Source organism: Dama dama, chromosome 26 (genome assembly GCF_033118175.1).
Source record: "Dama dama isolate Ldn47 chromosome 26, ASM3311817v1, whole genome shotgun sequence".
NCBI lineage: Eukaryota > Metazoa > Chordata > Mammalia > Artiodactyla > Cervidae > Dama > Dama dama.
Genome location: NC_083706.1, coordinates 55,476,298 through 55,528,375, shown reverse-complemented (window position 1 = coordinate 55,528,375; position 52,078 = coordinate 55,476,298). Strand labels below are relative to the sequence as shown.

Sequence of the window (52,078 nt, the reverse complement as noted above, 5' to 3'; positions counted from 1 at the left end):
CCCCTCGAGGGAATGTTTGGAACCTCACATTGGGCCATACAGAAGATGCGTTTGTATTTATTTACAGCTGCGCTGGGCCTCCATTTGCAGCCTGCAGGCTTTCTCTAGGTGCAGTGAGCAGGGGCTCCCACCTAACAGCAGCGTGTGAGCATCTCATCGGGGGGTTTCTCTAGTTGCAGAGCGCAAGCTGTAGGCAAGTGGGCTTTTAGCAGCTGCACCTCCGGGAGCAGTTGTGGCTCAGAGACTTAGATCTTCCCAGAACCGGGGACTGAACCCATGTTTCCTGCATTCACAGGTGAATTCTTTCCCACTGGACCACCAGGGAAGCCCGGGCACATTACCCATACTTCTGCATTGCCTTTTAAGCCTGAGATTCTCCCTCGGCCAAACTATCAAAGACTACAAGCCTAGGACACGAGAGAAAGTACATGACCAGTGGGACACTGGAAGGTGTGAGTGCAGCGAGTGGGGCCACTGCGGGCAGAGACGCCGAGACATAGGCTTTTTTAAAAAAATTTATTTATTTTTTAATTGAAGGAGAATCACTTTACAGAATGTTGCCGTTTTCTGTCGAACCTCAACACGAATCAGCCATGTACCCCCTCCCTTTTGGACCTCCCTCCCATCTCCCAGGACTAGAACAGAGTTCACTAGACCGTGGATTTAAACCAGTATCTGAAGCTGGGCTCCGGTGCTTATCAGCTGGGAGCTCTTATCAGCTGTGTAAGTCACATCATCTCTCTGGGTGTGTGACGGAGGGCCGGAGGGCCGTGCAGCCGCCTTGCTGGGAAGCATTTGGCAGGTGGTGCATTTTAAAGAGGAAGGGCTCAGGGGAGGAGGGACAGGTAGGTGGTGCCCAAGCCATCCTAAGGGATGAATGGCAGGCAGGTCTAGTCTTATGCTGATCCAACCTGTCAGGAGACTGTGAAAGCCTCCCACTGAGGCCCTGACCCTCAGCCCCCGGCCCGCGGTGGACTGCGCGTCCTGGGAACCCCCTGGTAGAAGGCAGAGGAAGACGACTCAGCCAGGTGTGAGGGCGGCAGAGACGGGCTTGTGTCCGTCCCTGCTTTACATACAGGAACCCCCGAGGTGGAGGAAGTGGGCTTGGAGGAACCAGAAAAGAAGGGAAAAACAAAACAGCCCGCAGAGGCGGGATGGCCGCTCCCCTTCCTGTCACCTGGGGGAAATAAAGGCTAATTAAGGAGACGCCGGAGTTTCCACACTTCTGATCCCTTTATTGCTTATTGTTCAGTGGCTCAGCCCTGTCCGACTCTTTGTGACCCCGTGGACGGCAGCACGCCAGGCCTCCCTGTCCGTCACCGTCTCCCGGAGCGTGCGTCCCGGGAGAGGAAGGAAGACCCTTCCCTGCCAGTCCCAGCCCTGCTCCCACCCGAGGTCCCGGTGGGGGACCCGCCCCACCAGCCTATCTGAAGGCTCCCCTCCCAGCTGCCCAGCGTGACACTGTCCTCCTCCTGAGGACGGGAGGCTGGTCCTGCTTCTTGCCGATTTGACTCACCTCTGATGGCAGCTCCGACCCCCTCTTCACCTCCAGACCAAAGCCACGGCTGACTCGGGAATCTTGGCCCCATGAAACACGCCGCGCATGAGACCAGGCCACCCTGGGTCCCCGGGGAGACCCCGCTGACCTGTGACCTCTGTCCGCAGGGGGAAGGCTGGGGGTCTCACGTGACCCAGAGCCTTCTATTCTGAGCCCCACAGAGCCCCACGCCGAGAGGCTGGCCCACAATTTCTGTGGCCCCCAAGTTCCTGGAGTGGGAGGTCCGAGGATTTACCGAGGACGCCCCTCTGTCCCCAGGGGTTCTGATTTCTGCTCACTGACCACGGCAAGAACACCGCTCCTCGCGGGAAGGAGGCGCTTTGTGGTGTTGGCCCCAGCTGCAGTCTCTCAGCAGCGAGGACTGCCACTCACCCCTGACTGAGTCTGGCCCACCCCACTCGGCTCCGTGACCGAGGACGCGGCACCTCCTCCCCGAAGCTCGCCTCCGTGGGCTGCGGGGGACGCGGGCTGGGAGGGGCCACGTGAAATGGGCAGCCGCCCCGCGGGGTGGTCTGCGGCACCCGGAGTGCCAGGCCTTTAGGGACAGTGCCCAGGAAGTTCCATCCTCAACTCTCCCAAGTGCTCCTGATGTCGGTGAGCCCAGAACTGCTCAACTAAATAACAAGCTTTTTGTTCCCCTTCAAAATTCAAGCCTCGGATTAATCCATGTGTCCTATGCTTATGTACCACAGTATTGATACTAGCAACTAATCGGAAATTGCTTCTTTAAACCTTTTTTTTTTTAAGGAAAATTTACAAATATTGTCTTAGGAGTTTATTGATGATATGTCTGGGTGGATTTTTTTCCTTCAGTTTTGGAGTTTATTTTTGTATTTACACTGTTGGAGTTCCCTGAACTTGATGGACCTGGAGTTTACCTTGCCCTATTTTTGGAAAATTCTTAGCCACTATCCATTTAGATACTTGACAAGTCCCTTGGACAGCAAGATCAAACCAGTCCATCCTAAAGGAAATCAACCCTGACTATTCATTGGAGGGACTGAGGCTGAAGCTCTAATACTTGGGTCACCTGATGGGAAGAGTTGACTCATTGGGAAAGACCCTAATGCTGGGAAAGACTGAGGGCAAGAAAAAAAGGGGAAGACAGAAGATGAGATGGTTGGATGGCGTCATCGATTCAATGGACATGAGTCTGAGCAGACTCCAGGAGATGGTGAAGGACGGGGAAGCCTGGCGTGCTGCAGTCCATGGGTTCGCAAAGAATCGGACATGACAGCAATGAGCAAGGACAGTCTGTTTAGATATTTCTTCTGTTCTTTCACTCTTACTCTAGGAACCCAGCTGACTGTGTTGGATTATTTGATATTGTCCCAGGGATCTTAGATTCTGTGTTATGGTTTTTTTTTCAGCCTTTTATTCTTTTTTTGTGTATCATTTTTTTATGACTTCTGATCTACCTGCAAGTTCATCAGCTTTCCTCAGCTGAGACTAGTCTACTGAGAAGCCTGCTAAAAGAACCCTTTTATATCACTTATCATGGTTATTTTCAAGTCCCGATCTCAGCCTTCCAACATCTGGGTCATTGCTAGTTCTAGTCCTGCTGAGTGCTTTATCTGTTGGCAATGATTTGATTGGGTTTTGCTTTGCTTTTTAAAGTATCAGCTTTGGACTGACTGCTGAAAATTATGCATAAAGAATGTAAAGAATGTAAGAAATCACAGTAAGTAGCTTTTACATTCATAAAACAATCATTTAATATGTGGTTCCAGGAGCGAGGAGGTCATCTATCTAATCAGGGCTTGAGCTGGGTTTCAGGGTGTTTGTCTTTAATCGTGACTTTCAGCGCATCACAGTGGGCCAAGTGCTGCTGGGTTTTTCTCCGTGTTCCTGCCCATCTTCTCGTTCCAAAGTTTCTTTCTCCTGCAGAAACAGGCAGCTACTGTTTATGATTCGTGCTCAGCTCCTGGTGGTGGAATGAGGGATTTCTCTGCTGTCCCAAGGCTGACGTAAGCCTATGAATCTGAGCTTTGACATAGGTTTTCAAAGCACTCCTGCCTCTCCTTCCCACGGAAGCCCCACTCTGCCTTGTGGCCGTGGCTTGTCCCGGGTGGGAGACGGTTTCCTGTTCCGTCCCGAGCTGCAGTGGGTCACTGTTTGTCCTCGGCTGAGAAGCCGGACTGCTCTTCTGTCCGTAGCCTGAGGCTTTTGCTAACTGGCAGGAAAGGGTAATGGGGTAGGAGACAGTGCTGTGTCTGCCGCCCAGAGCCCGAGGGCCCCTTGGAGGACCGTCCACAGAGGAGCTCGCCCCTGAGTCCTGCCCCCAGGCACCCCTGCCATCTCCGGGGGAGGCTGCAGAGAGGAGCCCCAGGCGAGGGTGGACCTGCCTGTGTCCCAGGCCCCACTGTTTCAGCCTGACCCCCAGCCCACCTTGGCCTTCAGCGTCCTTTACTGCTAGCCTCTCTCCACCGTGGGCTGGCAGCCTCCTCTCCCCCTCCTCTGCCAAGTCTGGCGGGTGCATGCCCGCCCATCCCACCCAAAGGGCTCTCCTCTCCGCGGGGCTCAGCTGCAGAGCTGTCCTGCACACGAAGCTCTCTGACGGCTTGAGAAGTGCTGTGTCGTTATAAACGACCTGGGGTCTCCTTGCTGCTCCGGGGGGAATGAGCCCCTCCTGAGGCCTCCTGAGTTGTGAGAGGAAGTGGCTTCTAACAACTGGCATTTACTATAGCACACCGCGTGACTCCAGAGGCTGAGAAACACACCCTCAGCTGCTTCACACTCGAAGAACGGGTCCAATCTCCCTCACTCAGGGCTCCAGGTAAAACGCAGAACGGCCCTAACCAGACTGAGTAGGTGACGCACTGGCATCAAAGCCTCGGGGAGCTGGGGCCACCAAGTCCCCTGACGGGAGTGAGCGGAGGCTGGGGCCCAGGGCGGGCGGAAGGTGAGACTGGGCACGGCCGAAGGCCTGGGGAAAAGCCAAGAGAGCAGATGGGGATGTATATACACACCACTCCATGATGTGAATATACATACCCCACTCCATGACGTGAATACATATATAACCACTCCATGATGTGAACACACACACACACACACATTGGGCTTGTGCTCAGCTGGTCCGTTGTGTCTGACTCTCTGACCCCATGGACTGCAGCCCACCAGGCTCCTCTGGTCCGTGGGATTCCCCAGGCAAGAATACTGGAGTGGGTTGTCCTTCCCTCCTCCAGGGGATCTTCCCAACCCAGGGATGGACTCCACGTCTCCTGCATTGGCAGGTGAGTTCTTTACCACTGTGCCACCTGGGAAGCCCCTACATATACATATATGTAGTATATGTACTATGCACATGCATGCAATGGAATACTACTCAGTCATAAAAAAGACTGAAATGTTGCCAATTGCAGCAGTATGAATGGACTTGGAGGGCATTATGCTGGGGAAATAAGTCAAATGGAGAAAGACAAATATTGATACAGTATGATATCATTTATACATGGAATCTGAAAAACCAACAAACTAGTGAATATTTATTTTAAAAAGAAGCAGATCCACAGCTGTGGGGAACAAACCAATGACTACCAGTGGGAAGGGGGCAACAGGGAGGGGCAAAATAGGAGCAGCGGATGAAGAAATTTAAAGATATTTGCATAAAGTGAGAAAACAAAGCAGAGAACAGAGCCCAGAGCAAACGGTGAAAGGAGGGGCCACGTCCTCAGGCTGGACTCCCTCTCGCTGCTGCTGCTGCAGGCAGGCACCGCCACTGCCCTTACTCAGGACGCTGCAAACGCTGGACCCTGAGCCAGGACAGAGTCAGGACGGCCGGAGTGGACGCTCCAGACGCGCCCGGGCAGCAGAGATGAGAGCATCTCACGTGGGCGTCTCGGGCCATCTCTCTGTCCCACGAGCAGCCCTGACTGCGTCTTCAGCGATCAAAGCGAGGAAGGAAGCAGGCCATTTCTCCTCCTGCCAGAAGATTAAGGTTCAAGCTTGTGAAGCAGTCCTCATCCAGTAGCTGTGTAACTGCCTGTTCTTAACTGAGAGTCCAGCAGACCAGCGTTTCTAATTCTGAAAGTCTGGCACCTCTCAACATCTAGTGAGCACATAAATCCCCTGAAGTCTTGCAACGCACAGACACGGGTGCGGTGGGCCCGAGAGTCAGCACTCCTGACGCGGCGCTGACGGCGTACGGGGACCACTCGCTGGGCGATGTTCCGGAACTCGCACCAGGAGCTGATCCGGACCCCCGGGCACGCCGGGAGGGGCGGCAGCCCATGGCTCTCACCATTCGTTAAGCTCTGGCAGGGGCAGGAGGGCGCAGTTAGAAACCCCACAGGTTGACTGAGATGATGTCTCAACGTGAGGACCTGAAACTGAGTCTTCTGAGAAGGACTGCGCTGTCCCGGCCGGGACTCCCCAGGGCTTCCAGGACAGAGGGAACTCACCGCAGAGCACTGAGGGCAGCTCCCTTAAGCATTTATCAAGCACCCACTCCGAGCCAGACACCAAGCTAAGCACTCTTAGCTACATTACGACCCCAGGGTTCATTATTTACTTACTTCTCCACACCGATGCACCCTGAACAAGTGAATGTATTACCATAAGCCTGGGACATAATTCAAACCTACTGTTCATTATTCAAACCTACTCCTCCAAGCCAGGCTTCAACAATACGTGAACCAAGAACTTCCAGATGTTCAAGATGGATTTAGAAAAGGCAGAGGAACCAGATCAAATTGCCAACATCCGATGGATCATGGGAAAAGTAAGACAATTCCAGAAAAATATCTATTTCTGCTTCATTGACTACCCTAAAGCCTTTGACTGTATGGATCACAACAAACTGGAAAATTCTTAAAGAGATGGGAATATCAGACCACCTTGCCTGTCTCCTGAGAAACCTGTATGCAGGTCAAGAGGCAACACTTAGAACCAGATATGGAACAACAGACTTGTTCAAGAATGGGAAAGGAGTACATCAAGGCTGTACATTATCATCCTGCTTATTTAACTTATATGCAGAGTACATCATGGGAAATGCTGGGCTGGGTGAAGCACAAGCTGGAATTAAGAATACCAGGAGAAATACCAATAACCTCACATATGCAGATGTGACACCACCCTTATGGCTGAAAGTGAAGAGGAACTAAAGAGCCTCTTGATGAAGGTGAAAGAGGAGAGTGAAAAAGTTGGCTTAAAACTCAACTTTCAAAAAACAAAGATCATGGCATCCAGTCCCATCACTTCACGGCATATGGAGAGGAAACAATGGAATCAGTGAAAGACTTTATTTTCCTGGGCTCCAAAATCACTGCAGATGGTGACTGCAGCCATGAAATCAAAAGATGCTTGCTCCTTGAAAGAAAAGCTATGACCAACCTAGACAGCATATTGAAAAGCAGAGACATTACTTTGCCAACAAAGGTCCATCTAGTCAAAGCTATGGTTTTTCCCGTAGTCATGTATGGATGTGAGAATTGGACCATAAAGAAAGTTGAGCACCGAAGAACTGATGCTTTTGAACTGTGGTGTTGGAAAAGACTCTTGAGAGCCCCTTGGACTGCAAGGAGATCCAACCAGTCCAACCTAAAGGAAATCAGTCCTGAGTGTTCATTGGAGGGACTGATGTTGAAGCTGAAACTCCAATCCTTTGGCCACCTGATGCAAAGAGCCGATTCACTGGAAAAGACCATGATGCTGGGAAAGATTGAGGGTGGGAGGAGAAGGGGATGACAGAGGATGAGATGGTTGGATGGCATCACCGACTCGATGGTCATGAGTTTGGGTAAACTCCGGGAGTTTGTGATGGACAGGGAGGCCTGGCGTGCTGCAATTCATGGGGTCGCAGAGTCAGACACAACTGAGTGACTGAACTGAATATAATAATAATTTCTATTAGAAGCAATGATATTCAGGTTTTCCTTTTAGATAAAACCACAGGCTCTGAGTCTATAGGGTTTCAAATCCATCTTTATCTGATCATGAGTTCCTAAAAAAAGCTGTTCCTATAAATCACTCGAGATTTGACTCCAAAATGGTAGGTCTTGTCTGGAGTTTTCTTCTGGGAAAGGGAGAGTACCATGTCCCCGGCCACCCCCAGGGCAGCATCGCTGGGTGGGCAGCGTCCTTCGTGGGTCAGATGGGACTGGCCTGCTCAGATGCCCTGCTCGGGCTCACAGCGGCTCACGCGCTCAGAGCAGATGCCAAGTCTCCACCAAGCTGGTGTCACCAAACACTTGCTTTAGTTAACGCACGGACACGGGAGATCTATTGCAAGTCCGGGTGAGTCCTTTTACGGTCTGCTGTCCAGATTCTCCAGACCTGGGGGGAGGCGGTCAGCTCCCTCCCTGAGCGGGGGTGCTGTGGGGGCAGGCCTGGGATGGACACGGGTCTGGAAGACACAAGAGACATGGCGGAATCTAGCCTACCCTGCATGATCCGGCTGGCTGACCATAGTGACAGGTTTCAAAAACTCGAAAGGCAAGCGAATATTTCCCTAAAGAGAAGCGGTATAAACATTTAACTTCTTAGAACCGTTCTTCAAGAGGTGCGTTTGGATGGCGCTAAAAACAGGGCTGTTTCAGCCCTCTCCTGCCTTTTGAAGAGAGTGGGCTCCACTCCCTAGAGGGTGTGAGAGGCTGCCCTCTCACCTCCGGGCCCCACGTCTGGGCACTGACCTCTGCCCCAGCAGTGCGCTGGAAGCACTCGCGTGGGTCCTCCGCCAATCCCGCAAGCACCTGGGAGGAGGCAAAGTCACAAAGGAGAACAGCGAGGAACCCCACGGTTACCCGGCCAGGAAGCGATGGAACGAGATGGGACCCCAGGACTCCTTCATGCGCTTAGTAAACATAAAGCCCTAACTCCAGACCCACATCCTGTGTCTGGAAGACGTACTGCCCAGAGCTGCTGGCTTTACGGCGGCACCCCCACAGACCTTCGCTAACATCCACACATGCTGCCTGGGGACAGTGAGCCTCCGGAAACAGAGGTGAGGAGGGAGACGATGAGCTAGTATGGAGACCCTAACTGGGCGCTGCATGCTGCTTTCCTGCTTAGCATTCCCAGCCTTTCTGCCAGCTAGGTGCTACCGGATTCTATGCATGCACAGACTGGGGCTTGGGGGAGATGAAACTTGGCCCTAATACATGCCGTGCATATGAAGATTAGATTTCAACTCAAACATGCCCTTCAAGTGATCCATGCTCTTCCCCTATGTGACCATATCAAGGGGTCTCAGAATGGGACTACAGGCAAGGCAAGCCTTTCTGGAGGTTGCTAGAAAGATCCGGCTCCTGGCCAGATGTTCATGAGGAATAAGGCCGTGGGACAGTAGGGAGGAAAATCACCAGAGAGAGAGTTGAAGGAAGCTGCCTGCTCTGTCATCCTGTCCAAGGCCAGGCCTAGGCCGGAACAAAGCTGCTTTGTCTCCTTCTCAGATCCGACTGAAGTCAGAGTGTTTAGGTACTTTTAAGGAAAAATCAGAAATTTAACTGCTCTTTTGGATAAACTGGTGAAGTTTTATTTACCCAGGTGGCTCAGTGGTAAAGAATCTGCCTGCCAATGCGGGAGATTCCATCCCTGAATTGGGAAGATCCCCTGGAGGGGAACATGGCAACCCACTCCAACAGTCTTGCCTGGAGAATTCCATGGACAGAGGAGCCTGGTGGTCTCTAGTCCATGGGGTCACAGAGAGTCAGACACAACTTAGCAACTGAACAACAGTTAGTTTTCCCCCCAAATTCCGTTCTCCCTTTCTGAACACAAGGTCACTCAGCTGGAGAATAAACTTTCAAAAATGGGAAATCAAATGGATTTTTATCATGGTTACTTTTAACTAAGAATCAAGAAATCATTAGTTTGAACAAAAACTAAATCCTTGCTGAGAGTTTTGCATCCATATTCACAAGAGATGTCCGTCAGTCGTTTTCATATCAATACATTGTGAGATCTTCGTCTGGCTTTGGTGTCAGCAAATTGGCCTCAAAAGGTGAGTTGGAAAGTGCTCTTGCCTCTTTTCTTTTTTTAGAAGTTTGTGAAGAATTGTTATTAATTTTAAAACAATACTTGGTAGAATTCAGTGGTGAAGCCACCTAACTGGATTTTTCTCTTGGGGAGTCTTTTAAATTAATAATTCATTCTCTTCATTTTTTACAGGTCTATTCAGATTTTCTATTCTTGAGTTAGTCTTGTGAATGTGTTTCTAGGAAACTTCCCACTTGATTGAGGTTAATTAATTTGCTGGCATGCTGCTGCTGCTGCTAAGTCGCTTCAGTTGTGTCCGACTCTTTGCGACCCCATGGACAGCAGCCCACCAGGCTCCCCCGTCCCTGGGATTCTCCAGGCAAGAACACTGGAGTGGGTTGCCATTTCCTTCTCCAATGCGTGAAAGTGAAGTCGCTCAGTCGTGTCTGACTCTTTGCGACCCCATGGACTGCAGCCTACCAGGCTCCTCTGTCCATGGGATTTTCCAGGCAAGCGGACTGGAGTGGGGTGCCATTGCCTTTCCCATGTTGGCATGCAGTTGTTCTTAATATTTGCTTACAATCCTTTTTCCCCTATAAATCAGAAGTAATGTCCTTTCTTGCATTTCTGATCTAATAATTTGAATATTCTCTTTTCCTTGGTCAACCTAGCTAAATTGGTCAATTTGGTTGGGTTTTTTTTGTTTGTTTGTTTGTTTTTTTAGCACTTCCAGTTGTGTGGTTTAGAAAGCTAGTGGCCACAGAGGTCCCTTTATCCCTGGCCTTTATGTTATTATGTATTATACCTCTGTATACATCACATACACTAGACTGTATACATCACATACACATACAACAGACTTTATTGTTTTTAATCATAAACATTTTAAAAACTGAAAAACCCTAGTCTACTATATTACTTACACAATTGCCTTTTCTGATGTTTCCTTTACTCCTGGTTTTTCCTGTTTTCCTCTGGTATCCTATATCTTTTTTGTCTGAAAAACTTCCTTTAACGAGTCTTTCAGAGCAGGTCTCCTACCAACGGGCCTTCTGTCTCTCCTTCATTTGAGGTGATCTTTCTTTCGCCTTTCTTCCTGAAAGACACTGTCACTGTGTGTAACATTGCTTCTAATGAGAAATCTGCACGCATTTGAACCTTTGATCCGCGATAAAGACTGCATTCTGTGGCTGCTCTCGAGGCTTCTTTTGTGGAGTTTTCAGTAGTTTGATCATCATGGGTCTAGAATACGAATTTGGTGTGAGATTGCAGGGTGTCCAGTTTGAAGCTTCCTGAGGTTCTTGAACCTCTAGGCTTCCATGTTTTGCCAGATTCAGTAAGGTTTTGCCATTATTTCTTCAAATATGTTTTCTGTTACACTCTTTCTCATCTCTTTCTGGTATTCCTATGATACAGATTTTGGTGATATCGCAAAATTCCCTGACCCTGTTCATGTTTTCCTGTGTCTTTTCTCTGTCGTCCAAGCCAGATAATTTTGTAGAACTGTTCGCAAGTTCAGGGACTCCTTCTGTTGTCCTTGTTCCGCTACTGAACCCATTCAGTGAGAACTTTGTCTCCTTTTTTGAAATTTTCAATTCTGACGTTCGTTTACTTTTCCTTGGTGCTTCTCTTTCTTGGCTGATAATTTCCGTCTTTCCACTCAGGAAGCATTATCACGGCAGCCACTCTGACGTCTTAGTCTGAACATTAAGATTACTAACCAACGGGTCTACACTTGAGACGTTTTTGATGTTAAAGTTTCCATATCTCTTTTATAAAGGTAAACTTAATTAACAAGAGCACTCCACCTCTGAATCATCTTACTAAGTGGGGTTTTACCTCAAACAAGTTTGGCTGAATAAAGGTCGATGGACAAGAACACCTACACTATGATTGCTATTACATAACTGAACACAGGCTTAGAGTATAAATAATTTCTAAAACCACAGAGGCCAAACCACAGTGGAAAATTCAGCTACTCTGGAGAGAAACAGCAAAATTATCTTCTGCAAAATTTCCTATTCAGGTATGCATTCGACAGTGGCCTATATTTCTAATGCTTCTTAAAGTCCACACAATTAAAGAGCTAGTATCTATGAGAAAAAAAAAAATGTACATTTTTGGAAAGATTTTGCCTCTTTGGCTCTGGATTTAATATCACAGACAGGCTTTAAACACTAGTGAGATATTTAAAGTATTAACAGGATAGGTTTCACTTCTTTTCCAATACACAAATATAGACCTCTGAGGATTTTGAAGATTTTTTTTTTAATCAACTCATTTTTTGAGAATTACTTAGGTTGAGGAGTGGCCATCACTGGTGAAAATAACCTTACACATTAATACATCCCCCTCCCTGCCTCTCGTATTCTAGTAACCTCAGAACGGAGCAGGGAAAGTCTGCTGGAAGCCAGCAGCTTAGGAGATTGATGTGTCCACACTGCAGCAGTTGAGGACATTTCTTCCCAGGAAGCTTCCGTGGCCAGCTGATCCAGAAACGTCAGTCGCCAATAGAAGAGAGAACTGTGAGTGGTGGTCACGGCTGACCCATGAACCCCAGCTGACCACCCGCTTCCGAGAAGAGGCCAGAGGCACAGGGAGCACAGCTCTTCCACCGCGGGGAGCACGGGTCCCACGTGGTCGCCGCCCTCCGACGTCCAGCCGGTCCTCCCAGCCCTCGCCCTCCCTGCCCTGCCCCCTCCCTCTCCTCCACACCGTCTCCTGACCGACTTCTCTTTTCACTTTCTCCTTTGTCTCTCCTCTGATTTCCTGCTCCACCCTTACTTGACCATAATGAATCAACTGGATATGTATTTCTCTGTTCTTAGAAAGTTGGCCATTTTACAGACTTTTAAATTTTGCAAAATCATGTTTGCAAATAAGCAGAAATAATGTTTGCTTAAACACTCTATTTCCAAGTTTCCTGCATCCTCTATTTTCTCAGAAAAAATTTTTTTAATGTTCTCTGCTGTTTCTGAGGAGATCCGTTGCCAAATATTTTTATAAGCCCATGGCAATTGTTTTTTCCTTTTTCAAAGAAATGGAAATAGCAGCAGATAAATACCACCTCCTGCTCCAGTGGTAAGACTTCAAAATGCACACTGGGTAAGTGACCTAGTTTGACTGGTTGCTGCTACTAGGCATATCACACACATGATGCCACTTAATACCTAAACACGAACAGAAAAACGTGACTCAGTTTTAGGCAGGTGGGTTTTTTAGGGAGAAGGTTGCTTTTAACACATTAATTTCAGTAGTAACTCTCAGTAACTCTGTGCAAGACTCACCAGACGACAGTGTGCGGCCCTGATGTGTCCTCAGAGCATGTCGGCTGAGGGCAGAGATGCCCCCTCTGCTTTCTTTACAAAGCGCAGCTTTCCTGTGCCAGCTGGTTACACCTTCTGGGCAGCATGCTGACCCCAACAACAGAGGCGCCCAGTCCAGCAGCTCCCAACAAGGTAGGTGTTAAAGGAAAATTGTTCTTTTCAAATTTCAGAGCTTGATTATATATTATGGGGGGGGCGGGGAGCAGCTTTCCACTGCCCCCTCCTCAGCCCACTGATAGGAGTACAACCAAATAAAATTACTAAAGCTTCCACTCATGAAAGATATTTCAAAAACTTCACATAAGTCAGAGGGTTAGCATTCATCTTCCTGTAGAAACGTGTCCAGAAGTGTAGAGAGCAAGGGACCAAGCTCCAAAAGTCACTGCCCAACTCTCAGTTTCAACTCTGCTTCCTGGTCCGAGTCTTCGCAGCACACACCCCAGGCCACCTTCTGAACTCATCACATTCTGGACATTTCACAGTTTCTTGAACAATCACAGACAGCTATGGAAGGTTCCTGCCTACACTTTATTTAAGTTCAAGTGGAGGAGTCCAAATTGAGAGAAATCCCAGTACACAGCCCGGCATATGACAACTTTTAACAAAGGAGAAATGAGAGCGCCCTGAGTCCTTCCGTGACACTGCCCCTGGAACAAGTGGCCTGGGAACAGGAAAGGGCTGAATCAGGATACGCTGCCAACTAGCAGAGGTGGGTGGGGGTGTCATTCGCTGCAGAGTCGTCAAGTGGAAGCTCACCGGTCCGTCTCTAGCAACAGTTCCGGGGACCCTGTCCGCCGAGAGGCACAGTTCCCTTTTCATACAGTTTTCCCAAATCCCCACCTCACTTTATGGCCATGGGTTCTCTAAAAGACATAAAAATGATATAAAGTAAAATTTATAATAGGTAATTCTTGGATTTGTAACAGGCATAGAGATAATAACAGTAATAGAACATAATCAAGGGAGGAGGGAGTAAAACTATGTAGGAGAGATAATTCAGTGGAAATAATTTAGGATAAACCCAAAAAAGATGCTTATAAGAAGTACATTGTAAGCCCTAGAGCAACCACTAAGAAAATAACTTTCAAAAGATACTGACAATACATAGGAAGGTGGTTAAGAGAGCAGATCCTAACAGTAATTCTTCATCACAGGGAGAATTATTTTTCTTTTTATTGTATCTATATGAGATGATGGATATTTACTAAACCTACTGTGGTAATCATTATTTTATGATGCAGGATGTAAATCAAACCATCATGCTGGACTGATCACCTAAAACATACATAGTGATGTATGTGGAAAAGACACACACGTATACATTGAGCACAGCAGGAATTAAGTTATCACACTAGGAAAGAATCACCTGATGCAAAAGAAAGCAGTAAAGAAAGAACAGAAAAACAGAAAAACAAAAAGTTCATGGCATATATAAAAAACAAAAAAGTGCAACTTGTAGCCGTAAATCAAACTATATCAATAATAACACTAAATGTGGACGGATTAAACAACCCAAGCAAAAGTTAGAGGTTATTTAGATTCAGAGATACAAATGGGGTGAAAGGAAAAGGTATCTCATGCAAACAGCTACCATAGGAACAAGAAAGTTTATACCGGTATCAGGCAAAATGATCTTAAAACAAACAAAGACAAAGTGCTAGAGATGAAGGACATTTTATGATAAAAGGCCCGTCCATTCAGGAAGATGTAACAATCACCTAAGAGAAGAATTCTGGCACATAGGCGATTTGGACCGATGAGAGAACTGAAGGAAGAAACAGATAGTTAAACAGTAACAGTTGGAGATTTCAACACCCTGTTTTCAGTAACGGACAGAAAAACTAAGATCAAGGAAACAGAAAACCTGAACAGCACTGCTAACCAACTAGACCTAAAGACATCCGTAGAACACTCTAGCTAACAGCAGCAGAACACAGCTTCCTAAGGGAACATGAACCACGCTCCAGATGCGAACCCAAACCCCAGGGCAATACGACTCCGTGTCCACCAGAACGGCTACGCTCAGACAGAGAGATACTAACGAGCGCTGGAGAGGATGTGGAGAAACTGCTGGCGGGGACGTCAAACGCTGCAGCTACTCAGAACGCAGTTTAGCATTTCCTCAAAATACTAAGCATGGGCTTCCTACATGACTCAGAAATTCCACGTCCATGTATGTCCTCAGGAGAAAACATGTCCTCACAAACACTTGTATGTGAATAGTGTGTGAATACTCCTAGCAGTATTATTCATAACAGCAATAAGCGGGAACAACTCAAATGTCCATCAACTTACAAACTGACACATCAGACATGGTATATCCATATATCCACACAGCAGAATGCTATTTCACAATGAAAAGAAGGTAGGCAGATGCTACCACATGGATAAACCTTGAGAACATTATGCTAAGTGAAATGAGTCAATCACAAAAGAAAACATTAATACAACATACTGCTTAATTCCACTTATTAAGAACAGGCCCAGAGTAGGTAGAGAGACAGGAAGTGGCTGTCTTGGGGGAAGGTTGGAGGGGTGTGTAAAAGGGCAAATGACTGCCAGAGGGTATGAGGTTCTTTTTGGTGGAGAAGGAAATGTTTCTGAACTGATTATGGTGGTGGTGTGGAGCAACTCTGTGAGCAGACGGTGCCCTGTGTGGTGTGTAAGTGTCTTGATAAGCTGTTACGATAACTCCGGGAAGTGCCGGGCCCTGCATTACGGCACGTTCTGGCCTGAGGGGCACACCGCACCCTTTCTCTGGCCCAAAGTTTGTCTCAGCTATTCCAGCTCACTGCTTGCCCGCTTCTTCCTGGCTGAGTTATGCCAGTGACTGGGCATCGGACTCTAAACTTCAGAGAAAATGTTTTTGTATTTTGCATGGTTAGGGCTCTCTGAGCAATTTTTACTGGGACCTTGGACAAAGGACAGGCCTTAGAAGTTACTGCATAGAGACTCGCCTTTCTCGTGGTCTGTGCTTATATTTCAAAAGGGTTTGAGCCCCAGGAGCCATGAAGATATTCCAGGGGTCTCTCCTCCTGGAGACATTTAATTACATCCCAAAGAACAAGAACCCAGGAGTCTTTCCCCTTTCTCCCTGAGAATTTATTTATATTGAGGGAATCAAATTCCTTTCCCTGTCTCAGGGGAAAGATCCATGTTCATAAAGCCTGCAGATCCTTATTTGGGGGGTTTCTCACCTACAACTCCCAAGAGGCAAAAAGGAATTGGAGAATTCTTCAGACTGTCCCCTAAAGATTCAGAAAAAGAGAACAGGATTCCCGAGGAGGCTGGAAGCGGTGGCTTGGGAAAAGCAAAGAGAAAAGCATGTCCTTTGCCACCTGATCACACAGATGACGAAAAATAACAGAACTTTCTTACTCATCCTTGACGGACGTCTCCTGTTTTCTCTGGTATTCTAGGATATAAATTTGCATAAATGCATTTGTTCCAATTAGTTTTGCTGAGTAGGCATTTAATTTTAAAAATGAGGCTTACATTTAGTTATTCAAAAGCAAGCAATTATGATATTGCAAAGTTTGTAAGATTAATTACAGTTAACACAGTTATTTGCTTTCCTTTACCTATTATTAAGCTTTTTCTTGTTAAAATTATTATGTGATATTCTAATTATGAATCTGATGTATTTGAGATTTGCTTAGATCTTTGTACTGTTGCCATTTTATTGGTATTTGATTACTGGAATAATGCCATAGTTTTCCTTTTATTTGCTTTTTAAAAAAAAAAAGCAGAGGTAGATTTTTGCACATTTAAAAAGTCAGTGTTAATTAAACTGAACCTATACCCTTTTTACGGAGAAGGCAATGGCACCCCATTCGAGTACTCTTGCCTGGAAAATCCCAAGGACGGAGGAGCCTGGTAGGCTGCAGTCCATGGGGTCAAGAAGAGTCAGACATGACTGAGCGACTTCACTTTCACTTTTCACTTTTATGCATTGGAGAAGGAACTGGCAACCCACTCCAGTGTTCTTGCCTGGAGAATCCCAGGGACGGGGTCGCACAGAGTCGGACACGACTGAAGTGACTTAGCAGTAGCAGTAGCATACCCTTTTTAAGAAAGGGGGGCCAAAGATGCAATGCTGCAGAAATCTGGATGGCTGTCTACCTTCCCCTTAGAAAAATTTAAGGGCAGTTTGGTCCTAAGGGTTTAAAGGGTTAATAAAGCATCTGAAAACAACAAAAAAATATATATAAAATACTAGTAGAATCAGGCAGGAAAACTCCATAGACTACTTTAAAAGAGAGAAATTTTCCTAGAATATACCTTTGGTTTAGTGTCATAGGGCTTCCCTGGTGGATCAGCTGGTAAAGAATCCGCCTGCAATCCAGGAGACCCCGGTTCCGTTCCTGGGTCAGGAAGATCTGCTGGAGAAGGGACAGGCTACCCACTCTAGTATTCCTGGGCTTCCCTGGTGGCTCAGATGGTAAAGAATCCGCCTGCAATGTGGGAGACCTGGGTTCAATCCCTGGGTTGGGAAGACCCCTGGAGAAGCGAACAGCTACCCACTCCAGTATTCTGGCCTGGAGAATTCCACGGACTGTGTAGTCTATGGTGTTGCAAAGAGTTGGACACGACCAAGCAACTTGTACTTCACTTCACCTACAACACAGCCCCCAGAAATGGGTTCGATGACGGCAATTTGGCCCCCACCACATCACTGCAGGAGGGGAGAGCTAGAACAAAGGAAACAAACCTGGTTACTGCTCTCAGAAACAATCGGTCCCTGCCCAGGAAACCCACGTGTACTTTCAGGACGACACAAACAAACATGGGCGTGCATGATTACCGAGGCGTGTCCACTCCTGCCCTGACCACCTCAGCATCCAGTCTAGGCCCCTATACAGATTTCAACCGAACCTTCAGTGCAAATTTACTACCTGATCTGTCCGCAGTGAGCAGTGCCCCTCCTCAATCTGCACAACCTGCTCTCTGAACCACATCCCGGTTCTGCTGGGGTATAGAAGCCGTGTGTTCTGCACGTCTTGTCTGAAAGGCTGAGGTCCCGCCTCTGCAACTTACACAGTCTTACCTGTAAGAGAGGACTGTGTCGTTTCCACCAAGCTCTTGGGCACATCACGTGGAGTCACGGCTGTCTCCGACGGAAGGACACAGCAGTGAGAAGAACAAAGTACCTGCCTTACGGAGCTTAAGTCTCCTGGGAGAACACTCTGTGAACTGAGAAGGCTGTGGTCACAAGCAGCTGTTACTATGAATGGCAGTTATTTTAGTAACAGTTCCCAATGCATATTATCCTTTTAAGAGTCAAGGTAAAAACAAATGAAAATACATCTATCGTTCCTTAAATTTCTCTGATATGTACTGAACAGTGTTGCTGGCCGATAGACTTTGGGGGAGGGTTCTTTATAAAGTTTAATACAAGCTTAACACAATCTGATTTCTGACGAAGGAATAAAGGCAATTCAGTGGAGAAGGGGCAGTTGTTTCTCCAGTGGTGCCGAACAACTGAACAGCCATATGTAAACAGGTAAAATCTAGCCATGGATCTTACACCTTTCATAAAAATCAGCTCAAAACATATCACAGAGCTACATGTAAATCACAGTATCTCAAAACGTGTAAAGAAAAACAGGAGAAAATCTAGATGAACCTTGAGTTTGGTGATGAGTTTTTAAATATAAAACCAAAAGTACAATCCATACAAATAGAAGAAAAATCTCATACTCTGAACTTAATTCAAATTTAAAACATCTTTTCTGAGAAAGACTGATAGAATAAAATGGCAAGCCACAAGTGGGGAGAAAATATATGCAAAACACCTAATAAAGGACTTGAATCCAAAAATGTCAAATTTGGTCACGCAAGGGCCACTTTTTTACAGACTGCGGTGGTCCCTTGTGCTCTAAGTACCCAGGGTGGCGACCAGCCGAATTCTTAGCAGTGTTGCTGGCTCAGCCCCCAACCCCACATGCAGAGAAGTGCCTTTAGCCCCCTGCAGTCCAGCAGGTCCCCAGTGGGGTCCGGTCAACTGGACATGCTGTGGGTGCTGCGGCGCTGACAGTGGGTGCAGGGCAGCTGAACCCCACGCTTGGCAGCACCCCCCGCGGCACCGAGCCGAGACAGAGGAGCCGGCGGCCTGCAGCCTCCCAGGAGCAGACCCACTGCGGGGTGTCTGGATGCCGGGCTGACCTGCCCCACGGGAGACGGCCAGCCGGGGCCACGGTGGACATGAGTGAAAAATCAACCTGCGATGGATTTTGACACGAGATATTACAGCATGGACTTCCTGTCTCATCAAGGGAGGAGGGTTAAGTCAGGGAACACAATCAGCGGATCCGCGCACAGCAGGGAACCCGCTGACACATGCCAAGTGCGGGCATCGCCGTCACAAGGACCCCAGGGCAGGTCCGAGAGGAGCGCCTGTGCGGCCACCGCCACACTCTCACCTTTGTCCAGCGGGCTGCGGAGTTTTCCACCACGAAGTCTGGACGCCCGCCCAGGGCCGAGGGCAGGAGGAGGCCTTGCCGCCCGGGGGGCTCCGTGTGGGAGCGGGCAGGGCCAGGCGCTGGGGGCGGGCGTCCGGGTCGGGGGTGCTGCAAGGGCACCAGGGGCCTCCTCTCTACCCGCCTGCCTGCCTAGGTTCCTGCCTGTGTTTTACCCCTGATTCTGCACCCTGGGTCTTTCTAAGAAACTGCATCTCTGTATAAGCTGGGGAGAGACTGAGTCTGCAACTTGTAACCAGAACGCGCGGCATGCAACGACAGAGGCCGACAATGCGGCGGCGGACGCGCTGCCGAGCGCCTCCGCAACGCGAAGCCCCTGGAGCAGGCTGAAGCCAGGAAGGCGCTGGGCTCCCCCGGCCCATGGACGACCGGACCTGCGACCCCGGATGAACGCTGCAGGCCGCACGCCCACCGCCCGCAGGCTGGTGGGGACCCAGGAGGAGACAGGCGACATCGGAAGCAGTAGACGCCCCGTCACAGGTTCTCAGGACTCGAGTCTCACGGGGAAACTCGCAGTGTCTCAGCTGTCTGAGCTACAGAATCTGCTCCCGTTTCAGACACCGATGTATTTTCAATGGCCAGCGCTACCTGGTAACAGATTTAAACTGTTTTCCCATCTCCACTGTTTTCGATAAGACTCCTAGCCTACTCACCAGGGCAGGGCCTTGTTTAGCGGCCTGTAACATTTGGAATAACCTTCTTTTAGCGAAGGGACACGAAATTACTTATGCAAAACTAGCTATAAATATACATACTCTGAATAGACACAAAATCACAACAAATTACAAAATTTAACAATCTGATGAATACCACAAACATCACAAAACATAGGAAAGTATTTTCATTGGGTGCTTGATGTATTTTCACATTTTTCCTACATTGCTTTAACAGCATACTTGCTGATATAGCCTCTTCATATCAGAATGACTTTTAAAAATATCTATGGAGATAAGAAAATAATTTTACTCTAGAATGACTGATCAAAGTGGTTTTTCAACTACTGATATATTTTAAGAAGTTTCACTGAATGATGAATTACAATTCATTTTGCAAATGACATGTGTGTTAAGTTTGAGAACCGCCATCTTTTGGAAACCATTTTCAAGTTCTTTTTTACATATGAGTTTGGGATTTATAGCACTTCAATTTTTTTTCAGTGACTAGCAACATTTTAGGAACATAAATGCTCTCAACTATATTCATTCACGTTTTTCATTAATGGTCTTGTCATAAACGGCATATCACAGTATTCTGTGGTCTGCAATAATGTCACATCAGTAGTAAATCTAAATGGTTTTAGTGTGTTTATGATTCACTCCTCTTCATTCATTGGATTATCAAACAATACAACAGCCTAGTGATTTATTTGTATTCAAAATCTAACTCATGAATTACTGTTTTGGTATAATCTGAAGAAGTATTTTGTCACAGTAAGTACCTTTTAATGTCGGGATAACTTCTGATGTTTCATCCTCAGGCTCATCACATAGACCTTAGCGGCGGGACTGAATAAAGAGGCTCGCCCTGTAAATTTGAGCCTGTGGAGCCCTCGGCATGCAGTGGCACAGACGTGTTTCCCTGTCTCCGTCACCAACTGCGGAGACCTGTGCACGCCTGGCGCCCGGCACTGTCAGTATCTGTAGGAACGCTGGTTTATTTCCCCCACGGCAGGGCGTGCAGGGAGTCAACACTGGCATACTGAGCAAACAAAACACTTGCTTCCTCTAACCTGGGCCTTGAGAGAGGAGAAAGGGTTGGAGGGGCCCAGGTGTGTGTGATGGGGAAGGGGAGTCGGGGAAGGTGGTGCTCCCAGCCAAAGCACCAACACGCCAGAGCTGCAGGAGCGCCTTCCATCAAGGCCCACCCCAGACTCAGTATGGTGGGTGCCGCTCAGCGCTCTCCCTACCACAATTTAAACTTGTAGTCAGATAAAAACATCTGCACCACACAGACTGAGAGGAGGGAGAGAGAAGCGCTAAATGCTTCGAGTGGAAAGGGTGTTCCATTCACGAACACATCCCATTTCAGAAGGGCTACTACTCAGTGTTACAAGGCATAAATGACCCCAAAGAAAGGTTAGGGTCCATATCCAACAGCTGAGTGATTAATGAAACAAACTGGCCTTTGCAGGAACTCAGTGTTTGAAAATTAAAACGTTCACAGGAAAAATAACTTCATCAAATCTGAAGATTTCGTAAACTGATAAAATGAAGCACTCGGGTTGAACTATCAGAAAAGAGCCCCGTAGGCGAGGCGGCCCCCCCCCCCCCCCGCCCCGTCCCTCTTCCTCTCCCCCCGCCCTGAGCTGCAGGCCCGGGGACCCCCCAGCCCTCTCTTCTTCCCGTTTCTGCGGAAGCAGGCTGACTTTCCCCAGCGCCACCATCTTTAGAAGCAAAGCCGTGGCAAGGGCACTGCGTGTTCCACAAGGAAGGTCCGGGCCCCAGGTCCTCCCCCACTGCCGGGAGCAGCGCACACCGCCCCGGGGCCACGAGACCGAGACACCAGGCCCACTTCACACCTGGCTGTGGCGTTGATTTCCAACAGGCAGAAGGCTCCCTTTTCCAATCAGGATAGAAAGTCTATGTTCAAAACTCATCTTGCCTCCTCACTTTGTAGTCATTGCTCGGTTACTTCCAGCATCCAGTCAGGCAATTTCATTCTCACTCCTTTAAAATGATCTTGGGGGCCTTTTCTCCACACTAATCAGGGTCCACGCGGCCATGGGCCTGGCTCCACTCACCCAGACACTCACGTGTCTCTGAACAGAAGCGCGCTTCTGCCAACGTCTCCTGCCTCAGCTGCAGCCCTGTGGATGGACACGAGCATGCTGCGTCCTCAGCCTCCTGACCATCCTGCTTCCTCCTTGGTCGCCTCTGCCGTGCGTGCAGAGCTTTTTTGCCTTTCAGGCTACTCATCTTTTTGATGGAATTCTCCCATCATTCAGCCGAATGATTTGACCCGTTTTTAATTAAAAAAATCCATTGTTCCTTTTCCACAGCAGTTTTAGATACAAACGGCCTCAAATCTCCAATCAGGTTTTTATAATTTCTTTGTTCTTTGAATTGTTGTCCCAGGATGAGCCATTCTGTCCGTTCATCTCAGCCTCCGTCCCACACTGCTCACTTTCCTCCCCGCCAGGGACCTGGGACCAGTGTGGATGGTCCATGGAGGTGCTGCCCTCCCTTCCTCTGCGCTGCTTCCCCAGACAGGCCCCTTCCTGCAACGGGGGCCGGCAGTGCGGACGTGTCAGGAGGTGAGGTGGGTGGAGGTGCAGGGACAGAGACCAGGTGGGGTCCCAGCAAGCCCCAGGCAGACCCTGGAGGGTGAGCGCTGCCCCGCAGGGCGCCCGCCTCTCCAGCAAGCGCTGTCCTCCGTGCCTGTTCCCCTGGCACGGCCAGCCGGTGGTCAGTCCAGCTACCTCGAGCCCTGCTTCTCTTCTGCCAGTGTCCACGCTGAGCCACAGAACGGCTGTCTATATCCTTCACAAGCAATGTTCCTCTAACACTGGAGGCGGGGGGTGCAGCCAGGGCCCAGTGTCCAGGAGCCCACCTCTACTGAACACAAGCCCACGGCTCAGACTTGAGGCTGGCAGCCCCGGCAGGTCCCGGGGAAGGACGGCCGCCCCCCAAACCGCGCAGTGCTGTCCTCGGGCAGCAGCCGCCCGGCCGCACGCTGCGTGCCCCGCCCCACCCCTGCTCCGAGCGGGGAGAGCCTGCTCCTGTTGCCCTGGCCTCGTACTGAGCTGTCCGCAGGCTGAACGCTGCCCCAGGGACCCAGGGTGCACGCTGGTTAGCAGGCCAGCTCCCACGGAGCTTACAGATGCCCACTCGGCACAGCTCAGGCGGCACTGAGTAGGTACCCAGGGCAAACAGGGCTGTGACAGGGCGGCAGGAAAACGCATCCCCTTCAGGCTGGAGGTTCTCTGAGAACGAGACAGAGACGAGGCAGCCGGCAGGGCTCCGGGGGAAGGAGGCGAGGACACCCCGAAACAGGGCCACCTGGGCAGCCGGCAGTGGCACACAGGCTTGAGCGGCAGGTGCCGGCGTGCACTGGGGTGAGAACAAGGAAGCGTGAAGGGGCCAGGGGCCGGGGGCATCAGATCGGGACAAGGGCAATGCGGGGATGGCGGCAGCTGGTCACCGTCACTGCAGAATATGAGTGTGAGCTCCTATTTTAATCATCATCAATGAAGCGAGACTTTTATTGGCGTCTGACAAAAAAACATTTGAAAAACTCCATTGTAAAATACAAGCTTTATGGTAAAAATGCTATTTCCTGGCTTAGTATTTCAATGTGTATTTCTTGCTGTTTAGTCACTATGTCGGGCCCAATCATTCTGCAACCCCATGGACGATAGCCCACCAGGCTCCTCTGTCCATGGAATTCTCCCATGTATTTCTTAACAAAAAGAAAATACTAATCACAAGCAAAACTTTGTCTAATCAAGGAACACATGTGGAAAAAGCTTTTTCAGAGCACAATTTGAAGCTACTAAATCTACTGGATCAGACGGACGCAGCGTGTGACGACAGAGTCTCCTACTTAAACATCTTTCTCCCCATCCCCCCAAAAGATCAGACTCTAGGGGTAACAGAAAAACGACAAATTTCACATGCCACTATCTGCAAGTTTCCCACAAGATTAAAGATTAATGACTATCCCACTGAAATGATTTTAAATCATTTCACAGAAATCTACCTTCTATCAAACAATACAAAAAATAAATCATATATTTGACAGATTCCAGAGGGCCAGAACAGAACTATAATCTTTATAGAAAGTGACTGTTTACAGAGATGACATCCAAGAGATGCATTTTGTAACAGCACACTGGGGGACTTCTGACAGCAGACTGCATCGTCCCGCAGCGCTGTCCTCACACGGGCCGTGGTGAGCCATGACCGAGACCAAGAGCAGCGCCCACAGCTGGGGGTTGACAGAGGGGCTCCCAGGCCACCCCGGCCCACATTCTGCCTTGCTTCCTCTTGGGGTTCATGGCTCAGTTTCACTGAAATTTTGTAAAATCAGATTCTAATGTCACATAACCTAAATACTTAATTACCGTTTCCCTTCACATTTCAGAGCCCAGTAAACATTTGTAGTAGTATACAGACTAGTATGAAATGAAAACCCGGTATACAAACCACAGAGTCTGTTCACTTCTTGAGATCAATGAGTTTAAGTTCCAATTTGCTCCTTTTATTAACAAAGCCAACTCTTAATAAAAAGTTTTAATTGAAATTAAAAAGTACAGAATTTAACCCTCGGTCACAGCTGTGCTTACGAACAAGCACGCCTCACTTCCGCAGTTCTCTGTAACACTCAGGACCATGGGGGTCCGCACCTATGCAGACAGCAGCGTGGGGACAGACACAGCGAACTGCCCCAGACTCCACCCCTGGCGCGACCCCGAGGGCCCCAGTGAGACTGTGCAGTGTGGAGAGCTGGTTGTCTGGGTCTGGTCTTAGGCCATGACCAGGGTCAGTCCAATGGATTTAAATACAACCAACTTACAGATCTGAAATGAAAGCACTACTTCATGGTTTCAGATGCATTTTGGTATTTAATATGTTTCAAAGCATCTTTACAAATAACTGCAATGAGGAGAACCTGTGAATAAAACTGCTTACACAGACCCAGGATGGTGACCTCAAATTCATCAGGGACAATTCCACAAATAAAAAATCACAAGCACCTCCAGATTTTAAATCTTTAAAACGAGCAAAACTAAGACGGACACACACAAGGATTTTAATATAACCTTAATGGTCTAACAAACCTCCCAAACGGAAGGAAATGCAAAGCCAAGTCAACCTATCAAGTGTAACTTACAGGCTCCAGGCTGCAGATCTTCCAGGCCACGGGCCAGCTCGCTGTGGAACCACCCACCACCGCCCCCTCCGACTGCAGACGCCCCTCCTGCTGCCGAATGCCTGAGCCCTGGTGCCGGCCGCAGGCAGGCAGGCACGTGGAGCCGTGAACCCACAGCTCTAGTGCCGCCTTCGCGATGCGCTTAAGGCCAGCACTGTACCGGCTCCCTCCTTGTGGTAAATTTGAGCCTAATCAACTTTCATAGAGAAGCATGTACCTAGACCAAATTAGGAATATTAAATCTTCCACACATGGGCTCAAATAGGAATTATTTTGTTTAGTATAATGAAAAGTTAATTTTTTAAAATATCTGTAATCCTTTGAAACACAAGGCATCAACAGGGAGCAGACATTCCAGCAAAGAGCGACTGTCTGGAGGGAACTGACCCGAGTCCCGTCCTCTGCCGACAGCGCCCTGCCGCGCGGGCCTAGGCCACATCTTCCAGGTAGTCGGCGACGTCACTGAGCTGCGACACGGTCAGGTCCTGCGTCAGGTCCTCCAGCTGCTCGTTCGGAAGAAAGAAGAGGATCGGTGTCAGCAAGAAACAGGTGTCCGTGATTCTCAGCATACTGCTGTAACTTACAGTATCATCTTAGACTCTGCCAACTGACTCACAGGGAAAAGCCCTTGTCCTGGCGTGGAAACACATACACTACCGCATGTAGAATACAAGCCAGTGGGAACCTGCCATACGACCAGGGAGCGCGGCTCAGTGCCGTGACGACCGACAGGCGTGGGACGGGACACTTTTACACCCATGCCTGATTCACACTGAGACCTACAGGGGTGGGAGGGGACACATTTACACCCATGGCTGATTCACACTGATTACAGCAGAAAACAGCATTGTAAAGCAATTATCCTCCAAGTATACAATTTTTTTAAACAGTCTTCTTCCTCACTTCCTTCTTCCTATTTTGAAATTGGCGAGGATAACAAAAGCTGAGCTGCCAGATGAACTCGACATTAACAAGACGACTGACTGCTAAAATTACCAATGTGTAGTTCTTTTGGTAACTTTAAAAAGCAGTATTTTCAGAACTCTTTAGGATGACATAAGGCGAAAAGGTAAGAGAAAACAAATTATTACAAACTTATTAGTATACTGTATCAGGAACCAAAGAAGGCATTTCACATACTATCAGGTAACCTTCGGAACAACTCTATAAGGGAGGCATTAACACCCCCATCTCAGGAATAAGGAAACTGAGGATCAAAGGTTAAAGCTTGCAGAAGCAAACACACATCAGAGAGTAAGATTCATTACAGATTCATTACACAGTGCTGCCTGTGTCAAAGGCCTTTCCCCCGTGGTAGTCTGTGACGGGCAGAGTCCTACCTCACTCGGCAAAGCAAGCTTCACCTCCAGGTGGCAGCCTCCCTCGGTTTACCGTGGGCACCAATGCCCAGCCCTGAGGTGCCACCTGGCGTCTCACACCTGAGGTCTCACACCCGACACACCTGGGCACCCTCCTCTCTGCCGACAGCCAGCTCAGGTGTGGGTCCCAAAACCGAGGCATGGCCCCACCCCGAGAGCCTGTCAGCGCGGCCCCGCCCCGGCCTGCCCAGCGCTCGCCGACACCCTGCGGCCAGTCCTGCTTCGGCTCCGGCACTCACGGGGGTCCTCTGCAGCCACCGCCCCCCCGGGACTGCTCTGGTGAGGACCCCTTGCCTACACCGTCTACACCCTGAGGCAGTGGGCTCTGACTCGTCCTGACCCACTGGAGTGGACCTATGCCCACAGCAGTGGAAGTCCCAGTAATCATACACAGGCATTTCACAAGCAAAGCGGGCCATAACTGGGAACATTCATGACAGGTATCGATCCCAGATCTGGAGCAGGAAACTCCACCATAAATCTTTCCTAATTTTCAACTGCTCTTCTCCCAGCTTCTGAAGCTCCCCAGTGACTCAAGGCAACAGGCAGAGACGGCACGCCCCAGGGAAGGAACAGCATCGCACTTTATCACTGGTGTTGGCGTCATCCATTTCCACAGAGAAGTCCTCCTCAATCTCTTCCCCAATACTCAGCTCACTCTTCTCTGAGCGATGGCTGGTGCTAATTTCAGGGAAAAAGAAAAATAACAACTCTCATTACAAGCATTTATAAAGAGTAACTACCATTCTTTCGTTTTTCAGGTATCTTAATTCTTTAAATAAAATAGAATAAAATACTTCATGTCATTCATTCCATACATCCCATCTCACCTGATCCTAAGTTAACTGAGCAATGGCAGCAAGAACAGTCCAATCCATTTAACAGATGAGAAAACTAAGGTTCACAACAGTGACTATGGTCACAATGGCATGAAAGAAGAAAACCCAGATTTTTAAAATTTCATTTCTCCAAAGTATGTTAGAAAGTAAACATGAGTCCCAAATTGGAAGAAAAACTATCAATAGCATAAAATCCTCACACTGATTTAATTACTTCCTAATTAATTATTAGCCAATTCATAGATTATATGTTCTTTACATTTATAAAAAAGTTATTTGAAACAAAATATCAAGAAATGTCATCTGGATCAGAAAAACAATTTGAGAGGGTGATCTGTTTACGCCAGTTGTGGACAATGCCCACCACTGAGATCAGAAAGGGGAGGCAAAGCACTGGTGATCGTGACCACACTGCTCCCGTGGCCTCTGAGTCCACCCTTCACCGCTGGTTCCTCTTCTGTGTCTCATAAGCTCCCTGAACATGATGAAGAAGTCCTCATTCTAATGTAACATGAGAAACATGCTTCACAGTCTAGGGACAATTCTGGATTAACTCTCTTTAACTCACATTCAATCAACACAAAAAAGAGAAGAAAGACACTAAATAAGCACAAATGTGATTTTTGTCATACTGTCCTGTTCAGAAATTGTTTACAATTTATATATTTCTTGTCCAACCATTTTTCTTACCTATTAAAATCATCAACATAGTCATCTTCTTCTCCACTCCCTGGTAAGTTTAAGAAAACATACATATATATTTACAATAAACACACCTCACCATATCGACAATTAGACATACACGTTTCCTTCAGAAACTACCCCAGGCAGACCGAGCAAAGAGTGAGAACCCAGCTAACACAGTGGGGACCGCTGGGCTGCACCTGAATCTGGGGAAACTAACCACCCCCTCACTCGCCTCCAGCTTCTGCAGCCGATTCCAGGACAAAAAGGCCACCACACAGTGGGCTGGAGCCGGCCATCAGCTGCTGACCGCCTGGTTCTACGGAGAGCTGAGCCCCAGGCCAAATCTGCCTACAACCCGTTTCCGGGCAGCCTGTGAGCTGAGAGTGACTTTTACAGTTTTCAGTGACTGTAAACACACCAACACTGGACACAGACTGCATGTGGCCCACAGGCCGGACGTGCCCACTCTGTCCTTCTGCAGAGTGCTGACCTGCGCTTTAAACATGCAAAGTGCCCGTCTGCGAACACGAGCACCTCTGATAATATAAGGAGCTCCAGATAGGCTGGCTGACCCTTCACTGAAGATTTCATTCTAAAAAACAATCACCGGAAAGTAATCAATACTGAAACTGGAAATTTAGTTTACCTAATCCAAGTGATCCAATTTTATCATTGACCAATTTAACATCTTTTAGAATTGGGTTTCCCCTTTTACCTGTGAACAGGAAAAAATATTCACATTAAATTGTCTGTTAGAATACAGTAGTCTCTAAACCATGTCAACTTTTTTTTCAGGGTCTGTTGACACATAATAACTGAACACTAATAAGAAATTACGAATTGTGACTAAATACACTGCATTATTCATTATACAATAAAATATGCTTACATTTTGTATTACACACCCCTTTTAACTACACACTACTATAATATACAGACCTTTTGTAGCCATACTATATTCTTTTTTGGAACTTGGCAATTGAAACCATTTTTACCCAACCATCGGATGTCAACCTTCCATAAGAAGCCCTACTGGGTATGAATTCACAGACCACAACTATTCTCATCAGTTTTATTTTTCTGTTAAACTTCTGCCTTCCGCTTCAACTTAATGGCTATTTCGTGGACTAAGCTAAGCTCCTCGCGGCTTTGTTTTTCAGCCCTCGTTCTCAATGGCCTCTCTGAGTCACTACTCCCGAATCAGTGTTAAGAGCGGCACGACCATGGCATTCTGGACTCCTTCCCTGAGGGTGACAAGGCCACAGGAAAGGAGAAAAGGAGGGGAACAGACGTGGTGGTCTAACAGACACGTGGCGAGTTCACCAGCTGCCTAGACGAGCCACAGGTGCCTGCTGTCCGTGCCCCGGGGAAGCCACCTACAGGTGTGTCCCGCCTCACCAGGGCTCAGCTGCACTGCGGGCACACTCAGTCGTGCCCGACTCTGTGCGACCCCGGGGACTGCAGCCCGCAAGGCCCCTCAGTCCATGGGATTCTCCAGGCATGAATGCTGGAGTGGGCTGCCATCTCCTTCTCCAGGGGTCTTCCTGACCCAGGGATCCAACGAGCACCTCTTACGTCACCTGCGCAGGCAGGCACATTCTTTACCTCTGGCGCCACCTGGGGAGCTGGGGAGCACTATAAGATTATGCAAAATGCCAGAGCCATTTCCTAACAAAGATCTACTCAAAGAGGCACATATATGCTCTAAACACTGGCAGTTAAATCCTGTATTTACTCTGATACAGTATACAAAGTTCATCTGCATGCTTACTACATGTTTAAGGCTATGCCTTTAAATCCTTGGTCTTGTCACCATCTGTGTGCATCAAGGCCACTCCGCGTCAAGCTATCAATCCCCATCTCGGCTACATATAAAAACATACAGCTGATCCAGATTGCCAGAGGCAGAGGAGCATTCTAACATTCTTACAATGATTACTGTGGTATGTACGGAATCTCTGATGCAAACTTTAAAAAATTAATTGCACTTAAATCCTACATAACTCATTTTAAATGTCCAGCAAAACAGAGATGGCTTAAAATTTTATCTATTTATTATATAAGACAGCTATAAACTGAATTTTCTAAAAGTATTTTCATGGCATAGGAAAAGCAGAATACAAACAGTATAGAAGATATGACCAGACTCAAAAGAAATTTTAAAAGTAACAAAATATTAACTGAAAATATCACTGAGTAGCAAAATTATAGGCTGTTCTTATGATTTTACATATATTTTTATGAAAAAAATAAATGATCATACACAATTAGAGGAAAAATAGCAGCAGCCTTAGAAGTACATGTCTTCAATCAGCAAGTCTAGAACTTTCAGACACTCACTTTCAGACTCTTTCAATGAAGGGGCTCCAGCAAGGGAGCTGAGTCCACTTTTTAGGGGGGGCGCATCAGAGAGCGATGCAAGGCTTCCTGCTTGCTTACTGGGTTCACTTCTCCTGACGAGAAACAAGCATGCAGTTAATGGCGTTCTTACCCGCTGCCCCTAACACCTAAGCAACTTGAATACATCTCACAGGCAACAACAGGCGCTGGAAAACAAAGAATATACATGTCACAGATTGAAGCCAAAATGTGTACCTGCAAGGCAAAGTAGACTAAGAATCACTGCAAATTCATTATCGCCTATCCAGAATCTTCTCCCACAAACAAACCTGCCCCTCATCAGCTTCACTGTCTGTGCTGCCTTGGCAGTCGCTTCAGGGGCCCAGAGATGCAGGCAAGGGACAGCGCAGGAGCCGACGAGCAGAGCCAACGAGCACTGCAGACACGGCCCTGCCGGCCAGGCCACGGACGACTCGCCAGCTGAGCCCTGCTCAGAGCCGGACCGCCCCGTCCCGCGGACGGCTGACACAGCACGCGCGCCTGGCCCGCCTCCTCGCACTCTAACACTGCGCCTCTCACCCCTCCAGCACTCTAGGAGCCCCATCCCTCTCTGACCTCGTTTCCGATTTCCTCTCTAAAACTCGGTTCTTCTCAACAACACACACGCGTGCTGCTGGCTTTCCCACCGGGACGCTTCTCACCCGTGTCCCCTCCAGCCGTCACCACGTCCTCTTCACCCCTAGTCAACTCACCAGGAAACCACTCGTCACCACAACCCTCCACTCTCGGGCTCTCGAGCCCACCCTGACCCGTCTTGGCCTGGCCCCCCTCGAGCAGACTGCCCGGGAAGGCCCCGGCGGCCTGCACAAGCTGAGCACACGTCCACCCTCCTCCAGGTTCCCTTCCCGCCGCGACCCTGCCTCAGGGGCCCTTCAGCTTCCCCGTCGGGCCTTTAGCTCAGAGAGATGAGTCCTTCCTGTCTCCTCTAGCCCAGACCTCTGCCTTCACACCCACACTCACACCTGAAAACAGACTTCCTCCTGTTGACAACCTTCTTAAATGAGCGGGTGAGAGTGAGGCTGGACGGTCACACAGCCCCCTGCGCAGCCAGCCTAGCTCTCTCCACTCTTCACCTCAGTGACGGCAGTTCCAACCTTCTAGTGCCTCAGCCGGAGAAGGCAATGGCACCCCACTCCAGTACTCTTGCCTGGAAAATCCCATGGATGGAGGAGCCTGGTAGGCTACAGTCCATGGGGTCACAAAGAGTCAGACACGACTGAGCGACTTCACTTTCACTTTCCTGCATTGGAGAAGGAAATGGCAACCCACTCCAGTGTTCTTGCCTGGAGAATCCCAGGGACGGCGGAGCCTGGTGGGCTGACGCGACTTAGCAGCAACACCAGTGGCTCAGCCCAGGAAGGGATTTGCAAGTACAGGTGCAGCAAGGGATGCTACGAAGCAAATTACCAGCAAATCCCTTTGGATCCAAATTTAGACTACATCCCTAGCCAACTGTCCTCACCACTTCCACCTGGCTAACCTCACAGCTTCTGTCTGCAGACCCAGCAGCCAGGAGATCCCGTCACAGCGCAGGTGTGTTCTGGTCCCTCTGCTTCTCAGACCCCAGGGCTTCTGGGACCCTCACAGTGGAGCCAGGCCTGGCCATATCGCTCCCCCGGCCCGAGTCCACCTCCCACAGGCGCCTTGGCCCACGCCTGGCCTCCTCTTCCCTCCGAGAGCCCACCCTGGGGCTGAAGCATTCTCTGACACCTCGAGACCCAGTGGCCCTCCACACTCGCACTCCTGCCCTCAAAGCTCAGTTCCCCAACACAGCTGCGTCCCCCAGACACGGCGCCTGACGGGCCCTCGCTGATGCTGCCATCCGAGTGTGAGTTCCCAGAGGCAGAGCCTACCTGCCTCATCACTGCTGCGCCTGGCACGCAGCCGGCATGCACCACACACCTACCTGCTGAAATCGTTAATGTCCAGGTCGTTCAAAACCTGGACTCTTTAAGCCCTAAATGGCTTTCAGGACACAGAATCAGACTTATGAATTCAATAATTACAAACCATTGGTAGCTCATTTTCTTAAACACAAAATAAAACATGTAGAAACTCCATTTCTAAGCCTCTGGTCTGATAACATAAAAGCACAGGTTACTCACCAACCGTACGCTGCTTCTGGTTTAGGAACAGGGTCATCAAAGAAAGAATCCCCTTCCAGGTCATCTTCATCTGGACCGGGACCCGCTTTGGCGTTGACATCGAGACTGTTGTTGCCTAACAAGGACCCGATTTTAGCTTCATGGGCCAGTAAGTGAAGACTACTTCTGCTCTTTGGCTCTGATGATGAGATACTGGTATCGCTGTGACTGGCATCATTGCTGGCCTTCTAGAAAACAGAGGAAAAGACAAAAGTTCTTGTGACATGAAAGTTAGTTTATAACTAACTTCTGAAGGGGAAAAATGTCAAACATGTTTATACCATCCCTTTCCTCCCTCCCCCCGTGGAAATACCTTTACCCGGCCCATTCATAAACAAACTCTCCCATTTCCTCCTACATATGTATCACTGCTTCATAAATTACCTTAATATGTTTTCAAATGGCAAATGGAGAGCATAATAAAGAGGCAAAGAGGAGCATCATCATTAGTACATCACATAATTGAACCCAGGAGATAAACAGAGTGCTCGTCAGGAAAACTCACAATTTTCTACCAAGGGCATCAAGATGAAAGTTTTGCGAGTGAAATCACCGGTCTTAATTCAGCCTTTCAGTGACTCCCTAACCCACACCTTCCTTGTGCATCCAGGACACATGTGTATGTGTGTCTCTATGTGAAAGTTAAAGTGCGAGTCGCTCAGCCACGTCCGACTCTGCGACCCCATGGACGGTAGCTCACCAGGCTCCTGTGTCCGTGGGATTATCCAGGCAGGAATACTGGAGTGGACAGCTATTCCATTCTCTGGGGGATATTCCCCACTCAGAGATCGAACTCGAGTCCCCCACATCGCAGGCAGGTTCTTTACCATCTGAGCCACAAGGGGAGTCCCCTGTTTCTATATACCGTGAAGCAAAGCACAACTCTCTCCAGCATTCATTCTCACTCTTGTTCTGCTGACCTGGGGATGTTAGCACAAAGCGTGGGTCGTGTTTTCAGTCAGCCCTGCCCTTCACAACCAGATTGTGTTCTATTCTTGGTCAGATTTCTTTCTGCCTTTAGATATTTCTATGTCAACAACAATAGAAATAATGAAACCAAAAAACCAGGACAGCAATAATAACAGGAGCATTTACGGAAAGCCTTCAAATGTCTCCCATGGTTACCTGATTTTGATCCTCAAAGTAACTCTATGGTGTGTGGACGGGTTCTGTCTTCTCTGCAGAAAAGGAAATGCAGAGGCATGACAGTCACCTGCCCAGGCCTCCAGGGCGGGTCAAGGGGTCTGCTATCAAAGTCTGATTCCAGAGGTTAGCGCAAAAGGCTTATACTCTCCACTCAGTGGAGTCCTCTGAAACTGCAGTTCGTATGGGTCAGAGATTTAGCCCCGACACTAGAGAGCAGCACTGAGTAAGACGCCAGGAGCGTGAGACGAGCGCTCTCCTGAAACATGGAACATGTAATGCAGTCTGTACTGTGTGTGTGTGTGCGTGCTCAGTCGTGTCTGACTCTTTGCAACCCCATGGATCCCATGGAGCCCGCCAGGCTCCTCTGTCCATGGAATTCTCCAGGCAGGAATCCGGAGTGGGCTGCCATTCCCTTCTCCAGGGGATCTTCCTGACTCAGGAATTGAACCCGGGTTTCTTGGAATTGCAGGCAGACTCTTTACCATCTGAACCACCAGGGGAGGCCCTGTACTCTACTACTAACTATGTAATTTTAAGAAATTTAATGTTCTCAGGCATGAACTCCCTCAAGAACTGAACCAGTGTAGTCTTTCCCAAGTCAAGTTACCACAAGGAGTTAAGAAAAAAGGGATACTTGGTTGGGGAAAAGTCACTGACTGCTGAAGCAGGGTAGTGACAGCACGTGTTATAACTGATTCCGCGAGACACTAGGAGGGCTGTACTTTTGACACGGGTTTGGCGGGGACGGTGCAGTAAGATACACGCCGACATTTTCACATGAGCTAGAAGCCATGATTAGTAACAGCAGGTAAGACACACGCTGTACGTTCCATATGTTATTAATGCAAAGAAATAAATAGTTGTAAAGAGATGTCTGGAGAAATAAATACCAAGTTATCACCCTTTCAGACAACATAGGATATTTTCAAAGAAGCAGACATTTTTCAAATTTCCTCACAACCCTCTTGAAGTTTTCCTGTTATTATCAGTTAGAGACACACCAACCACTTATGTATTTCTTAATAAGATTCATTCCCATTATAATTTCTGATTTACAAATGTTTTAAAAGATTTATATCTTCTCAAAGGAATATACATTTGGAAACAAATACCCTGAATTATTGTGCTTTTAAAACACATTTATGATTATAGATACTGAGATAGTATCTCCTTCAAAACACCCCTGAGAAACCTCAAAAGGATGCCTGACCTGAGACAAACACAAATGTAAAAGCACATTACAAAAAACAATCGTCATTTCAAAGTCTCTCTTCCCATGAATTCACATCATCAACATAACGTAAGTTCATATATTGAATTATCTGAACTGAATAACTAATATGTCCATGATTATTTTTGACAGGTTTTAGCAATATTCTTGCTATGAAACAAAAGACTAGTTTTAGGAAGACAAGTTTCATGGCATAGCATGTTATGATGCTCAACATAATACATACTTTTAAAAATAGTAACTTGTTTTAACATTATAGTTCTATTTATCTATGGAGTAAAAATTAAACTTTAAAAACACTCAAACTTCTTTGGAAGTGTTCCCAAAATAAATTTCTAAATCACACAGGAATGTGTCATTACTTTATAACTGGTTCTTTTTTTTTTTTATTAAACCAAAAAGACCATTACCTAACTGGGTCAGTAATGAATTCACTAAACTTGATTCCAAGTATTTTTTGCTATTAAACAAAAAAAGAAATCCACACTAACAAGAGAAACATTAATCAAAACATTCTGTAGATTAAAACAAAAGTACTGCAAAACTTCAAGAGCAATTTTCATCAAGAGAGCACACACTTTTTGAGCAACATCAACTCACGATGTATATACCCTGGGATCTGTTTAAAAAAACTTTTATCATGGTTTAAGACAAGTCTTATAAACTTCAGTTACTTGGGTCTCTATCACCTAGATGTGGATGAATCTAACAGCTGAGATTAAGAATTATTTAAAATGAAGTGTGACCAGAAAAACAATCCTCTGACAATGGTTTAGAATTCATCCCAGGACAGCCCCAGAGGCCCTGGCGATATTATGAGTTAAATTGTGATCCTCCAAAAAGTTCAGTTCAGTCGTGTCCAACTCTTTGCAACCCCATGAACCACACACGCCAGGCCTCCCTGTCCATCACCAATTCCCGGAGTCTACCCAAACCCAAGTCCATTGAGTCGGTGACGCCAGGCAACCATCTCATCCTCTGTCGTCCCCTTCTCCTCCTGCCTTCAATCTTTCCCAGCATATGGGTTTTTTCAAAAGAGGTAGCCAAAGAGGCTTCACATCAGGTGGCCAAAGTATTGGAGCTTCAGCTTCAACAGTCCTTCAAATGAACACCCAGAACTGATTTCCTTTAGGATGGACTGGTTGGATCTCCTTGCAGTCCAAGAGACTGTCTCAAGAGTCTTCCCTAACACCACAGTTCAAAAGCATCAATTCTTCGATGCTCAGCTTTCTTTACAGTCCAACTCTCACATCCATACATGATCAATGGAAAAACCATAGCCTTGACTAGATGGACCTTTGTTGGCAAAGTAATTTCTCTGCTTTTTAATATGCTGTCCAGGTTGGTCATAACTTTCCTTCCAAGGTGTAAGTATCTTCATTTCATGGCTGCAATCACCATCTGTAGTGATTTTGGAGCCCCAAAAAATAAAGTCAGCCACTGTTTCCACTGTTTTCCCATCTATTTGCCAAGAAGTGATGGGACCGGGTGACATGATCTTAGTTTTCTGAATGTTGAGCTTTAAGCCAACTTTTTCACTCTCCTCTTTGACTTTCATCAAGAGGCTCTTTAGTTCCTCATTTTCTGCCATAAGAGTTGGTGTCACCTGCATATCTGAGGTTATTGATATTTCTCCTGGCAATCTTGATTCCAGCTTGTGCTTCTTCCAGCCCAGCATTTCTCATGATGTACTCTGCATATAAGTTAAATAAGCAGGGTGACAATATACAGCCTTGACGTACTCCTTTCCTGATTTGGAATCAGTCTGTTGTTCCGTGTCCAGTACTAACTGTTGCTTCCTAACCCGCATACAGGTTTCTCAAGAGGCAGGTCAGGTGGTCTGGTATTCCCATCTCTTGAAGAATTTTCCAGTTTGTTGTGATCCACCCAGTCAAAGGCTTTGGCATAGTCAATGAAGCAGAAATAGATGTTTTTCTGGAACTCTTGCTTTTTCGATGATCCAGTGGATATTGGCAATTTGATCTCTGGTTCCTCTGCCTTTTCTAAAACCATCTTGAACATCTGGACGTTCACGGTTCACGTATTGCTGAAGCCTGGCTTAAAGAACGTCGAGCATTACTTTACTAGTGTGTGAGATGAGTGCAACTGAGCGGTAGTTTGAGCATTCTTGGGCATTGCATTTCTTTGGGATTGGAATGAAAACTGATCTTTTCCAGTCCTGTGGCCACTGCTGAGTTTTCCAAGTTTGCTGACATATTGAGTGCAGCACTTTCACTGCATCATCTTTTAGGAGTTGAAATAGCTCAACTGGAATTTCATTACCTCCACTAGCTTTCTTCATAGTGATGCTTCCTAAGGCCCACTCGACTTCACATTCCAGGATGTCTGGCTCTAGGTGAGTGATCACACCATTGTGATTATCTGGGTCGTGAAGATCTTTTTTGTACAATTCTGTGTATTCTTGCCACCTCTTCTTAACATCTTCTGCTTCTGTTAGGTCCAAACCATTTCTGTCCTTTATTGTACCCATCTTTGCATGAAATGTTCCCCGGGTATCTCTAATTTTCTTGAAGAGATCTCTAGTCTTTCCCATTGTATTTTTTTCCTCTATTTCCTTGCACTGATCACTGAGGAAGGCTTTCTTATCTCTCCTTGCTATTCTTTGGAACTCTGCATTCAAATGGGAATATCTTTCCTTTTCTCCTTTGCTTTTCGCTTCTCTTCTTTTCACAGCTATTTATAAGGCCTCCTCAGACAGCCATTTTGCTTTTTTGCATTTCTTTTTCTTGGGGATGGTCTTGATCCCTATATGTGACAAACCTCCATCCATAATTCACCAGGCACTCTATCAGATCTAGTCCCTTAAATCTATTTCTCACTTCCACTGTATAATCATAAGGGATCTGATTTAGGTCATACCTGAATGGTCTAGTGGTTTTCCCCACTTCCTTCAATTTAAGTCTAAATTTGGCAATTAAGGAGTTCATGATCTGAGCCACAGTCAGCTCCCGGTCTTGTTTTTGCTGACTGTATAGAGCTTCTCCATCTTTGGCTGCAAAGAATGCAATCAATCTGATTTCATCACCATCTGGTGATGTCCATGTGTAGAGTCTTCTCTTGTGTTGTTGGAAGAGGGTGTTTGCTATGACCAGTGCATTCTCTTGGCAAAACTCTATTAGCCTTTGCCCTGCTTTATTCTGTACTCCAAGGCCAAATCTGCCTGTTATTCCAGGTGTTTCTTGACTTCCTAGTTTTGCATTCCAGTCCCCTATAATGAAAAGGACCTCTTTTTTGGGTGTTAGTTCTAAAAGGTCTTGTAGGTCATCATAGAACCGTTCAACTTCAGCTTCTTCAGCATTACTGGTTGGGGCATAGACTTGGATTACCGTGATATTGAATGGCTTGCCTTGGAAATGAACAGAGATCCTTCTGTCGTTGTTGAGACTGCATCCGAGTACTGCATTTTGGACTCTTTTGTTGACTATGATGGCTACGCCATTTCTTCTAAGGGATTCCTGCCCACAGTAGTAGATATAATGGTCATCTGAGTTAAATTCACCCTATCCAGTCCATCTTAGTTCACTGATTCCTAGAATGTCGACGTTCACTCTTGCCATCTCCTATTTAACCACTTCCAATTTGCCTTGACTCATGGACCTAACATTCCAGGTCCCTATGCAATACTGCTCTTTACAGCATCGGACCTTGCTTCTACCACCAGTCACATCTCCAACTGGGTGTTGTTTTTGCTTTGGCTCTATCCCTTCATTCTTTCTGGAGTTATTTCTCCACTGATTCTCCACTGTCCCCCAAAAAGGGACATTGTAAGCCTAACGCCCAGGACTCCAGAATGTGCCCTCATTTACAAACAGGTTCACTACAGATGTAACCAGCTATGAGGAGGTCATGGAGGAGGTGGATAGACCCCTAACACAATACCCCTGGTGTCCTGATGAGAGAGGACAGATAAACACAGGGAGACGGCCCCATGAATGTGACAGCAAAATGGGGGTGACGTGTCTACACACCGAGGAGCATGCAGGACAGCCGGCAGCCACGAGATGCTGCAGAGAGGCAAGGACTCTCCTTCCCACCTCAGAAGGAGCCAATCCTGAGACACCCTGAGCTCAGACTCCAGTCTCCAGAGCCGGGGACAATGCACGCCCACTGTTCTGAACTACCACGTTTGGGGGACTTTGTTACAGCAGCCCTGGGAACTAAGAGGTATTTATAATAAACATCTGAAACATAATGAAGTTGTGTCTTTTCTTAATAGAGAGAGGCCTACTGCACAGCACCATGGCAGTCACTAAGCGCCCCTGGGTGAATGTCAGGATTCACACACTTTAAGGTGAACTACAGCAAAACTGTGAGAAAGCTTTAGTGGATGATTCAGTTTCTCTAGTGCACTTACACATTCAAGATTTTAATCATTTCTAGATTAACAGAAAATTAGCATCATAGAGAAGTTTCACAGAGAAATTACTGTTTTTCCAGTAGTTGAAAACTCAATTATCATTAATTCCAGGTCTTAAAAACCTGGGGGGGGGGGGGGTAGGTGGACAAAAACTTGCTTTTCTAAACTAAAGGCTTAATCAGCACTGTTCCTGAGAGAAACATAAAGGTTAAGCAATATCCCAGCTCTGCAACATTCAGAAGCATTTGTCGGATTTTAACTCTCTTCTGTGCCAGGCCTCATCTCCGCTCCCCCACTCCCGTGTCTCCTGCCTCTCCTGCACAGGGAGGCGGGGTCTTCCCACTGGGCCACCTGGGGAGGCACATCAACATAAGGCTGGGCTTATCCCAGAATTCCGAAAACAAGGAACAAATTAAGAAATGTCATTTATTAAGAACTTGAGGCCAAAAAAAAAATCTCAACAAAAATTAGCTTTAAAACACCTGAAAACAATTATGGACAGAAAGGATAACCTTTGATGCTCCATTTAATGTGATGATTAAAACTGCTTAATGTTAAAAACCAACAAACCATCTAATAACTTATTCAGTTTTTTCATCTGAATAGTAAAAACCTTTGTGGAGCGTAACAAGTCTATTTTAATTTTTGGTATTTTTTTCAGACAACTAGCACCATGCTTGGTACAACAAAACAGTTTACAATTAAACAAATTATTACAGATACGTTGGCAATGTTAATACACGTTGAAAATGTCTGAGTAAAGAAACACCTTCCCATCCAGAATTTATGCACCTTGTATTCCACCTCCAATATCCATCCTTCCCTGTCTCACAACATAACAAAAACAGGAACGTAACTTTTTTTTTTTTTTTAGTTTTTTTTCTAGGAACGTAACTTCTATTTCTACTAGATTAGTTCAAAACCTTAGATTTTGCTATGTACATTAACAGGTTTACAAGAGTAGTATGTACAAATTAGTTATCCATGTAACTGATTTTTTAAAGTTTATTTCTGATATGACTATAGCTTCTCTGAAAATAGCCGAAAGTTTCTGAATGAGCAATTAATACCTATGCTTCACCGCAGGCAGAGCAGCTCTTCCTGCAGGGCGCCCAGGGCACGGGCTCCTCACGGCCGGGGCAGCACTCCCAGATGAAGGTGCCACCACCTACGGTGTGAAGGGCTCCCCCTGGAGCCCAGCTGCGGATCAGCCCAGACCAGAGGCAGCCTGGGATCTGGGTTGTCAGGGTGTGGAGGACGCTGGGCTACGCCAGGGCCCTGGGCGCCTGCTGCATGCACAGGGCGGAGCAGGAAGGCGGGGCGGGAGAGGGACAGGCTCCTCTCTCGGGCTGGAAGCAGGCAACACGGGGACAGCACAGGCTCCCTGTGAAAGCGACTCAGAGACACGAGCAGGAGGGAGAGGGGAAAGCAGTTTCCAAGAAACTGAGCAAGTGCTCTGGGCTCAGGAGGGGCTAACTTGCAGCCTGCAACTCCAGCATCCGGGCGGATAGACTCTCCTGTCACTCCTCAGAGCACACGAGGCCCTGCTCGGAGCAGAGGAAGGGGGAGGCCTGGGGCCCCAAGGCCGCGACCAGCACACAAGGTGAAGCGTGAGAGGGGCTCTGGTTCTACGTATCAACTTCCTTCAAACGTCTCAGCTTCTCTAAAACTCACCACACCAACACGATTTTAAAATGTGATACTATGAAATATACTTTTCAAAAAGTACAAAAAGCTGATTTAAGACATCTAAAAAAAATTCCAATTCATACTTTCAATTATTTTTCTTAAGGTCTGTCTCACCTCTGCCATTTGATCATAAACTGCTTAAGGGAGGACCCATGTTAAATTTGTCTTGCTCTCAGCACTCAACACTAAAACTTTCACTATGTAAACGTTCAAACATACTCCAATACATTTTAAAACATCTTCTCATGTAGCAGTGCAAAAAGAACAGTGTGAACAAATATAATAACAGGAGTTTACCATGGAAACCACTAGAACTAAAGCCAGCTAACATAGCCAACACAATTTTTCAAAATCCTTCAATTTCGGAACTCTTGAACTTAGTGAAAAAAATCTGTACATAAACTATGACTCAACAAGGACTAGTGATTCTCAGAACTGAATGTTAAATAACTTGATTTTACTCTAAATAAGTGTAAGAACTACATTGGCAACTAATAATTCTCCTGAGAACTCTAATATTTAAATATTATAAGCAGCGCATCTACCAACTTACTCAAAGTCTGAGACCTTTTGGGGAGGAAAAAAAAGCAGCCAAGGCAGTGACACGGAGGGTCCCCGAGTCCACTGCGGGCTGGCGCTTGAAGAGCCAGGGCTCGGAGAGGCTAACGGACGTGCAGGGCTGAGAGCTGTTCAACATGAGCAGAAGTGTCCTGAAGGACACCAGGGCTGGCCTTTCAGTTGCCAACTAGAGCTTATCCAGAAAGCAGTCTGATGCTCTATTTACCTCAGATAAAAATCATTGGGTTAAGAACACATAGGTGAGCATCTACTTAAGAGGAGAGTAAAGTAAAAGGAAGGTATTTTCAACTTTTTCTGTTGCCGACAAATCAAGGAATTTTCAAAGCAAAACTGAGAGTAGAGTTTTAAAATACAACAATATGATTTTCACCTAGGTAGAAAGTTAAGTCAAACTACTTTTTCTTTTATGTCACCATGACTTTGGCACATTCTGCTCATAGACAAAGAAAGCGGTATTTCAAAAGGAAACATAACCCTAGGCCAAGGGGAACTGGGCCCCCGGGGAGGCCCGCAGGGGGCTGGCGGTATGCCCGCCCAGCCGCCCTCCTCCTCACCCTCCCGCGTGTTACCTTGGCACCAGACTGCTGCCCGCTTGTCTTCTTCTTACCTTGTCCTCTATACCTTGGTATCTGAGCATGAGAATAAAATGACATTTTACCACAAAATAGAAATCTTTAAAAGTAAACTAATTCATACCAAACTAAGTAAGATTCCTATAGAAAATGTCTTAAAAATGGAAAATCTAATTAATATATTCTTCTTTGAAACAGTTTTTTGCCTTTTCTTGACACTCTTCCTAAACTCACTCTGCAGTTCATGTCCAGCAGTCACGGGGTCACACACAGGGCCCGCAGCCTCACCCCGCCTGGTTCCCTGTGTGAGACTCATTCCGTCCCACTCTGGACAGTGGCACCCCAAGAAAGCCAGCCTTCCATCCTCGCAGCTTCCTTTAGGAACCAACTTTCTCAGGGGGATGCAGAGCAAGCGCGTCCAGGCTAGGCTGAACCCTGGGCCTGGCCACAGCTTCCTGGGACTCCTAGAGCTCTTCAGGCTGATGAGGTGCCCTTCTTCGAGCCCCAGACACTCGGAGACCTCAGAGAGAGAAGGAAGCTGGCCAGAAAGGGGTGGGCAAAGTACTGGGACCCCGAATAAAGATCCTGTAGGACTACAGAGGAACCTCATTTTAATTGCCAACAGAATGCCTTGTCTTCAAATAGCCCCAGCCAGCCCCACTAGAGACGAGCTTTGGTGTCCGAAGTGCCCACTGCCCCCACAGGCCTAGGTGCTGAGGGAGAGCTCAGGCAAGGCTGAGGACCATCAGAAGGTGGAGGGGATCACCTGGAAACAATCAAGTGTCTCCAGGTTCACCTTAAAAATTACCATCGCTTCTCATTTCCTGACTTAAAACTTAAGAGTCTCATGATCAGTCTCATGATACAGCTTAAAACATTTTTATGTAGAGAGAATACAAATACATAATACATACAACTGACATTAATATATCATCCTGAAGACATATAATATGTGGAAAGTCCGTATTGCTAACATGCTTTAAGAAATAATATCTAAAAAGAGAACTTCCAAATAACTCAGTGTTACAGGTACTAATAAGTATTTTGGAACATGCATTAATTTTAACCCCACTCAAGCCAGATATTCCCACAGAAAGCAAAGCTTTCTTTCCCTGCGGCTCTGTGTGGCACCTAACCTGAAGAAAGCATCAGACTCACAACCTCGCTCTCCCCGCACAGCAGTTCCAGCCTGATGAGCATCGTGGGAGAATCCTTCCTAGACCAACACCTGCCCCTCGCCCCAGGAAAGGCTAACTGGACCTCAGGGAACAGGACACCTACCACCAGCATGATGGCCTCATTCCTGATTAGGAATAATGCACAACATTCCTCGGACTCCTGAATTTAAAAAATAAAAAGGAGCCACAAAATCAAAGAACCAGCAACAAAAAACTGGAACCATTCACTGGTGTCTACTCCCAGGCATCCGGAAAAGAAAGGAATCCAGCGGTGAAACCGCTGCTCTCCAGAAGCTCACCTGATTCAGAAAGACACAGCTGGTACCGTGAACAACGGCATCAGGGCCGTCGGGGAGGACGTGCTCCACCAGAGGCACGCACACAGCACTGCAGACCCACGCCCCGCGGGGCAGGACCGGCGGGTTCGCCCACCGCACGGGCGGAGCGCCACCCAGCGCAGGGGAGGACGCCCTTCCTGACGGTCACCCTGCCATCCACCCCGCTAGGACAGGCAGCCCTGAGTCTAAACTCCAGCAGGGGTCCCACTCCGTTTCTTCTCCATTATCCAAATCCCTGAAGTCAGAAGGCCTTAACTTCAACAGCTCACACATACACACACGCACAACTCACAGACACATGCACGCATAGACACACACAACTCACACACATGCACACACTGAGACACACACCTTCATACACATGCACGCACACACACAACTCATACATACACACGTGTGCGGATACACACACACAACACACATACAACTCACACACACACACACCCCCCTCATACATACACATGCGCAGAGACGCACACACATGCACAGAGACACACACAACTCACACACATACGCATGCACACCCACACAAAGATAACCAGAGTACATAAACGTTCTTGTAAATTCTCAAAATAGCTCATCAATATAAAAAATCATAATAATGTACAATTCCAAATCTGAGCACCTGTCTATACTATTTAACACAACAATTTTATATTCTGGAACTTAATATTCTGAAATTATAGGAATTTAAAAGTGAAAAATAAGTAAACTTCCTTTGTCAATTGGACCAAATGTTCAAAGTATGAAATGAATCCAAATATCCTACAATTCTGTTATTTAAGAGCATATTTCTTTCTATGGTACAATATTCAAAACACTATCAACAAAGCAAAAGAATTAATTTAAAAAAATTTTTCATTAGAAAAAGTAAATTCAGTATTTTAAAAATGCATAGTACTAAGATACAAATCTCATATGGCTCAGCATATAAATCACTGATGAAACAATTTAAGAACATATTTACATGGCATTTTAAAAAACCTACTGACTTGTATAATGGTCCCAAAGGAGCTTATTAAAGTTTCAGAAGATCCTCATAAATAAAGATTTCAACAAAGGATAAAAAGCACTTTCAACAACAATGACACTCGTACCAAGACTAGAGACAGGAGCCTTGGCCCACTCACCTTACTGGGAGGAGTGTGTGCACCTGTTTTTCCTTCTGGTGACTTTGGCGGAGAATGTATATCAGACAGGTCCAGTGCACCCTGAAATATTACACGGTTGAAAATTAAGACACGTTTAAAAACAAAGCATGAAATACTAGTTATACCTCAATAGAATTTAAACATTTAAAACCACTACACAATGTTGCCATTTTTTCTTCCTATTAATATAAATATCCTTAGATTTTCTCCAGATTTTACCAAAACCACAAATAAACAGACTTAGGATTCTAATTACCTGCTGAGTATTTCCCTCAAGCACCTGGAACAGGCTCCTCAGACCACATGTATTAATAAATACGCCCCTAGCGTTCTTTCCAAGTGAACCATCTCACTTTGCTTTCCCTGCTCTCCACAAAAACACCGTCCTCTGATTCTCAAAGATCGTCTCTTTCTTCCCTCCCTGGACTTACTTCTTTACTTCATTTGGTCTCAAAAAAAACAAACAAACAAACTCATAAAAACAAGTAACTATTTCAAGAATGCAGGATGAGGCACTCAGTTACAGGGGCTGCCAGGAGTGAGAGAGGAAGGAGAGAAGGGGGACCGCACACTGCACAACTGGGTGGGCGAAGAGGACGACCGTTTCAGGTGGAAGAGAGAAGAGAAAAAGGACAAGGCAAGGAAGCAAAGGCCACTCTAGGGTACGCTCTGTTTGGCCTAAGTACAAGCTTCCAGATTTCAAAACCAGGCATGAGGCTAGAAAGCCAGGATGGGAGCACACCATGCAGGGTCTTACGGCTGAGGAAGTGAGGGTTGCTCAGTCGTGTCTGATTCTGTGACCCCGTGCATGTGGTCCTCCAGGCTCCTCTGTCCATGGAATTCTCCAGGCCACAACACTGGAGAGGGTAGCCGTTCCCTTCTCCAGGGGATGTTCCCAACCCAGGGATAGAACCCAGGTCTCCCACATCGCAGGCTGATTCTTTACCAGCTGAGCCACAGGGGAAGCCCACAGCTGAGGACCCTGAAGATTATGCAGTGTCATTCCATACTCACTGCAATGTTTAAAGAGGGACAAAATAGACAAAGGGCTGAATTTTAGAATTAATTCAGCAATCATGAACAGAAAAGACTGAAAAGATGTGGGCCCAGCAACCTGGTCTTAAGGAAGGTTTAAAATGCACGTTTTGAGGTTTCCCAGGTGGCACTAGTGCTGAAGAACCTGCCTGCGTTTCAGGAGGTATAAGAGATGCAGGTTCCATCCCCGGGTTGGGAGGATCTCCTGGAGGAGGGCAGGGCAAGCCACTCCAGTATTCTTGCTGGAGCATCCCATGGACAGAGGACCCGGCAGCCTATGGTCCAGGGGTCACACAGAGTCGACTAAAGCAACTCGACATGCACACACACACACAGTGCACTTTGGGTGAAAGCATCTCTGAGTACAGTGGGCTAATCCACAGCTAGTTTTCTTCTCCAGCATCAAAAGTCAAAATGAGGTCAATGAAACCTACGATTTTTTATTTCATTATAAAAATAACAGAATGTTTCCCCTCAAAGTGGTAAGGACTAGTAAATGACAAAAGGGCCAAAGCAGATACCTGTGAGCGCCCTGCTTTAAGTGTCAACCCACTGTGTGTGTGCGTGTATGTACACCCATGAACTACTAAAAGACGACGCCGGGTATGAAGGGGGGAAAACCAGCCAGCAGTAGAGCTGACACATCCAGCCCAACGGGAGGCTCTCCGTCCTGAGGGGGGATCCGCTTCTGGAGCCACAGAGACCCCACGCCCAGTCCACGGGACAGACCTCAACCACACCAGGCAAACTGAGTGGGAAGCTCTAGACCCACCTGTCAAGAGTTACAGATGGAAAATGCATTTACTGAGTCTCAATTCCAAATCTAACCAACCAGACAGGAAAGCTCCTATTGGGTCTTTGAGGCAGACATTCTGCCAAGCAGGGCACAGAGAGCTTCCAGGAACCAGCCTTTCTTTCAGGAGCAGCTGCCAAAGCTACAGGGCCCAGGAGGGACAGCGACAACTCTTACTGAGAAACGGGGCCGGGCCCGAGCCACGTCACAGAGACAGAACCTACACAAACTGAGACGGGACGTGCAGAAGGGCCAGGCAGGTTGGGGGTGGGGGTCACTTCTGGTCTGGTGCAGCTTTCACTGTGTTAGACGTAAAGACAACAAAGTCAGTTTTCTTTCACTAAGATTCACACAGGCCAGTGAGTTAACCAGGTGAAGGGCTGGAAATTCTGGTCTCAAGCCTGTGACAACGATTGGGCTGGGCTTGGGAGTCCTGTGTTCAGTCCTAACAGCAAAGGAAGGAACAGGAACAGTGGTCACGGCCTGCCCAGCACGGCTCCCAGAGCTCCGTGACGCGGCAGCCTTAGTCCTCGATGCGACCACAAACACACCTGACTCTCTACATCTCACAGGGGCGGGACCCGAGGCACGCGGAGGTTAAGTGGCTGGAGACAGGCACACACAGGATGGAACGAGGTGCACTGTTGCCCAGGCAGTCTGGCCCCAGAGCCCAGGTTACTGCCAGGCGCTGAGGCAGGGAGAGCGAGCCAGAGAGACAGCGGGCAGCCAGCACCGCAGGAGGGGAGCCAGAGAGCAGAGAGAAACAGGACGAAAGGGGCAAGCAGACAGACCCAGCAGGCAGGCCACAGAAGCCAAGGACGCATCACCTCCACCCAGACTGAGGCCCAGAGACAGCAGGGACCAAGGCCACCTTTTAGTTCACCAGAAGCTAGCACAGCAGCCTCATGGAAAAAGTTCACACCAAAAACTGCCTGACTGTGACGGATGACTGAGCCCCCAGCGCATGAGCTGCAGTCGAGGCTCACCGCCTTCTCCAACGCCCTTCCTGAAACAGCTACTGCTCTCTGCTAACTAAAATCACCACCCCTAAGAAGTGCGGAACTCATCACGGACCACGGGATCTGTCCTCCGTGGTGGCTGGGTGTGCTCAGTGCTCAGCAGTGTCCGACTCTCTGCAGCCCCGTGGACTGTAGCCCGCCAGGTTCCTCTGTCCAGGAGACTCTCCAGGCAAGAACACTGGAGTGGGTTGCCATTCTCCAGGGGATCTTCCCCACCCAGGGATTGGAACCCATGTCTCTACCATCTCCTGCATTGTAGGTGGATTCTTTACCAGCTGAGCCACCACGGAAGCCCTAATTTAAACGTCCATTTCCTTATGTGAGCACATCTTGACTAGCTCCCAACTCCTCTAGAACAGATGACTTGCTTATATTTTATCTTTTAATTAAACAATCTGTTTAGTACGCCTTTGATGCTATAGATATTCAGTCAAGCTTTAATGATTTTCAAAGATTCTAATGGGAAATACACTCTGAGACTCTCCCAATGGAGTAATGCAGCCCATAACCTTCCAGGTTCCCACCTACGCACTTCTATTCAACCAGGTATCTGAGACAGTCACAAAGTTGTCTGTGTCAGTGAACCAGCATCTTGATGGAAAATTATTGTTTGTAAAGGAAATCAGACTGTTAATCTCATCAGTGTGATTTCTAAAAAAAAAGGCTAAGAATCAGAAATACAGTGGCTAATTTAAAAATTACAAAAATGTTTGGAAACTGCAGAATCAACAGTTTATAAAGTTTTCAGCCTAGTTTTAAAAAGATTTTAAGTTCAAAAAATTGTTAACAAGCCTACAGCTCAGCCTACGTTTAGAAGCAGTAACAAAAATAACGACCAGCAATCCGTTGGGTGTTCTCAGCATCTCACATGCACGAACTCACGCGTGTAAGCCTCCCAATGCCCGAGTGAAGTCCACCATTCCCGTCCACAGAGGAGCCGCCGGGAGGGGAGTCACGTGACCAAGGCCAAACTCGCCTGGCGGGGGAGCCGGCAGGGGCTCCACACACGCGGCCCCTGAACCCCGCCCTCTGAGGGCCCCTCCCCAGAAAAGGCGCAAAAGCAGCAGCCCCAGAGCTTCTGCGTCTACAGTTTTCATGAAATTGTGCATTTATACAATCTCTGAGTATGTCTGGTTTGATTTGAAGGAGTGTCCTCTTTTTATTTCAACCTGACTCAACACGTGTCAACTAATCCGCACAGCCGCCCTAGATAGGCAACAAGTGGAAAACAGAAACAGATAACAAAGGACAGGACTGTACTCACTTCCCCACTGGTTGACCCTTTTTCTTTCTGTTGACAGCGTCTGACCACTTCTAATAATAAGGGTCCACCCACAGTACCTTCGGCTTCAATAATTCCTAAATCTCGGGCTAAATTCTCTCGACCTTCAAGACCTTGAAACTGGGAAAGAAATAAGATGTAAGAAAGTAAAACAGAAATGCACAGAAATATAGCAAAATTATTTTCAGAGGCGAAAGAAAAGTATTTTCAAACTTAAAGACATCCCTAATCTCAAAGACATCATTTTTCTAATGTCTCCATTTTTAAGACTACACATCTCGACATTTAAAGTCCCCATGAGCAGGTGCAGGCTAACACTGGAACAAACGTACTCTACAATAACAATTCTGTCAAGTTCTGTGAAGCAGGGACACTGGTGCCAGCTGTCTAACAGCTCAAATGGCATTTAAGAAACTAAGACATAATCAACTATGAAAAATAATCTTTATGCAAGACACTCTCAATTGTCCAATTTTGTTAACTTTCAACTTGTAATGAACCCATCTGTGTCAAAGGCGGTTTCAAGGACAGACATTAAAAAGCATCATTCTTACTGTGCTAGTTTCAGGCTGAAAAACTGCCAAGGTAAAGTCAAGATTAAAAAACTGAAGAAATTCGGCAACGAGACTGGCCACCAGCCGGCCTGCAAAGAGCAAAAGAGAAGGTGGGAGAGGATCTTTAGGAACCCAAGGCCTCGTCACAGACACTGGAAGTAAGATAGCTAAAGGGAATAAAGTTTCTCAGGGTTTTAAATTACAATTTCTTCTCTCTGAATAATACAATTAAGGGATAAATGTCTCAGTCTCCCTCATTAGGATTGTCAGGCTGAAACAATAAATAAGACAATATAACGTTCCATAAATGGATTAGACTATTTTGCTTATAACTTTACAGTACATCAGCTTTCTGTAATAAAACTGTCTTTAACCAATAATGTTCCATAGCCAAAGATTTTCAATAGCAAATCAACAGTTGTACAATCATATACAATTTTTAAAATGAGAACTTCTAATAATTGACATTTTAAAAAATAATCTGAAATTCCTGACTTATCTCAAATGGAGTCAAGATTCAAAAATTCAGAGACAGACAAAATAAACAACAAACATCTTACCGTCTTTTGTATTTAAAAACTTTTTCAGGCTCTCATTAACTAAAGGAGCTTTGTTCTGTTAAAAAAATGAAATATCATTAAGCATTACATGTTCGTCCCCAAAACCACTACAAAATGTAGACTAAAGTTTAATTTTTTGGCAAGATATTAAGTAAAATACTGTCACACAAAAAATCATGGTTAAACCCATTCTGTAACTACTGATTATTACAGGAACTGTTTTTCTGTTAAGCTAAGGACTGAGATACTCAATTAGGAGATTCGTCCTGACAGCAGCAAAAGAAATTTTTAGGTGTAATAGTAATGGATTTTAAATGTTAATGAATTAGAGGGTCCCTGGAGCATAAGGGACTATGAAACCATTTCTTCAAGTGTTTCCAATTTCCCCTAAGAAAAGGGATCGATGAGATTTAGTACTGACTTCAGAGTTCCTGTGATAACTTTCTTTAGGTTACTCCAAAACTCTAAAATACACATGAAAAGAGGATAATCTTGACTCTCCCCTAACAGTAAAGGAGCATAATCTTTAGTTCAAAATTATCCCTAGCTATACACTACTATAAACAGCATTTCAGAATGGTTTTTCAGCAATTAGACCTTAAATGAAAATGAACATGGTCATTAAAGTTTGTAGATTTCATACCTCTACTTTTTCTTGCTCCTCTAGTGCTAAAAACACAGCTGCCCGGAGTTCAGCCTTTAAGGGGGGGGTGGGGGAGGAGAGGAAAGGAAAAAAAATTATCTGCAGACAATTTTCATGGCAAGAAGCACAAACACCGAAATTTCCAAAGTCAAAACGAAAACCAGCAAGATTATAATGCTCAGGAGGCAGGTGCAGAGAGAGGTCGGAGGGCATCCTGACAGACTGAAGAGTGACGCAAGCTCTCAGGTCCGCTGTTCGTGCCCCTGGCACTGTCTCTCTCAGCACCCATCTCTCCGGTTTAAGCTGCGATGTCCAGTCCTTAATCATGCCCACCAGTACTGTGAGTGAATGAGAAATACACTCCAAGAAACAAGCTGCTGGACACCCACAACCCGCCCGTTACAGCCAGCTGGAGGGGCTGGCCGACCGGCAGCTCAGGCCAGGGGCGAGGGAGACCCACGGAGTGGGCAACAACTCGACCACCGGACTGTGGGCGACTGGACCCTCGGAGGCGGGGCGGGGACCACGGCGGAGCAGTGGACAACTGGACCCCCAAACGTGCAGTGGGGATCAGAGCGGACAGCGAGCAGCTGGACCTCAAACGTGCAGGGGCTGTAGGCGACTGGACCCCGGACGCCGCGGTCGGCGTCCTCCGACTCAAGCCAGCAGGGCCCCTTCGTCCGCTCACCGCCGCGCCGCCCGGGGCTCCCCGTGACTGACCCCCGACCCCCGCGCGGGCCGCCGCCGAGGGGGCCGGCGGCTCTGACCCCAGCCCGGGCGGCCCGCCCGTCGCGCCCCGCGCCCCTTTGTGGCGCCCGCGTCCACACGGGCCCCGCGGCCCGCGAGCGCGGCCCGCCGCCCGCCGCCCAGCTCGCCGGCCCCCGCCTCACCTTGATGCGGTTCAGGACGCCGCTGTTCTCCAGCGTCTGCACCAGCAGGTCCCGCAGCTCCGTGTCCTCCTCCGCCACCACCGCGGCAGCCGTCGCCGCCATCTTGCTTCTCCAAGACAACCGCCCAAGCCGCGCCAACGGCCGCCGGTCGCCTCAGCCCGCAGGGCGCGCGGCCGAGACCACGCCCCCGGCGCCGGCGCGCAGCCCTCCGTCACGTCGGGGCGGGGCCTCGGGCGCCGCGAGGTGGGCGGGGCCTCGGGCGCCGCGAGGTGGGCTGTGCGTCGCGGTCCCCAGAGGCCGGAGGCTTGCGGGGCCACCGGTGGAAAGTGGTGTTCAGCCGGGAGGCAGGAGGAAGCAGCGGCGTTTGGAAGGTGTCAGGTGCACGCCTGAGGGTCGCTGCTGTGGAAGAAGGGCTGAAGTCCTGGGCCCCCCAGTGG

At 47.4% G+C, this 52,078-nt stretch overlaps 1 protein-coding gene and 1 long non-coding RNA gene across 6 annotated transcripts; both read right to left on the bottom strand.

Moving 5' to 3' along the window:
- Nucleotides 1-3,342: 3,342 nt before the first annotated feature.
- Nucleotides 3,343-17,844, bottom strand: LOC133047134 (uncharacterized). 2 transcript variants are annotated; one of them, XR_009690666.1, is made up of 4 exons: nucleotides 17,700-17,844; nucleotides 17,086-17,258; nucleotides 12,766-13,667; nucleotides 3,343-3,439 (listed from the first exon to the last, which is right to left on the bottom strand). It is a non-coding gene; the product is annotated as an uncharacterized LOC133047134 (long non-coding RNA). The 2 variants fall into 2 exon arrangements; XR_009690665.1 differs by having other exon boundaries at nucleotides 17,086-17,844.
- A 6,655-nt stretch (nucleotides 17,845-24,499) lies between these two features.
- CEP43 (centrosomal protein 43) lies at nucleotides 24,500-51,825 on the bottom strand. 4 transcript variants are annotated; one of them, XM_061129999.1, is made up of 13 exons: nucleotides 51,642-51,823; nucleotides 50,752-50,805; nucleotides 50,109-50,163; nucleotides 49,549-49,637; nucleotides 48,977-49,114; nucleotides 44,845-44,925; nucleotides 42,196-42,255; nucleotides 32,565-32,791; nucleotides 30,400-30,512; nucleotides 28,706-28,774; nucleotides 28,063-28,102; nucleotides 27,118-27,214; nucleotides 24,500-25,657 (listed from the first exon to the last, which is right to left on the bottom strand). In XM_061129999.1, exons 1-13 carry the CDS (start codon nucleotides 51,741-51,743, stop codon nucleotides 25,583-25,585), a joined length of 1,200 nt encoding a protein of 399 aa, XP_060985982.1. In that variant the 5' UTR covers nucleotides 51,744-51,823; the 3' UTR covers nucleotides 24,500-25,582. The 4 variants fall into 4 exon arrangements, with proteins under 4 accessions (XP_060985982.1, XP_060985984.1, XP_060985983.1 ...); XM_061130001.1 differs by lacking the exon at nucleotides 48,977-49,114 and having other exon boundaries at nucleotides 51,642-51,825; XM_061130000.1 differs by lacking the exon at nucleotides 42,196-42,255 and having other exon boundaries at nucleotides 51,642-51,822.
- Between the last annotated feature and the right edge of the window lie 253 nt (nucleotides 51,826-52,078).

What these genes read in the sequence shown, in the direction of transcription:
- CEP43 (XM_061129999.1), bottom strand. Translation starts at nt 51,743, where the DNA reads ATGGCGGCGACGGCTGCCGCGGTGGTGGCGGAGGAGGACACGGAGCTG. An exon ending in GTTTTTAAATACAAAAGACG is followed by an intron (nt 49,638 to 50,108) that starts GTAAGATGTTTG and finishes TGCTCTTTGCAG; the next exon opens with GCCGGCTGGTGGCCAGTCTC. An exon ending in AATTGGATCACTTGGATTAG is followed by an intron (nt 28,103 to 28,705) that starts GTAAACTAAATT and finishes TAAACTTACCAG; the next exon opens with GGAGTGGAGAAGAAGATGAC.